This window comes from Podarcis tiliguerta (assembly GCF_965153285.1).
Source record: "Podarcis tiliguerta genome assembly, chromosome: Z".
In the NCBI taxonomy this organism is placed as follows: domain Eukaryota; kingdom Metazoa; phylum Chordata; class Lepidosauria; order Squamata; family Lacertidae; genus Podarcis; species Podarcis tiliguerta.
Window position 1 is genome coordinate 3,015,753 of NC_139553.1, and position 71,331 is coordinate 3,087,083.

The 71,331-nt window shown below is 47.6% G+C and overlaps 1 protein-coding gene across 2 annotated transcripts; it reads left to right on the forward strand.

Annotated features, from left to right (window-relative positions):
* The first annotated feature begins 2,954 nt into the window (after positions 1–2,954).
* On the forward strand, positions 2,955–59,473 carry NPDC1 (neural proliferation, differentiation and control 1). Of its 2 annotated transcripts, XM_083423200.1 has the most exons (11): positions 2,955–3,126; positions 34,953–35,093; positions 43,847–43,930; positions 45,221–45,388; positions 46,764–46,830; positions 47,355–47,439; positions 48,177–48,256; positions 50,511–50,607; positions 54,145–56,804; positions 57,171–57,372; positions 57,530–59,473. In XM_083423200.1, exons 1-9 carry the CDS (start codon positions 3,066–3,068, stop codon positions 54,220–54,222), a joined length of 861 nt encoding a protein of 286 aa, XP_083279326.1. In that variant the 5' UTR covers positions 2,955–3,065; the 3' UTR covers positions 54,223–56,804; positions 57,171–57,372; positions 57,530–59,473. The 2 variants fall into 2 exon arrangements, with proteins under 2 accessions (XP_083279326.1, XP_083279325.1); XM_083423199.1 differs by having other exon boundaries at positions 57,171–59,473.
* The last annotated feature ends 11,858 nt before the right edge of the window (positions 59,474–71,331 follow it).

Sequence of the window (71,331 nt, forward strand, 5' to 3'; positions counted from 1 at the left end):
GTGCAGTCTCCACACATTGCATTGTGGGTAACCATGATGATGAAGCAATGTCCCAACTTGCCTTTGATAGCAGAATGGTACCACTTTTATAAATAAAAAACAATGCATTCCTTTTCTTATTATTGAATTTGTTTTTGTCTTGCCCTTCCAATGAACACAGGACAGTGAGGCTGGCTCACCCTCACCCCTCCATTTCATCAAGACAACAACCCTGTGAGGTAGGTTCCTTAGGGTAACAGTGGCTGGTCCAAGGTCACCCAGTGAGTTCTGCAGCTGTGTGGGGTTTTGGATCTAGATGGCCACAGGCCTAGTCAATGAGACTAGCCAGAGTATGGTTACCAGACGTCCCTGTTTCCCGGGGACAGTTCTCGGATTTACAAATCTGTCCCTGGACAAAATCTGTCCCTGGAATGTCCCCAGATTTCATTTAATGTCCCCAGATTTAACGTATTTTTTGCTCTATAAGACTCACTTTTCCCCTCCTAAAAAGTAAGGGGAAATGTGTGTGCGTCCTATAGAGCAAATGCAGGATGCGCAGCTATCCCAGAAGCCGGAACAGCAAGAGGGATTCAGAATAATTTTTTTCTGTTTTCCTCCTCCAAAAAATACCGCATTTTTCACCCTATAGGACGCAATTTTTCCCCTCCAAAAATGAAGGGGAAATGTGTGTGCGTCCTATGGGGCGAATGCAGGCTTTCGCTGAAGCCTGGAGAGCGAGAGGGGTCGGTGCGCACTGACCCCTCTCGCTCTCCAGGCTTCGCGCAGCTCCCATGGCTTCCGGAGAGTTGCCTGAATGCTGACGCCTGGGCGCGCTAAGCTCAGCGCGCCCAGACTTCGCGCAGCTCTCCGCAAAGCGCAGGAGCCCGGTGCTGGGCTCCTGCGGCTTGCGGAGAGTTGCCTGTTCTGGGGGCTGGGGCCGGGGGAAGCTGGGGGGGGATAAATTTTTCCCCTTTATTTCCCCCCCAAAAAACTAGGTGCGCCTTATGGGACGGTGCGTCCTATAGAGCGAAAAATACGGTAGGTGCGTCTTGTGGTCTGGTGCGTCTTATAGAGCGAAAAATACAGTATATTTTAAGTGTTGTAGATTTAATAGTAGGGAATGGTTCAACGGCACAAGACACATCATATGGAGACTTCCAGCGAGGCAAAATGGCGGGCGCCATGGTAGCAAGCAGCTCCTGCGCTACCAGGCTGGCTCTGGGCTGCTGAGACTGCTGCTGCCATTGCCAAGGGGAAACCGGGGACGCCCAGTGCGTCAACTGGGGAAACCACTGAACACCCCCCATGACCCAAATCGAGCTGGGAGCGAGAGTGCCCAGCCACCCGGCTAACTGCCCAGCGGTGCTCCAGGGCCAGGAAAACCCTGGAGCTGATGCAGGGAGAAGGAGGAGAGGAGAAGGAGAAGGAAGAGAGAGAAAGAGGAAGGAGAAAAAAGAGGGGAGCCCCGACCTTGCTGCACCACTAACACTGAGGAGGAGAGGTAGGAGAGCACTGGGAGAGCAAGGACGCGTGGCCGAGCCCAGGCCCAGCCTGAGCCTACTCCACGGCAGCTAGCACTCCAAGAGAGCAGGCCAGGGCCCAGAGGAAGGCTGTGTGACAGAGGAGACCACAGAAGATATTACTTCTTAAAACAACAGCAACAACTTTTTTTTAATAACTTTTTTTTCACTTTTCAAAAAAAAAGTGTCCCTGGGTTATTTGTAAAATCTGGTAACCTTAAGCCAGAGCACAGGAGCCAACTTTTAGGGGCAGAGGGGTTTTCATGCCCACCCAAATAAAAGCCCCTCCCAAAGGTAATGGGCACTCCCATTCAAATGGTTTGTGTGCACTGCATCACGTGACTGATTATGCAGGGTGGGTCTTGCCTGCCTCCCAATATTTTATTCAAGTTGGCACACACCCAACCACAATTTTAAACAGTATTATTTTAAATTGTAGTACAGTTCCTAGCACTTTTAGGCCCCCATCCTATATAGACACACACCTAGAATGAATTAAGTCCACTGAACAAACTTATTTCTCAGTGGACATGAACAGAATTGCATTATTAGGTACTTGGTTATATACTAATTTTTTAACTTCTGAATCATTAATAACAATGATTAATAATAATAATGGGGCATGCTTCAATATTAATCAACCAATAATCATTAATAACAACAGAATAATAATTAGAGTATTTCATTTTTATTACTAATGACTAATAATAACAGCAGTGCATGCTGTAGTATTAAATAAACCAATAATCATTAATAACAAAATAGTAAGCAGAATATTGATTCTTATTATTCATGGCTAATAATAGCAGCAATAATTATTAATCACTGTAAGTTAGGGGAGTATTTCTTTCTTATTATCAATGACTAACAATAATAATAATAATAGAATATTAACTGTAATTAATAATTAACTGTAAGATGGAAAGGAGAGTATTTCATTTTTATTATTTATGGCTAATAATAAAATAGATGTTTTAGTATTAAATAAACCCATCTGCATTAATAGCAATAAAAAAGTCGTGCGGGTATTTAGTGTATAGTATTAATGACTACTACTACTAATAAAATAATAACAGATCATGCTTTAGTATTACGCAACTGATCATCATCAATAACTATGAAATAACGGCGAGAGTATTTCTTTTTTTCATCAGTACTACTAGAGTATGCTTTGATGTTATTGGCCAAACATTAAAAAACAACATGTCCCGGGGGTTAAGCGCCACCGGCGCGGCCAGGTGGAGGCGGCGGGGGCGGAGCTTTGCGCGCTGCGCTCGGCACCCGCCTCGCCCTTTCCCTCCTGCGTCCCGGGGCGATTGCGAAGCCCGGCTGCACCTGCGGCCACTCGCGGCTACGGCCAGGTGGGCGGCGCGGGGCGAAGCCTGCTGACCAAAGGAGGGCTGCCATTGGTCCCTCGCGCGCGCCCGCCCCCTCCCCGCCGGCTGGCCCCGCCCGGGCTCTGCTTTGCTCATGCCAGCGCAGCGCAGCTCCCTCGGCTCCCCTGTGCCGCATCGCCAAGCAGCCGCCGCCGTCGCCGCGATGCTCCGCTGGGCCAGCCGCTGAAGGATGAGCGCCGCTCCCTTGCTCCGCCTGCTGCTCCTGACGCCCCTCGCCTGGGGCCTCCTCAGTAAGCCCCCTCCCCCTCTGGGGGTCTCTCTCTCTCTCTCTCTCTGGGCCTCCCCCGCCGGCGGGCTTCTTGCTCTCCTCCCGGTCGCTGCCCCCCCCGCACCCATCCCCTCCTGGATTTTCTCTTCAGTCCTAATCTCCCCCAACATTACTTTTTCCCCTAGCCAGAATACCCCCCCTTCCTCTTCGCCCCGCTTCACTTTGTCCTTCGCCCCCCTCCGCACCCCTTATTCTCCTTTAGATACGCCCCCCCGTCCTTTCCTTAATTAACATTTCTCTAACTAGGGTTCATTCCCATTCCTCCCTGCATTTCCTTCATGCCCCCCCCCGCTTAATTTTCCTAATGATTCTATTCAGAAGCTTTAATTCTCTCCCCCTCCCTTCTATCCAACCCTGATTCTGTCTGGCTGACCCCACCCTGCCCGAATAATTTCCTCTTAGTTATGTGCTGCCATTTATGCACTTTGTTGTTAGAGGGGGTTTGGGGGGGGGGAAGGGGGATGTCCCACCGTTGGCAATTCTGTCTGAGGTGGACTGGCTTATATTGGGGGCTGGGAGTTTAACTGCAGGACTGGATAGCTCCTGCCAAAGTTATACAGTACAGTACAGTCGTACCTCTGGTTACGTACTTAATTTGTTCCGGAGGTCCATTCTTAACCTGAAACTGTTCTTAACCTGAGGTACCACTTTAGCTAATGGGGCCTCCCGCTGCTGCCATGCGATTTCTGCTCTCATCCTGAAGCAAAGTTCTTAACCCGAGGTCCCATTTCTAGGTTAGCAGAGTCTGTAACCTGAAGCGTATGTAACCAGAAGCGTCTGTAACGTGAGGTACCACTGTACTGATATGTGGCCTCAAGGCTGTTTCCTTGGTGTTGTTTTTAACGGGAGTTCTCTCATTGTGCCCTTACTTCTGGGTCGATGTGACTTGTATGTGTGGCCTTGGAGCATAAGCTCCTGCTTAGTGGTGGATTTCACACCCCGCCCCCACCCCACCCGTTGGTGTTCACTAAAGGAAGAAAGGCTTCATTCCTTCCCACTCTGATGGACGAAGCGCCTAAAACCATGTGTCATCCAGTAAAGAAATAGATTCTGGGAAAGGGGGCCCCTTTTCTTGTTGTGCATAATGGGCAGGTAGCTTTTTTGTTGTTGCTAATTTACCATTTAATCTCGGTAAGGAATCAGAGCCCTTTGTCTGTGCTGCAAATGCTGCAGCATAGCAGTCCTTGCTAATCTGGGGCACCTCCAGATGTTTTGCACCACAAACCAGCATAAGCCTGATGGGAGTTGTTGTCCAACAGACCCGTAGAGCACCAGATTGGCAAAGACACCACCTGCACATTCACCCTCCTGTCACCTGAGCTTGTTTTGCAACTTCTGACTCTCATGAATACAACCTTGGACACATCACATAAGTCACAAAGTTCCTTGATTGGCTGATTAATTGCCCGGATGCCCCGATAGCAGAGATGCTTCCTGCGTTCCCAGTAGTGTGTCAGGATTAGGGTTGCCCAACCTTTGGAAGATGCTGCATGCCGTTCATCTGCATGAGTTACTGATCCGCAGCAAAGGCTCCTTCAGAGAGACAGAGGGCAGCATCCTCTAAGGGAGGCCCACTGTCACCATCATTGCACTGGTGTGGCAGAATCAGCCATTTAGACCCCTTGAAGAGACTTGGCGTGATTGGAAGGAGGTGTAGTCAGAGCAGTAAATCAGCCAGGGTTGCAGTCTGCATCCTCTTTGGTGGGTGACTGATTGTTCTTGACTGTGAAAATTTAATGAATTCCTTTCTCACTGTGTGGAAGTTGTTGTGTAAGAGATGCAATAAACTTCCCCCCTTCAGCTGTTTGGGTTTGTGGACTTTGTGAACTGTCTGCTACCTTTACCCGAGGAAGCTGCCGCTCTCTTCAGATAGCAGCAAAGCTCTTGACTTTCCTCAGTCAGTGGATTGACACATCTTGACTTTTACCTGAAGTGGCTAGAAAACATTATCTCAAGAGGGGTGGCAGGATGCTAGAATCTTTTCTGTGGTAGCAATTGTGGATGTGCTGCTCAACTCTATGAGGCATTCAGGCCAGTCAGTCAGTTTTATTGCACAAAGCCAAAGGCTGCCGCAACGTACAAAGAATCATTCAACAATTAAAAGAAAATACTGTATACCAGATTGATACAAAAAACTTAAAACATTTATATTATGAAGACATTACCTACTCTGTTTAGAGTAGGTATAAAAGTACCTTAATATACAAGTTAAGACATTAAACAATAAAATTTATAAGCTAAAGGTATCACATGGCCACTAACATATTAAAAAAGAATGTTAATTAATACAATGTGTAATTATATTCAGAGTTTGGTGATAAAGATAGAATATAGCTTGATGTAGATAGGGTCAAATAAATTCATCTCCTTTACAGCTGGCTATATAATTTGCTCTAATTTTCCTAGCGGCAGTTGCAAAGAGTTCTACACGCCAGGTCACATATCTGTGCCTGCGAGGAGATATAAAATCATGTCAGAGGGGTTCTGGCCAGGAGACTTTGTCCTTATAGGTGCTAAAAATCTTTCTCTTGCTTCATTATATAAGGGGCAGCGGAAGATATAATGCATAAGGTCCTCTACTTCAGGACATCCCCTAAATTGTGGCTGTACTGCTCAACTCTGTGAGGCATTCAGGCAGTGGATGTGGAAGACAGTTTAGAGCAAATGTTTTAGGTGTCCTCTTGGGTGTTTGGCCTTCATAATAATGCTGAGGCCATCTTTGCATCATTGAAGCACGTAATTTCGAACAAAGCTGTTGTTGGCCTGGCATAGTGCAAAATTAAGAAGAGCTGCTGTGCTAAAATGTGGGGTTGCTCTCTTGCAACTCTGGTCCCAGTCACACCATAGGCATTTAAAGCAGTGCGGAGTAGTGGTTAGACCGCTGGACTGTGACTCAACCATGAAGCTTAGTGGATGACCTTGGGCCAGTCAGTTCCTCTCAGCTGCACCATGAGGAAGGGGAGAACCATGTACACCAACCTGAGCTCCTTGGAGTAAAGGTGGAATGAGTATGTGCATGCAATAAATAATAAATAAATACGATGCTACATTAAAGAGTCATGGCTTCCTGCAAAGAATTATTGGAAGTGTAGTTTAAAGGTGCTGAAGATTGTTAGGAACCCACTATATTCCACTCACTGAACTAAAATTCTTAAAGTGATTTAGCAATCAATCCCTCTTCCCATAGTCACTGCTGGCTGGCACCATAAGGGAAATAGTGGGGGGTGGCATTGTCCCCACTTTGCTATTTTAAACACGCTTTGCAAGCAGGAATTAAATTGCTTTAACTGACAGTTTGGCAAAAAGTGAGGGGGGGGGGCGGCAATCATTGACTTGTTGGCTTGCATCCAGGGCTGCCGATCCTCTATGCAAAGAATTATGTGCCAAGAGAAACTGAATTCTGTGATTGGCAAAAATTATGCAAATTTGTTTTGCCTAATTTATTGACTGTCATGGGGAAGAGAGAGATGGGATAAGTCTCTCTCTCTCTCTCTCTCTCACTCACACACACACACACACACACACACACACACAGGTAGCCCTGCTCAGCTCCCCTCTTGCTCTTGTGGTTTTGCCAGGTACTTCCACATATTTTTCATTGTTATATTTGCTGGTGATAAGGGACAGGACCTTGCCTCTTTATTTGTCTTTTAAAAGTGAAAGCTGAAAATGCAATTAAAAAACAAGCAAGCAAGCAATTGGTGGGATTTCAAACCATCAATTAAGAGCCAGATTGTGGCCAGGTGCTATATGGGAATTGACTAATTAAAGGGTCCTTAGAATCCTAATAGTTGGAAGGCACCCAGAGGGTCCAACTCTGCAATGCAGGAGCGGGGGAAAGTGGAGCCCCAGCTGAACAGGGCTGCGCAGCTGTCCACTGAGACCTCAGCTGTGGGGGTTTGTCATTGTGGAAACGCTCTGGAGAATTTAGCCCCAAGTTAAGCATTGTGCAGATTTGCTGTTCCAGATTCCAAGCAAAAATAGTCTCAGAAGTCACTCAGATTCAGTGGAGCAAAATGCATGCAGAGCTGGTCATATCTTGATGACACTTTGCCAGCCCTAAATCAGTTTTGAAAATGACGAGTTAGAGTTATTAACATAATTATTCTTGGGCAGCTAAATAGGTATCGCCTTCCTTAGCTTGAAGGCGTTTGGCAGAGCATACCTGGGACGCATCTATTCTCCACCCACTTCCATTCCATTGCACAGTAATTGATAAGACCGTAGCTTAATGGCTCGGTTTTACACCTGTGTCCATGTACTAAATCACACATTCAGAATAAGAGTCTTTAATGGCCTGAACCACTTCAGAAGAGCAATTGTGTTCTTTCTTTTTTTAAAAAAGTCCATGCTTATAGAAAGCTAGTTCATCAGGGAAGATAATATTTCTTTCCCACTCCTTTATGTGATATTTCTACATGCAGGAAGTGCATGTTGGTGCAGTGTAAAGTGATAATTTAGAAAGGACCCTCCTGTTTACATTTTATTGAGGGGAAACTTTGCAAATACTAATCAATAATGCATGCATTATTTTAGGTGTGCCCCTAAGGGGCCATTTGAATGGCGTCCATGTACAGGTCACTATTTGAAACCTGAGCTGGTTTGAAACCATTTTGCCTACTAGTATCCTACTTCCTGTGAAAGGACACTCTGGTAACCATGATTTGGGTAAAGGAGTTGAGATATTAGTTTTAACATCACAGCTGATGACATGCCTTACTGGTTTGTTTATTTTTACTACATTTGCTTTTCATATGTGTTTTGATACATTTATTCCCAGTCCCGTCCCCCCCCCCCAAAGATTCTCAGGGCAAAGTGCGTGGTTTTTCATCTTCTCTCAATCTCGGTTTCATATTCTCAGCAACCCTGCGAGGTAGTTTATGCTGGCAGAGAGTGATTGGCCCAGTTTCAGCCAGTGAGCTTCATGGCTGAGTGGGGGGTTTAACTTGCCTTTCTCCTGGGCCTCTTGTTGTTTAGCCGTTTAGTCGTGTCCGCCTCTTCGTGACCCCATGGACCAGAGCATGCCAGGCACTCCTGTCTTCCACTGCCTCCCGCAGTTTGGTCAAACTCATGTTGGTAGCTTCAAGAACACTGTCCAACCGTCTTGTCCTCTGTCGTCCCCTTCTCCTTGTGCCCTCAATCTTTCCCAACATCAGGGTCTTTTCCAGGGAGTCTTCTCTTCTCATCAGGTGGCCAAAGTCTTGGAGCCTCAGCTTCAGGATCTGTCCTTCCAGTGAGCACTCAGGGCTGATTTCCTTCAGAATGGAGAGGTTTGATCTTCTTGCAGTCCATGGGACTCTCAAGAGTCTCCTCCAGCACCAGAATTCAAAAGCATCTCCTGGGCCATGGATGGGAAGTTTCCAGATGTTGCTGGACCCATCAGCCCCAGAAGCCAAGATGGCCAATGGTCAGGGATGATGAGAGTTCCCCATTCCTGTCCTAGGTGGTCTGTCCATCCAGGCACTGCAGTTGTCTTCTGTCAGTTGCCCACCCGCCTCCCTGCCAGCACTGCTTCCCTTGCAGCTGCATTAGTGCCACACTGGACGGCGCAACAAAGGTTGTGTGCCTGGAGGTGTTGTTGTCAGTATTTTGGGGCTGCGCCGCAGGCGTCTGCTAAGAGGGGTGTGGTGGTGTTGTGGGGAAAGTCTGTTTGCTGTCCATTCCTGGGTGGCACAGCCCATTGAGTCAAGGTGCCATGGCTGCAGGCAAGGGTGGCACCAATGCAGCTGTAGCAAATAGAATGCTATAGTGAACAGCTGTAGTGATGCACTGCCCTGTCAGGATCAGCTCCCAGGATACTCCCCCTTGCAGGGAGGACCAGCGTAGTCCAAAACATCAGGAGGTCACCAGGGTGACATATGGTGATGCTGTGCAAATTGAGCACCTAGAGCAGTGGTTCTCAACCTGTGGGTCCTCCGATGTTTTTGGACAACAATGCCCATCACCCCTGAGCTCTGGCCTTGCTAGCTAGGGATGATGGGAGTTGTAGTTCAACAACATCAGGGGACCCACAGGTTGATAAAGGCTGACCTAGAACAAGGGTAGGCAACCTAAGGCCCAGGGGCTGGATCCGGCCCAATCATCTTCTAAATCTGGTCTGCAGACAGTCGGGAGTCAGCATGTCTTTACATGAGTAGAATGTGTCCTTTTATTTAAAATGCATCTCTGGGTTATTTGTGGGGCATAGGAATTTGTTCATTCTCTCTCCCCCCCCCCCCAGCAAAAATATATTCTGGCCCCCCACAAGGTCTGAGGGACAGTGGACCAGCCCCCTGCTGAAAAAGTTTGCTGACCCCAACCTAGAACTTCGGATAATATCAGAAGAAAGGGGGTTGGGGAGACCATTTGCCATAAACAGGCTACCCTGTAATAATTTATTTTCCAACTGTACGATATGTTGCTTGATTGCGGTCTCCACTGGATGGATAAGCTGCATGTTCAGTTTAGTTTTCAAAAGGTTGTTTTGATTTTTAGCACTCTTTGCTTGTTTCCTGATCTTCCAGTTAGCATCCTCTCGGGTCTGAGCAGGAAGCAAATGAGATTTATGAAGCTGAGTCTTGTGGGCGGACTGAATGGGCTCTCAAAACAGTTGAATTTTGGGTGGAAGGGAAATCTGTTTCAGGGCTGTAGCTCAGCAGCAGAGTGCCTGCTTGGCATGCAGAATGTCCCAGGTTCGCTCCCTGGTGTGATCCTTCTATGCTGAGGGAAGATTCTTGTCGGAGTCCCACAGAGAGCCAGTGCCAGTTCATATGGGCGGAACTGAACTAGGTGGACCAGTGGTTGGACACCATATAAGGTAAATTCATACATTTCCAGCGAGAAGAGGGTTAGGGCCCAGCGGTTCACAAATTCTGATCCTGGTGAATATCCACCAGCATTTTACTGCAGCTTTCTCCTAATAAACACATTTTTGTATGCAGTGCTGACAAATGCACACATCTTTGCAAGCAGTTTCCTATAAAATAATGCATTTCTGCATGTTCTTTTCACCAATGTATCCATTTTTAGGTACGCCATCTTAGCATGTTTGCACCCATTTTTTATTTGCACGACATCACTGCAACATTCAGAGAAATGTGATTTCCAAAGAATTATTATGACTCTGAGTGTTTAAAGCCCTTTGTGTAAAACCTAGATATACATATACATATATGTATATATACATATATGTTTAATCAGGCTGCTGCTTTGATGGTACTGGCCTAGATAACTTAGAGTCCTCCCTGTGAATAAGGAAACGGGCAGATGTTTCTTTACGCTTATCTGGATTTGAACATTGCGGGTTGCCAAACCTGCTTTTCCTGAAGCATTTCACAGGAGGCCAAAGGTTTGCAGCCAGAGAAATGCGTCCTGGGCTTGCATGTGAGTGACACGATTTGAGGACAAGGAACATGTGTTGTTATTATTTTTAATGGCTGTGGTTCAAGTGCTGCCTCTGTGCTTGGCCCTAGCCTGCAGTATCCTGATCACCTGGCTCAAGGTGATGGGGAGGAAGGGGCCCAGACCTTGCAGAAACAGAATCTCTTTGCTAAGTCCATTGAGGGGCCAATGGGAGAGGAGTGAGAAGTGGAGTGAAGGCTTCGCGCTCCCCAGCCGAGCTGCCGCATGCCACTCCTACTTGTGTGCAAGCAGGAGCAAAGCAGGGATCTCTCAGCTGGGAAGCACCAAGCCTCCACTTCTGAGAGATCTCCACCTCCACTCCTGCTTGCACGCAAGTAGGAACAGGATCAGGGAGCTCAGCTGGGGAGCGCCTGGCTGCCCTCAGGTGGTTCAGGGGCTCTCAGATGCGGCTTCCAAGCTGCCTCCACCTTCACCAACCCCAGAAACTATTCAGCCTGGCTGCCTTCATGGGGTTACAGGGGATCTGATGCGGTGGTGGGGGGCTCCTTTAAACTTCTCCCTTGAGGGGAGTGCAGCCACGAACCCCTCAATGGAAATTGTGACGGAGCCTGCACTTCCCCAGCTGAGCAGCCCCAATCCAACTCCTGTTCCCGTGCAAGCAGCAACGTTGCCTAACAGAACAGCCTAATCCCACTCCTACTTGCCTGCAAGTAAGAGCAGACCAGTATAAAGTAAGCAGCACATAAGCGGCACACAAAACGCTACCAAGCCATTCTACGTTATAAATCTTATATTAATAATCCAAAAACTGAGAGAGCTATGTACAAGATCTACTACAGAAACCACAAACAGAAAACTCATTCAAATTGTGTCCAAAAGGAAGATTCAGTCTTTAAAGTTCCTTTAGCCAGGCTCCTGTAGATATCAACAAAGGTAAGTTTGATCAAACGAAGTGTCAGCGATGTGTGGCACTCACAATGGAAGTTATACTCAGAGCAGAGCACGTTTGGCTCCCCTTCTAAAATAAAATCTCAGTATTCAGGTTAAATGGTCATGTTGGCACTTTGCGATATATAAGTGGGTGTTGAGTTGCAGCTTGGGAACTCGCTCTCTAAGGCTCACCAACACTGCCCTAGCTAAAAAGCCCCAAATGTTGTGACCTTTCCTCATTGGGAAGTTGTTGCAGCTTCTTAATCGTTCTGGTGTCTCTTTTCTTCCTGGACTTTGAGATGAGCCTTGCAGTCCTTGCTCTGACATCAGGTGAGCAGGGGGAATGTAACATGGCTTTTTCAGTGTTGGCTCTGCGGTTGTGGAACTTGTTATTGGAGATCTTCCAAGCTCTCTCCCTCTTTCCACCTTCAGCTGGATGATGAAGTCTTTCATTTTAAAGCCAAGCTAGCTTTAAATAAGTGACCTGCTGCATTTGTTGTTCCTTCAATGACGTTTTGCATTCTGCTGTATCATTGTGTTTTAATGGATGTTTGGTTTTATTGATTTTGTTATATTATATTTAAAAACTGGGTTCGTTTTGGATAGGACAATGGGTCTGCAATATTAAAGTGAAATGAAATGGATATTTTAAGCAGAGGATTAAGCTGGGCATCTGCAGGCAAACAGAATTATGGGCCCATCAGCCCAGGTCTCTGGCCTGTCACTGTCTCTGTGTTTCAGCCAGCCATTGGGAATTTGAACCCAATACTTTCTCGCAGGCTCTGCTGTTGAGCTGTGGGGCTTTACCTTTCAAGTGTGCCAGATCCTCATTTTCCTCCTCCAGACTTTTTTTCCTGTTAACCGAATGCAAAATTTTGGGGGCAAGGATACAGACCAGTGAAGCGCCTTTAATCTAAACCTCTGCACTGTGTTTGCTTCTGCTACCCCTGGCTGTAGGAAGGAAGGAGGGGGAAAATCCTGAACCTATTATGAACCAGCATGGCCAGGGTGGCCAGGATTAAGAACGGGGAGAAATTCAATTAAGTTCACATTGAAAGGCGAACCTACCTAAATCACGCATTCTGAAATGATATGAGAATGAAACAAAGTTCACCCTTCTCCAATTTTTGCACTGCTGTTCTGCAGCCAAGTAACATGAAAAGAATTGCACATAGTGAAATATCCATAAAATGCATATTTTATTGTAAATATCATGTGCAGGTGCATTATTTTAGAGGAAGTTTCTTTACAAATGTGTGCATTAGTGAGATGATGATAATAATAATAATAATAATAATAATAATAATAATAATAATAATAATTTATTATTTATACCCCGCTCATCTGGCTGAGTCTCCCCAGCCACTCTGGGCGGCTCCCAATCAAGTGTTAAAAACAGTACAGCATTAAATAATAAGAACTTCCCTAATAATAATAAAAATAAATTTGCACTAAAATGCTTATAGATTTTCATGAGCACTTTTCCCCCCAAAAAATCACAAACTATGTAACTTTTATGTTGTAAACCAGAGCTTTCCAAACTCTTCATGTTGGTTACAATGCTTTTGTAGACATGCACCATATTGCTACACAGTAATTCAGTTTTACTAGCAAACCAGAGGTTAAACTAACCCCTTTTCAGCCCCGGAAGGAGCGTGGGGAGCGTTCGCACGACACACCTACACACTGCAGCTGGCACACTAGTGTGTCGTGACATACAGTTTGGGAAGCTCTGCTGTAAATGAAGTTTATAAATTTAATAAATAAACTGGAGAATTGAACTTTAAATTGGAAAAATGAGAACCCGGGGAAAACTTGAAATTTGCAGCATCTCCCAACCCTGGTCAGGATAGCCTAGCCCAGGCGTCCCCAACCTGCGGCCCTCCAGATGTTTTGGCCTACAACACCCATGATCCCTAGCTAACAGGACCAGTGGTCTGGGATGATGGGAATTGTATTCCAAAACATCTGGAGGGCCGAAGGTTGGGGATTCCAGGCCTAATCCAGCCTCCATCAACCTGGTGCTTTCTGGATGTTTTTGACTACAACTCCCAAAGGCCTCAGCCAGAGGTTGTATGATGCTGTGGCTGATGGGAATTGTAGTCTAAAACAGCTGGAAGGCACCAGGTTGGTGAAAGCTGGATGGCCTAGTTCAGGGGTCTGCAACCCGCGGCTCTGGAGCCGTATGTGGCTCTTTTACACCTTTGCCGCGGCTCTGGGGCAGATACTAGCGAGGGGAGGAGGCGCATTGTGCGCCCTGACACTCCCCACTGTGGCGGGCGTTGTACTGGCTGTGACATCGCATGGTGCGTTAGTCACGCACCGTCCCGACGTCACCTTCCCACCCGCTGTCAGATCGCGGCTCCGGAGATATATTTGTTTTAAATGTCGCAATGGTTTTGCAGCTCCCAGTTGTTTTTTCTTCGGAAACGGGTCCAAGTGGCTCTTTTTGTCTTAAAGGTTGCAGACCCCTGGCCTAGTTAATGCCTCTTAAAATATCTGTTCCCCTTTCTGTTCCCCTTTCCCCCGTGCAGCTGCCTCATTTGATTAGGTGAGCTGATTTGACATGGTGGTTAAGATCATGAGCAGTGAGTGGGAAGTTGTGGGCTACAAACTCAGTATACTAGCACAGGAGGTGTCCTGACATATTACAATCTTCATTAGTAATACAATGATAACCATGCTGATCTACCAGACTGGGGGCTGGTTGAGGCTGATTTAAGTAAATATTTATATCCCACCTTCGAAGTGCTTACACCACACATGAGGCTTCAAACGATAAGATTCTGTATAGCAGCCTTTCTCAACCCTGGGTCCCCAGCTGTTGTTGGAATACAGTTCCCATCATCCCTGACCACTGGTCTTGCTAGCTAGGGATGACAGAAGTTGTAGTCCAACGATAGCTGGGGACCCAAGGTCAACAATATCTGGGAACCAGTCAGTGTAGATGGACTATTGGCGCAGGGCAGCCTCTGCTGTTCCTGTGTCATATATTTGACAAACCATGAGCATCTTGTGTGGGTCATGCTCCCCTAAATTCTCTTCCTTTTCCTTCCCACTTCCATTGAGGTACAGTATTGGGAAATCTATTTGGGATGGTGGAGCAACTGCTTACAGCTGCCTGGATATTGGAACTCCCCAGCCTTTTGAAAACTTTGTGTCAAGTACCTCCATGTGTGGTGGTGCTGTTGAAGATTTTGACATTTTTGTAGCCATCCAAGGTGAAACGCTGATAAGGCTGTTGAAAATTTAACACTCCGTGTTGCTAAAAACCTAGAGCAAGCAGAAACCCCTTATTTTGCAGAGAAGGTCTTCATACCCAGTAGCATTGCCCTGTTCTGACACATTTGTGCTTGGGGAGCCCAAGGGCCTTCTGCGTCCGAGATTCTCTTCTTCTTACCCCCAAATAAGCACCACCTTAATAGCGACTGGTGATGGCTGGCTCTGCTCGAATAATCCCTTAAGCTGCCCTAAGGAGTTGCCTTTCCTGGAAGTACTCCCAAGGCTGCTTCGAAAACACAGCTTCTAATCTGGAGCTAGAGCTGTAAGCACTCTGCATCCTGGACATCTGTGCTTCAAGGGCAGGCCTGTAATCCCGGAGGAGGGGGAAGGGGGGAGCTTTTGGGAATGGGTGGCTATATGACCCATTTGAGCAGAAGCATATTCAAATGCTTGGTATCTGGAGGAGAAGAGATTTTTTTTCTTGGGGGGCTAGGACGCAAATTCATTCCTCCTAGGAACTTTCCTTTTAAGGGGCAATCAATGTATTTTTATTTTTAAGGCATGTGCCGTTCTTCAACAGTGTTCCCCTAACAATGAAGTTTTAAAATAAAGGCATGGTGTCTCTGGTTCAGGGGGATCTCAAACCCCTTGGAGCTGAGAGAAATTGCCCTCACTTCTTTTCAGGAGCCCAGGCTGCCTGCTTTCTCCCCACTGTCTCCCCACCGTCCTCATCATGGGGGAAGGTAGATAGCCCCACCAGCTCCTTGATTCTCCCCCTAGGGTCAGCTTCTGCCTCTTTGGCCTGTCCCCCACTCTGCTGTAGTGGCTCCCTCAGGGGCTTATAGGCCAGGGGTCATCAACCAAAGGTCCATGGGCCACAAACGGCCCACAGGGGTCGTTTAACCGGCCCACAAGCTGCCCCCTAACCAAGCCGCTTGCTCAGCAAGTCCCTGCGTGCTGTGCTAAACCTGCGCAGCGCTGCGTGGAGACTCACTTCCGTGGTGCTGAAAATCATGTCTGCGCATGCTCAGACGCCGGAAATCGCATCTGCACAGACACTGGAAATTGCGGCCACGCATGTGATCCAGACCACAGAGGGATCTCCGCTGGAGTGAACCGGCCTAGGCGAGGTAAACATTGCCAACCCTTGTTATAGGCCATCAGGAGGAGGCTGGAAGTTTGCGTCCTCTAATAAATCGATCCCTTTTGCCTCCATCTGCACCCTACCTTGACTAACGGTGGGCTGAGCTACTCACGAGCCAGTAGTCAGTCTAGCATTCTAACAGACCATCTTGGCTGCCTCTTAGTGCAGACTCAGGACCGGCAGCAACAGCAGCAGATATGTTCTGTGCTTACGATGACAACTCACTTGTTAACAATGCTGTTTTAAATGTGCATTTTGACTTGCTTTAGAAATGCCTCCATTCGAAATGTTTCAGAAACTTTTTATTCTTAGCTTTGCTGCGTTAAATGTGCATTCTGTAGTTGACCTTCTTTGTAGTGTTTCATTTTGAAATATTTTAAATAATATTTCAGTTGCCCATTAATTATGCTGCGTTGAATGTATACTTTATGGCTGACTTTCTTCACTAATGTTTTTTCCTGGATTCTTTTTCTTGATGCTCCAATTCGTTGGAAACAGAATCCTGCTCTCACACTGGCCAACCAAATGCTTCCAATTGCCGGAAGCTATAGGAAGAGAGAAGGGACGCGGGTGGCTCTGTGGGTAAAACCTCAGCGCCTAGGACTTGCCAATCGCATGGTCGGCAGTTTGAATCCCCGTGGCGGGGTGAGCTCCCATCGTTCGGTCCCAGCGCCTGCCAACCTAGCAGCCCGAAAGTACCTCCGGGTGCAAGTAGATAAATAGGGACCGCTTACCAGCGGGAAGGTAAACGGCGTTTCCGTGTGCTGCGCTGGCTTGCCAGAGCAGCGATGTCACGCTGGCCACGTGACCCGGAAGTGTCTGCGGACCGCGCTGGCCCCCGGCCTCTAGAGTGAGATGAGCGCACAACCCTAGAGTCTGGCAAGACTGGCCCGTACGGGCAGGGGTACCTTTACCTTTACCTTTATAGGAAGAGAGAGTGTTGCTCTTGTGCTAAAATCCTGCTTGCAGGCTTCAGAGGTGTAGCTAGGGGGGAGCAGGGGGCATTGTGCGCCACACTGCGGGGCTTGACACTTACCACTCCTGAGCCACGTGTCTCTAGTGGGTGTGGCGTGGTTGCTCAGGAACCTGCAGGCTCCGTGCTGCCCAAAACAGCAGTGTGGGGCTTGCATCCAGTCTAGATGGGACATTGGCCTCATCCGGCAGGGTTCTCCTTATGTTTTCCTTCTTCACCCATTGTATTTTGTAACATACCCTCCCTTTCAAACAGCTCAGGGTTGTAAACATGAGGGTTATCCTACTTGATCCTTGTAACAACCATGTAAGGTAGGTGGGGAGTTTAATGGTACAGCCACAGCTCAGTGGGTAGAGGAGGTTGCAGGCTCAGTCCCCAATGGCTTCTCCGTGCAGGGCTGTCAGAAACACAAGATAGCTGCTGCCCATCAGGCGCGAAGGAAGTTTAACTGGCACCCAGTGTGGGGTGTGGCAAACCACCCGGTGGCACATGTGTTTGTGTTGTACATACGGTGTACGTGTGGCACCACTACGAGTGGGATCCTCTGCTCATGGCTGCAGCTCAGAGAGCTGGAGCTGAAAAGCCGCGCGCAACCAATAGCTAGTGGGTAATAATAATAATAAATTTTATTTATACCCCGCCCTCCCCAGCCAGACAGAGCCGGGCTCAGGGTGGCTAACACCAGTAAAATTACAGTAGAAACATAGTAGGGGAGGGGGGGAACCCAATTTAAAATACACGATAAAATGGAATTTAAAATGGAATTTAAAAATGCAGCCTCATTTTAAAAGTAGCCGATAAATCAAGACCATAAGGGGAGGGAAGACATAAGGGTCAGACTGAGTCCAAACCAAAGGCCAGACGGAACAGCTCTGTCTTGCAGGCTCTGCGGAAAGATGTCAAGTCCCGCAGCGCCCTAGTCTCTTGTGACAGAGCGTTCCACCAAGTTGGGGCCAGTACTGAAAAGGCCCTGGCCCTAGTTGAGACCAATCTAACCTCCTTGAGGCTCGGGACCTCCAAAGTGTTGTCATTTGTGGACATTAAGGCTTGCCTTGCACACCACTTTGCAGCTCCCGCCTTTCCCTGGCTCACTGTATGCTTGGAGTTGTGGGCGGGGGGGGGGGGCAGAATGTCACCCCCGTCAGGATGGCACCCAGAGTGCGCCGCACCCGCCGCACTCACCTTGCTCGGCCTCTGCTGCCCATCAGTGTAGACAACACTGAGCTAGCCTCACTTAGGATGAGGAAGCTTCTTACATCCGATGGTGGTGTTAGCTTTGATACAAAAAGCAAAAAAGATTATTTCAGTAATCAAGCTTTTGAAGCGACCTTTGGAAAACCTCAAGGTTTTGCCTTCCAGCCTTGCAAGTGAGCCCACAGCAGTACTAGCCTGCAAACTTCCTAATTCTGAGCTAGGTGAACCATTGGTCTGACTCGCTGCTGGCCTTGCACATTGGTTTTTCTTTCCCCGTTAGTAAGGAGTGCAGACTGTAACCCGGGCTCCTTGCTAGACCCAGTGGCATAGTGCTGGTTGCCGGTGCCCGAGGTGGGCATGCACATGCATACTGGGTGAAGTGCATGTGCAGGGCAGGTGCCAGCTGAGCCCTCATACCTGATGCCGCTGGAGCAACCCCACCCCTGCTGGCACCGCACTGAGCTGCCCGCACACACAGGGTGGAGCCCATATAGCCGATGCAGACTTTGGTGGGTGGAGAGGAGAGCACCAGGCTGGGCTGCACTGGGGGCACCTGCATAGGGGTGCCTGGTTTGTGCGCCCTCAAAAATTGTGCATCTGGGGCCACAGCCTCCTGGCACCACCACCCCATGTTACGCCCCTGGTTAGACCACCTGTCTCTCACTCATCCTTGTTCCTGTTGTGCTTCTGAGGCCTGTGCCACAATAAACCCTTCTGAGACAAGTCAAATGGAAGCTGACAGAGGTGTAGGCTCCAGGTCTCTCTCTCTTTCTTAAAACCTTCTCTTCTGCTGCTGCTTCCTCTCTGCCTGTCCTCTCCCCTGCTCTTTCTCCAGCCTCTGGGATTGCCTCACAGAGCATCTATCTGTCTCGCAAGCAGAAGAGGAGCCTGGCTTTTGCAAGAGCACCTGCCAGAGGGAGGCACAGGTGGGTGGAGTTGGGCGGCAGGAGCATCTGCTGTGGGGAGGGAGGCGGGCTGGATGGCCTGGCACGGGAGGAGAAGGCTGCGCTAGGTCTCTTGCTGGTACACCATGTGGCGGTGGGAACCAGGGTTTATGGCTGCATGAATCACGCAAGAACAGCTCATTGTGTGTGGAAGGCAAGCATCTGTAGCTTGGCTCCTGAGCTGCCTCTGAGCACCGTTTGCTTCCTGAAAGCATCTTCTGATTCTGCATGGCTCATGCATCTTAGCTCAGCCTTTTCCCAGGCTGGTGCCCCAGGCTAGATATTTTATGCTGCTACTCCTATCAGTCTCAGCCAGCAGAGGCTGGTGGGAATTGTAGCCTGAAAGAGTGTGGGGACTACGAAGACACCAGGTTGGGGAAAGATGTTTTTGAACCTTGGAGATTTGTGCTGTGCCAAAGATGAAGGCACCTTTGTGAAACCACAATGCGTATGACTTGGCTTTCAGTTTGAAGGCGCCTGGTTTTATCTGTGAAAGGAAAACTGTCTGTTCTTTTTGTGTGTGTGGTGCAAGGGGTGGCGGTCAGGACTAAAAAATGGGTATATGAGCACTGACCCATCCGCAGGGCTGGATATAATGATGACTAATTTTTATGTGCCTATTTAAATTTATATCCTGCGCTTCACCCTAAGGTCACAGGGGCAGGTTACAGCATTGGGTAAAGGTAAAGGGACCCCTGACCATTAGGTCCAGTCACGGATGACTCTGGGGTTGCGACGCTCATCTCGCTTTACTGACCGAGGGAGCTGGCATTTTTCTGCAGACAGCTTCTGGGTCATGTGGCCAGCATGACTAAGCCGCTTCTGGCGAACCAGAGCAGCGCATGGAAATGCCGTTTACCTTCCTGCCGGAGCGGTACCTATTTATCTAATTGTACTTTGAAGTGCTTTTGAACTGCTAGGTTGGCAGGGTGCAGGGACCGAGCAACGGGAGCTCACCTCATTGCGGGGATTCAAACCGCCAACCTTCTGATCGGCAAGTCCTAGGCTCTGTGGTTTAACCCACAGCGCCACCCGTGTCCCACACAGCATTGGTTTTCTCTTGTGCCTATTTATTACGTACACCATTGGGTACCATATGTAATAAATAGGCACAAGAGTAAACCAGTTTAAAAAAAACAAAACAACAAAAAACAACCCCTGGAATCAGGGGTTTTAAATCAGACAATCATAGAACTGGGCAGCAGTCTTTTTTTTAGCTGATTTCTCAGCACCAGGGAGTAACTTTGCCAAACATTGCCATCTTGGACTTAGCCTTGAAACATACACTTTTACCATATGTTTGCATGGTGGTAGTGCTCTTGTTATAACCCACCTGGGTCAGCCTGCAGACCACCAGGAGGTCCCAACCCACTACACGGACCAGCAGTGGCTCTCTGAGGTTTCAGACAGGCGACATTCCCATTAGGGATGGAACCTGGGAGCTTTTGCATGCAAAGCAGAGGCTCTGCAACTGGGCTGCGGCCCTATCCTGACTTCATGTAATCTGTAAGCTGACCTCATTACTATAAGACCCAACCTATTTTTTCCCTCTCCTTTAAAACATTGATTTTCCTTGTTCTGGCAGGCCCTACTTTATTTACAGGCTTCTCCTCACCCACTTAGGTGCAATCAACTTACGTGTGACTTGGTGTATGCACAGCGCTGGAAAATAAATAATTCAAACCCAGAAAGGGAGGGAGAGATTCAGAGAGGCATCCTGGCTCACAAGGAGACTCTCCCTGGAGCCCGGAGAGGATGTTGGTGAGGGCAGAGGAAGCCCCAAAGAGACTGGAGGCAGAGCAGAACCTTTTTTAACACTGTTCAGCCTGCCCATCTAACAGGCGCAGCTGCTGCAGCAGCAGTCTCAAGGTTCCTGCCTGTCCTCCAGGCCCCAGAGCTTCAATTCTAGTTATTTTGGACACAGTGGTTTTGGTATTGCTTGAAGAGAGAGTGGCAGAGAGGGTGTTTAGAGGGAGCTCCCCATTTTACACAACTTCAGTTATGCGCACAGGGGCCTGGAATGTAACCCCAACACAAGTAGGGATTCAATTTAGGGATTTATTTCGACGAGGCACTGTGGAGCGATTTTACAACACAGTAAAAGCATACAGAGATTTATTTGCAACCTGTGTCTTTCCTGCCCAGGAGTTCTCCTTCCTCCCCATCTTACCCTCACAACGGCCCTTCAAGGTAGGCTAGGCCAAGGTCACCCAGCAACCTGCATGACTGGTGTGAGAATGTGCAGTGCTGTACTGTCAGAAAGCTGCAATGGATCTCAAATCCCTGCTCCCCACAGCACTATATAGGAGGGGATTCGCTTTCTTTTAGGGAAACATCAGTGCCTGATTTTTTTGTGTGGGGGGGGGTGGGCTTGTTTTTCCTGGCAGGAAAGATGGGGGGGGGGTACAGTCTTGCTCATTAAGAGGGAATCTGTGGAAGGGCCTCCTCTTCCTGCCTGTTTTGGAGCATTAGAGTATAATCTGCTTCTAAATCTGCCTTGTGTGAATTTAGCTATAGGTGCCTTTTTCGGCTGAGGAAGAAAGAGATTTAGTGTTTATTCCCAGCTACTGTAAATCTCCAGCTTTAGGAGCACTACAGAGCTCATATTTTCCCCCTCCACACCCCACCCCCTTACATGCTGCTGAACTGGATATAATATTTGAAGAGGAGAGATTAAGTTATTTAATGCAGAGGCTTGGCGGTAGCGGCAGGGAGTGGGGCTAATGTTTTTTGAGCTAATGGTACCAGGATCAGGGCTTGGTGTGTTACCTAATTTGTTTTTAATTACATGAACGTTGCTGATTTGCTTGCTCAGAGTTTAAAATGTGTCAGAAAGGTGTGTGTTATTAAATGAAATTACAGATAACAGTAATCATTGTGTTTCGGCCTATATTGTGCATTTGGTGCACAATTCAGTTTCCTATCAATGTTTCCCCCCCTCCCCTTCTTCTTCTTCTTCTTCTTCTTCTTCTTCTTCCTTTCTTTCTTTAGCACAGTGATCGCAAGTTGTCTGCCCAGGCTATGGGTTTGCTGTGCAGAGTGGATAAAATTAATTGCCATAGTGATAACATTCATTTTTAAAGTGTGTGGAGGTGGTCAGGCCATGATCGCAGCTGTACTTTTCAGTACTTTTTGTTATGGGCAAATAACAAAGCCAAAGGTATTCAGCGTAGCTGAAATGAGTTTATCATCATAACCCTTTGAATTAAAATCTAGTCATTGACCAAAGTGATGCTTGAAGGACACTTAGCTGACTACAACAGCTGTCTTTTCATAAACTGCTCTTTGTAGCTTGTTTTTCCCCAGTGCTACCTCAGGTTATACCGCTTCAGGTTACAGACTGTGGGCAGATAGGGTCTCAGCCTGCGTACCAGATGAGTCTGGTTGACATCTGCTTCCTGAAGTGCTGTCGTCCTAGTGCTGCTGTTGTGTTGTGCTTGTGTGTCTGGAACAGCCATGCTGAAACTTCTGGGGAAACTGTGTGTCAGTGTTTTCAAATGAGTAATAAAATAAATGCACATGCAGTTGGTGGACGACAGGAGAGTGGGCGATTCAGCTGCTATGGGATCGCATAAGGAGGGGCTCCTGGATCAGGAAGGTCCATTGGCCTGCCCTGGGCGTGAGGGAGACTTCCTTCCTTCCTTCCTTCCGTGGCTGCAGGCAGATCTGACAGTCAGACAAAGATGCTTCCCAGGCTGTTATATGATGGGCTGCCAGCTCCATATTATTACAAGAGCAGGCGGCTAATGTGATAAAGGATCCTTAATGGGAGGCAGCAGGATTGCAATTAGTAACTTTCTCCCTGTCTCGCTTCCCGTAATTGGAAGGAGCAGGAGGAGTATATTTCATTCCTGGGTAAGAGCAGTTCCTGTTGCAGCGGAGGAAATGTTGTGCAAAGCTTCATGTGTATTCATGGAGCACAAGCCGATTTCATGAGCCTGAGCAAATATTGGAGCAGCTGAGTCAAAAGAGATATTGGGATCCAGAAGCATAACCTTCACCAGAGAAGCTGCAGCTGGGCTAGCTTGAAAACCAGCGGCTTATTTCGTTGAGCCTACAAGCAGGTTGACTCAAATGGGGCTTCCATGTTCAGGAGCAATATACCCTTGTGTATTGGAGGGAAGTAGGGAATAGCCATAGTGAACTGTTAAAGGAGAAAGGAATCCTTGCCTACTCATCAGTGCTTTACTAGTCATAAGGAGTGGGATTTGCAACAAAATGTTGCAGCATAGAGCACTCTTCTTCAGGGTTCTGGTTAGGCAGCCCCCCCCCCAAGGCACAACATCCTAGTCTAGCATTCTGTTCTCACGTTGGCCAACCACATGCCTGTAGGAAACCTGCAAACAGGACATAAGCAGAAGGGCCCCCTCTCCGCCTGTGCACTCCAGACACTGGCATTCAGAAGCACTACTGCCTTGGACTGTGGAGGCAGAGCAGAGCCATCCTAGCTAGCAGCCTTTGACAGCCATATCTCCTCCACGAATTTGCCCCATCTTCTTTTAAAGCCATCTAGATTGGCAGCCGCCACTAACTCTTGTGGGAGTGAGTTCAGAAGTATAACTATCCACTGCGTGAAAGAGTTTCTTTTGTGCATTTACTAACCATTGCACTTTTTGGGGTGGGGCGGGGATTCCTCTAGTTCCCACCCACACCTTTAAAGATTCTCACTTCTGTGAACCTCAGGGCTCCACCAAACCTTCTGATTCTTCCCTCTTGAGCATCAGAATGACATCTAAATGGAACCTCCACATTCAGAGGTAAAGGGCCCCCTGACCATAAAGGGACCCCTGACCATTAGGTCCAGTCATGAGCAACTCTGGGGTTGCGGCACTCATCTCGCTTTACTGGCCGAGGGAGCCGGCGTACAGCTTCCGGGTCATGTGGCCAGCATGACTAAGCCGCTTCTGGCAAACCAGGGCAGCGCATGGAAACGTCGTTTACCTTCCCGCCGGAGTGGTACCTATTTATCTACTTGCACTTTGAAGTGCTTTCAAACTGCTAGGTTGGCAGGAGCAGGGACCAAGCAACGGGAGCTCACCCCGTCACGGGGATTCGAACCACCGACCTTCTGATCGGCAAGCCCTCGGCTCTGTGGTTTAACCCACAGCGTCACCCGCGTCTCTACATTTAGAGGTAGCATAGCCCTGAATTCCAGCTGGCTGGGGAGCCCCACCCCAGGTGAGGACTGTTGCTGTCATTCCCTGACAGTGGATTTCTCTGGAGGCATCCCAAAGCCCTATGAATTCACAGGCTGCTTCCTATTTTGAAAATGCAAGTGAGATAGAACCTTAAAAAAAAACAAAAAGCCAACAACAAATGCAGCTACTCAGCTACTACAATGGGTGTCAAAGGCTAGGCTGCTTTCTCCCTTTCAGAGAGTGCTTTGACGCCAATGAAGGTTACCTTGATGAGGGTTATTTCTGTTTTGCTCTTTTGCCGCTCCTCAGAGTTGTGGAGAACACCATCAATAATTCAACACTGCTTACGTGGCAGAGAGAGAGAAAGGGGGGGGGGACCGTTGCCGTTGGCAGAGCAGGGCTTATAATGGGAGCTGCTCAGGGCCTTGCAAAAGAACAAAGAAAGGGGTTGCTGAGCCAAATGAAAAAGGTCACCCTTCCTGCTTTGTGTCATTGTTGGTGGTCAGGGGCAATGAGTACAGCAATGCCTTCTCAGTCACAGGTGTTCCCAGGCCCTATTTTAAGAGAGCTTAGCAGAAGAGGAACTTGGCTTCGGAATCAGACCGAAGTCCCACCTGGGCCACATTCACACCTGTGACTTGTTAGGAGGGCCCCTGTTCCCTTACCTGAATTCCCAGAGTTTCCTAGAAAGAGGAGTTGATTGTTAAACCCCTTTGGGAATGGCATCTCTTTGCAATTGCATCTCAGCAGAGCTGAGAAACAACCCACAGCACCTCCCACAGTGCTTTGGGAGAAGCCATGACGGTTTGAATTGGCACCACAGTGTTTTAAATGGAATGATTGATGGGTTCCTGGAGAGAGGACTTTATTGGTCATGCCCTCAGTGTGGACTGGCACCCACATTGTCATTCTTTGGGCATCTGGGGAAGATCTTTATATTTTCCCAGCTGTTTGGGGTTAATCTTCTAGTACTTTCTTTGTATGGCATGTTGGTTTTATTTCTTCTGCTTATTCTGTGGTGATTTGCTTGCTTTGTTCATTAGGGAGGGAGGGAGGTTGATTTTGTGAATTGTATTGATCAGCACCCAGAGAAAGCTAATTTATTGGTTGGTATTCAAATGTTGTAAGTAAATACAGTGGTACCTCAGGTTACAGACGCTTCAGGTTACAGACTCCGCTAACCCAGAAATAGTACCTCGGGTTAAGAACTTTGCTTCAGAATGAGAACAGAAATCGCGCGACGGTGGCACAACGGCAGCGGGAGGCCCCATTAGCTAAAGTGGTACCTCAGGTTAAGAACAGTTTCAGGTTAAGAACAGACCTCCGGAACAAATTAAGTTCTTAACCCGAGGTAACACTGTAAATGAAATAAATAAATGAAGGTAAATATGAGATTCCTTCCCTGATCCCAGGTCCAGAAGTGATGAAATTGTGGATCAGAGCGCCTGAGCGAAAGTTATTTGGATGTTACTTTAAGGGTATTCCTAAAACAGTCTGGTTTGATCCGTGGCTTCTGTATACCCTGAACTGTGCTGAAATGGGGACACTTGAGTACAAATTGTGTCCGGATCAATTATTCAAGAGGCTGGGGATTTCACTGCTTAAAGCAAGTGGCAGTGCTTACATGAGTGTGCAGAGACTGCTGGGGTTGTGAGTGCATATGGAACCTGGGAGCAGTAGGGATGAAGTGAGTTTTGCACACCCACACACTCACACCCTGAGTGATCTGTTTGTGTCCTTGTTTTTCTCAGTGGTGCAATCAGTGTTCCAAGTTTATTTTCCAGTTTAGGTTGTCCCTCACTTCAGAACAGAACACCCTTTCCTGCTGTTCCCCAAGACTGCTTTCATCACTTCTTCATACATAAGATAAAAATGTAACACTGTCGTCATGCCACAGTTTGCATGGCCACCTACGGGCAGCGCGTGAGCAAGCAGCGTGGGTGACAGGCAGCCCAGGCAATCTGTCTAACAGAGGGTAAGGCATTTCACTGCAGCCCCTCCATTAAATGTGGCTGCAGCAAGGTTTAATGGAGGGGGGAGGCATTTCAGAGAGTGGCTTGACAGGCAAGGAGCTTGGCCAGGTGCAGAGGGAGGAGGGGTTGGCCAGGTGTGAGGGAAGGGGGCTAGAGCGTGTAGGCAGGGTTATCAAATGGAGGAGGGAATACAAATACAACAACAACAACAACAATAATAATTTATTATTTGTACCCCGCCCATCTGGCTGGGTTTCCCCAGCCACTCTGGGCGGCTTCCATAGAAACAAAAAATACAGTAAAATATCACAGATTAAAAACTTCCCTGAACAGGGCTGCCTTCAGGTGTCTTCTAAATGTCAGGTAGTTATTTGTCGCTTTGACATCTGATGGGAGGGCGTTCCACAGGGCAGGCGCCACTACTGAGAAGGCCCTCTGCCTGGTTCCCTGTAGCTTTGCTTCTTGCAATGAAGGAACCGCTGGAAGGCCCTCAGCGTCCGGGCAGAACGATGGGGGTGGAGACGCTCCTTCAGGTATACTGGGCCGAGGCCGTTTAGGGCTTTAAAGGTCAACACCAGCACTTTGAATTGTGCTCGGAAACATACTGGGAGCCAATGTAGGTCTTTCAAGACCGGTGTTATATGGTCTCGGCGGCCACTTCCAGTCACCAGTCTAGCTGCCGCGTTCTGGATTAGTTGTAGTTTCCGAGTCACCTTCAAAGGTAGCCCCTCGTAGAGCGCATTGCAGTAGTCCAAGCGGGAGATAACTAGAGCATGCACCACTCTGGCGAGACAGTCCGCAGGCAGGTAGGGTCTCAGCATCCCACATCCCCTTCCCTGCATCCCCCACAGTTGTACAACTTTCATATCAATCTCAACATACAACTAAATACCTACATTGCCCAGATTCTGACTTTGAAGGCTGAAGAGACCTAGCCTTGTTTCACAATTACCAAAATTGTTATTTGCGTTCCAGTCTCAAATACCATCCCTTCTACTTGCCATCTGATGAAAGCTCTTTCTTCCTTTCCGTGGTTGGCGGGCCCTTGTTTACTCCCCTGTGTGTGTAAAACAGACTCAGCTGACGTGTCCAACTGCTGCCGCACAGCTGAGAACACCCTCTGTGAGAACCTGCAAACCTGTTGTTTAATTTCTCAGTTCCCTGGGTTTTAAGCTCACAGCCTCTTTGCAGCCGGCTGAGGCGTCGCAAGTGGTGTTTAAACATTGCACGCACATTTTTAATTCTTTGAAAAGTGGAGCGTCCATGTCTTTTTAAAACAAAGTTGGGGTGCAACAGTTGTTTTAGTGCGGAACTGGAGGCATGGCCCCTGCTATAGCACATATGTTTCAACTTACTGTGGAGAGTCCTAGTTTTTATTCTTGTTAATTTGTGTGTGCACTTGATAAATATCTATAAGATTAACATCCACTTGACCTTCTTTGGGATGGGGTGAGGGCGGATACTTGTCACAAAATTTGTAAGTGTGCATTTGTATGGTAGGAGTTTTTCAGGAACAAGACTCTCATGTTCCTCCACTTCAGTTCTGTGTTTGACATAGCAGTGCAAGAACAGCCTTGTTTGCTACAGCATTTACTTTTTGGAAAAAAGAAAATAGAGAAGGTTCTACGTGCCAGAGGCTTGCAGGTGGACTACTTTGGAAAACTGAGGTTCTATTCAGCTACTCAGACTAGTAGCCATACGTAGACCTCAAATCCACTTTTAGCTAAATCCCATAATCCAAGGTAGCAGCAATTTTACAGAATTGTAGAGTTGGAAGCGACCTCCTAGAGGGTCATGTAGTCCAACCTCCTGCAATGCAGGAATCTCAACTAAAACATCCATGACAGATGGCCACCCAATCTTAAAAACGCTCAATGAATGAGAGCCCACCACCTTCTGAGAGAGTCCGTTTGACTGGCTGACTCTTACGGTCTTCCTGATGTTTGGTCGGAATCTCCTTTCTTGTAACTTGAAGCCATGGGTTCGAGTCCTACGCTCCAGAGCGGGAGAAAATAAGCAGGCTCCATCCTCCATGTGACAACCCTAATAATAATAATAATAATAATAATAATAATAATAATAATATATTTATACCCCGCCCATCTGGCTGGGCTTCCCCAGCCACTCTGGGCGGCTTCCAACAAAATATTAAAATACAGTGGTACCTCGGGTTACATACGCTTCAGGTTACAGACTCCGCTAACCCAGAAATAGTACCTCGGGTTAAGAACTTTGCTTCAGGATGAGAACAGAAATCCTGCTCTGGCGGCGCAGCAGCAGCAGCAGGAGGCCCCATTAGCTAAAGTGGTTCTTCAGGTTAATTACAGTTTCAGGTTAAGAACAGACCTCCGGAACAAATTAAGTTCTTAACTCGAGGTACCACTGTACAGTAATGCATCAAACAATAAAAGCTTCCCTAAACAGGGCTGCCTTCAGATGTCTTCTAAAAGTCAGATGTCTTCTAAAAGTCTGGTGGTTGTTGTTCTCTTTGACATCCGGTGGGAGAGTGTTCCACAGGGCAGGTGCCACTACCGAGAAGGCCCTCTACCTGGTTCCCTGTAACTTGGCTTCTTGCAGCGAGGGAACCGCCAGAAGGCCTTCGGCGCTGGACCTCAGTGTCCGGGCAGAACGATGGGGGTGGAGATGCTCCTTCAGATATTGGAAGATGTCTGTCATCTTTCCTCTCAGTCTCGTCTTTTCCAGTCTTAACATACCCAGCTCCTCATAAGGCTTGGCTTCCAGAACCTCGGTCATCTTGGTCGCCCTCCTCTCCCCACCTTCCAGCTTGTCAATACCCTTCTTAAACTGGACACAGGACTCCAGGTGGGGTCTGACCAGGGCAGAATAGAGTGGTACTATTACAGTCGAATATTTTGTAACAAGTCCATGGCACATTTCCACCCCACCTGCCTCCCAAAGCTCAGTCAGTTTCCCCTGTTTTTTGATTGCTTCTTTCTTAGAAGGCTGACACTTTGTAAAGCTTGTTTGCTTCTTCGCTTGAAGACAGCAGTGCTAGCAAGGCTTCACCTTTGACGATAACCTGCTGCCTGTGAGCCGGGGGACATAGCTTGCCTGGGACAATGGCAGGATGCGAGGCTTGGCTCTGCCTCCTTCCCTCTTAGCTGTTGCAACCCTCAGAAGGACGTCACAGCCTCTCCCTGGCTTTCCGGACTGTGTTAAAGCTCTTAGTGTTTCTTCCTCGTGCCCTCCCTTGCTACCAGGAGTTCGGCTTGCTTGTAGCAGCCATTATATAAGGCCTTCTGGAAGGCAGGCAGGCAGACAATTTTTAGAACTGTTTTCTTTTATTCATTTGCAGCAGAAGGGGGAGTTCTGATTTTCCTTAGTGTTTGTGCGGCTTGACTCCTGAGCAAGTCATGAACTGCAACATAACCATTAGATGAGATTGCTAGGAGCCATCAATTTCCCTTTCCTCCTCTATGAATTCATCTAATCCTCTCTTAAAGCTTTCGCAGTTGGTCACTATCACTCTCTCCGATGGGTTCCATAGTTTAACTATGTGCCGCACATCGATCCCACTGCTCCTGAGCTTGCTGTCCAGTCTGCCTGGCCAAATTTTTGAAAGCCTCTTGACCATGTGTCCTTGTGGGATATTTTTTTCCCCCAATTTAATTTTTTTTTTCTTTTAGCAGTCTCTGCTGAAAGGTTGTGGGTTTCTTTCTTCCAGTTTGAAAATTGACAATAAAATGATTAAAATGTGAGGCTGATAAAATAGTGCTCAATGAATTATAAATGATTTGGAGGCTATTATAAATGAAGGCATGGAAGACCCAAGCTCAAATTTGTGCTGGTTTGTAAGATTTGTATTGGCCATTGGAGAGCCATTTATCTCTTGGCACCCCTTTCCCATCTGTGAAATGGGCATGTTTCATGCTTGCTTCATAGAGTTGTTGGGCTGTACTGAAGCCAAAGAGCAGTGCAAAGGATATCCTGTGCGACTGAAAAAGCTGCTGTGCAGCTTTGACTCATCAATACTGTTTTCAAAGAACTCAGCTGGATCAGGCCAAGGCTTCATTTAGTCCAGCAGGTAATGTTCCTGACCATGTTCAGAAGCAAATTGCTTCGAACAGGACAGCAGTTCTCCCTTCTGCACAGGTGCTGCTTGGTCCTTAGGTAAAGGTAAAGGGACCCCTGACCATTAGGTCCAGTCGTGGCCGACTCTGGGGTTGCGGCGCTCATCTCGCTTTATTGGCCGAGGGAGCCGACGTACAGCTTCCAGGTCATGTGGCCAGCATGACTAAGCCGCTTCTGGCGAACCAGAGCAGCGCATGGAAACGCCGTTTACCTTCCCGCCAGAGCGGTACCTATTTATCTATTTGCACTTCGACGTGCTTTTGAACTGCTAGGTTGGCAGGAGCAGGAACTGAGCAACGGGAGCTCACCCCATCATGGGGATTCGAACCGCCGACCTTCTGATCAGCAAGCCCTAGGCTCTGTGGTTTAACCCACAACTCCACCCACGTCCCTGATAGGTCCTTAGGGGTGCACAAATAGGGGTGCTAGGTCCTTAGGGGTGCACAAATCCGTATAGAGGAATTTGTATGTGTGTGGGTGCCACTGGGCAAATGAAGATGAAGGGTGACTAATGCTTTGCAAGATGCCTCCCATACCACCTCTGCTCTGAGAAGGAGGAGGAGGAGGAGGAGGCAGTGCTGGAGATTTGAAACTCAGAAGCCTGGATATACTCCTAATGTTCTGCTCCCCTGTACGCCCACGTCTCCAAAAGAAAACCAGGATTCACGGTTGTTCCTCTCTTCTATTATCTCTACAGCAACTTTATATGGTAGATGAGGCTGAGGGATAGTGACTGGCCTAGATTACCCAGTGAGCTTCATGGTTGGAACTGGGTTTTGAACCTGGGTCCCCTTGCCTCTGTTTGAGCTTTTGGGACTGGTGTAGGCCACACATCCCTCCTTACCAATTCCTGCTCTGCACCTTCCTTGAGGGCTTTTGGCCGACCAGAATGTGTCCTTAACCAGGTCAACCTAATCTTCTTGCTTGCTAGGATAGAGGAGTGGGTTGCGTGCATTTGTATGTGCACACATATGTACACTCACACATACATGCACAGAAACCTCTGCCTTAGCCGAAAGTAAGATTAGCAACACTCTTGCCTCTGGCAAGCCTCTCCCAGTAGACTCTCCATGAGGAAATGTGACCTTCAGGATGAAAAAGTTTCCCCTTTTCCTGTTCTTACCCCCATGCTGAGAGTCAGTGTGACATGTTTGCAGGTGGGCTGCCTCTGAGTGTGGAGGCTTTGCTTATTTCAATTTTGCCTTCTATGGAACTCGAGGCAGTTTTTGTGGGGTTCCAAGCTGGTCCTAGACTAGACCCTCCGATCTGCCTGGCATCTTGCGTCACCCCTCTGTGCCAGGCAGGCTCTGATTCCATTATAGCAAACATGACTAATGGCACCTGATGGAAACAATTCTTGGCAAATGTGTCTAATTCTTTTGCAAGGATGTGCAGAGCAGTTCATGTTTACGAAAACCTCAGGTGCTGGTAAATGAGGCCAGCCTTCCTTCCCACCCGCTGCCCTTCTAGAAATTTCCAGCACTGTTAACCACCAACAAATGGGAGTTTAATTGCATCATAAGTAGCAGTTGCAACCGGAGACTGTAAATGGCAGCTGATAACCTTATTGGAGCTTTAATTAGATTGAGAAGTATCTCACTTGCTGCTTAATCCTTGTTGGAAGGAGGGAGAGGGAGCCAAAGCAGAACTGCGCCAAAACCTTCCAGAGGGCAAAGCAGCGGCATGATAGGTTTGTTGTTAGCAGGAAGCTGGCGACAGCTGAAGGGTTCTGAGAGCTTTACTTGGAGAATCCCCTCTGTCTGGAGGAAGGGTGTGAGGATTCTCTCCTGTTAACCTGAGATGAGCTTGCTGGATCAGGCCAAGGGGGACCCACCTAGTCCAGCATCCTGTACTCAAAGTGGCCAACCAGGACCTCAAGCACAGCAGCAACTTTCTCCTCCTGCAGTTTCCAGCACAGAAACCAGCACTTCTTTGGTGCTCTGGCTGGCCAGCTTCCTGGCCCTGAAGGCTTCTCAACGAGGGGTTTGCTGCTGCTATTCTTTAATAGCAGCATTAAAGGAGAGAGGCCATCATTATAAAATCAAATTTTACACAGGGCAGGAAAGGCAGTCACTTATCGCATTATTCAGCTGTACACTTCAATTTTAAAAGAATGCTTTAAAACAGCTAGGAGATATGTGAAATGGGTGTCCAGGGTGTGGGTGCGTGTATACAGCTAGAGGAGCTACCTGCCCACCCCACTGGAAACTTCATCTCTCTGCCACCAGCATTATGCCGGCCCAGCACCTAAGCCAACAAGAGCAATTGTTGGGTTTCCCTTGCAAAACCTTTCTCTCTCTCTCTCCTCTGCCAACCTTCCAGCCCTGTGGACAGGCAGCCAATGGTCGTGAGATCTAGCTCAAAGTCACCACCACGTGCAGCCACCTGCTCCTGTGTCGTTGCCTCCCCTCGCATTACCACATTGTGACTTTTTTTAATTAAAAAATATAGTAACCTGAGGCAACACCATCACATTCTCCCTCTGCTGGCAGGCTGGGCATGGGTTGTTTGCTTTTCAGGTGGGGGGAGTTTCAGTCTACACACACACACACACACACACACACGCCCATTTAAGCAAACAGTTCCTGGAAGGGAGCAGGATGTCAGGGCAGGCTCCAGCGTCCTGTGAGTTGCACCTTCTGCTGGAAGACTCTGGAGCATTTTAAAGCTGTGTGGAAAGTGACTGTGTGTAAGGATGACAGATCCCGTCAGTCTTGGTTGCTGTCGCTTTTTCATTTTTCCAGTCTTAAGTCTCCCCCCATGCACCCCCCCAAAAAATCTGCATTGTTTGCTTTTTTTAAAGTTACACACACACACACACACACACACACACACAAATCACATGCTATTTCCCTCCAATATACACAGGGTAAGTTGATTTTGAATAGGCCAGTTGTACAAAGCTCTACATTCTAGTTGGGGAAAGAGGAATGGGAATCCACGCAGGGCAGGCGAGTGGTAAGTCCTCCACTTAGGCAAACCCAAATCCCCAGATTCCCAGTTTCCATTTTTTGAAAAATATGCATACAGTCATATCTCAGGATAAATACGCTTCAGGTTGAGTGCTTTCGGGCTGCGCTCTGCGGCGACCTGGAAGTAATGGACAGACAGTCAAAATGACATCACGCACATGCGCAGAAGCGGCAAACACGACCCGCGCATGCGCAGACACTCTGTTGCATCTTACGTTCTGTTCAGGATGCGAACGGGGCTCCGGAACAAATCCCATTTGCATCCCAAGGTACCACTGTATCTATAGATCTGTAGAATCTGAGATATGGGGTGAAATGTACTGGTGGTATTAATATTTTTCTTCTGAGAAATTATCCTGCTCCCCACAGCCTTTTCAGTGCTTTGTTTTGCTCTTGGGGAAAATTTGCAGACATCCATGGGGTGTGTGTGTGTGATAGAGACTTATAATACAATGCAGGGTGTCCAGGAAGTGGGTTTGGTCGTCCCGTCCCCCCACCCACCCCCCGCAATACTAGAACTTAGGAGGCCAGTGTCTGCCCAAAAGTGGGTGGTAGATTCAGGCCAAATAAAGGAATGCAACATTTATTTCACTGCCACGGTGTTGCATTAATTTATGCAACAACGGGATGGCCACTAACTAAGGCGGTTTTTTAAATGGAGTCTCCATGGAGTTCAGTCCAGAGCTGTTGGTGATGTTGTCCCTGTTTAGCAGTGATATGTAGCTGGGTTGCATCTGCTGGGGGCGTGGGAGGGCTGGAGCCCCTGTGGCCTCTGTTTGGCTTAGCTTAGGGTTACCAGATGTCCCCATTTCCCAGGGACAGTCCCCGGATTTGCAAATAAGTCCCTGGACAAATTCCATCCCCGGAATGTCCCCAGATTTCATCTAATGTCCCCGGGAAACGCAGCAGTGGCAGTCTCAGCAGCCCAGAGCAGTTGGGTCTTGCTGGCTTCAGGAGCTGCTGGGAAGTCCCCATATGATGGTAGTGCAGGGGGCAGCTTCCGGGCTGCCCCCACCTTCCCTGACCCCAGCAACTAAGCTATAAAGGGAGGCTTCATGCTGCCTATTGGAGCAGCCCTGACCCCAACTCCTACTTGCATGCAAGCGGGGGAAGGGAAAGGGATCTCTCAGTTAGGCAACGGGAAGCCTCCCTTCCCAGCTGAGGGATCCCCGCCCCCTCCTGCCTGCACGCAAGTAGGAATGGGATTGGGGCTGCTCTGATGGGAAGGGAGGCATTGCTCTGCCCGAGCCTTGCCACCCCCGCCACTCTCGGCCCTCCTTCTCTGCCTTCCATGCCTGACCCATCATGCACCACTTCACCACCACCGAAGAACCAACAACTCAGGATTCATTGAAAAAAATCTGGTAACCTTAGCTCCACTACAGGTGAAACTCGAAAAAATAGAATATTGTGGAAAAGTTCATTTATTTCAGTAATTCAACTTGAAAGGTGCAACTAATATATGAGATTGACTCATGACATGCAAAGCGAGATCTGCTTCTACTTCTCAGAGGTCCAATCTTGCTTGATTTGCAATCCTTGTTTTGCTGATTTCCTTGAATATTCTAATTTTCTGAGATTGTTAATTTGGGGTTTTCATAAGCTGTACGTCATGATCATCGCAATGATAACAAATCAAGGCTTGACATATCTCACTTTGCATGTCCTGAGTCTATCTCGTATATTAGTTTCACCTTTCAAGTTGAATTAGTGAAATAAAGGAACTTTTCCACAATATTCTAATTTTTTGAGTTTCACCTGTAGGTCATGGTGGTGCTTTTGTCTCGTCTAGCAATGGCATTGTGAGTGACAACTTTGTGCAAAATGCATACAGATTACTAATGGGTTCTCTCTCTCACACACAGAGTCTTGTCCTCGAAGTCTGGAATGTGCTTTGCTGCGGCGTGAGTTCTGCCTCCCCGGATCGTATTCCTGTGGCCCGTGTCTCTCTCAGTTCATCGAGGATGAAGACGGCCAATGCATCCCAAAGGCACGGGCGGCCAGCGGTAGGTAGGGCTGGGTGCAGAAAGCCTCAGCCAGAACAATATTCCCAGTTCTCTTTCCGCAGCTCCAACCCAGTAAAGCTGTTTCTGGTCGCTCCATGCCAGAATCAGAAGTCTAGTATTCATGTTGCCCTCTTGTTGTTGTTGTTTAGTCATGTCCGACGCTTTGTGACCCCATGGACCAGAGCACGCCAGGCACTCCTGTCTTCCACTGCCTCCCGCAGCTTGGTCAAACTCATGCTGGTAGCTTCGAGAACACTGTCCAACCACCTCATCCTCTGTCGTCCCCTTCTCCTTGAGCCCTCCTTCTTTCCCAACATCAGGGTCTTTTCCAGGGAGTCTTCTCTTCTCATGAGGTGGCCAAAGGATTGGAGCCTCAGCTTCAGGATCTCTCCTTCCAGTGAGCACTCAGGGCTGATTTCCTTCAGAATCGGTTTGATCTTCTTGCATTCCATGGGACTCTCAAGAGTCTCCTCCAGCTCCGTAATTCAGAAGCATCCATTCTTTGGCGATCAGCCTTCTTGATGGTCCAGCTCTCACTTCCATACATCACTACTGGGAAAACCATAGCTTTAACTATACGGACTTTTGTTGGCAAGGTGATGTCTCTGCTTTTTAAGATGCTGTCTAGGTTTGTCATTGCTTTTCTCCCAAGAAGCAGGCATCTTTTAATTTCGGGACTGCTGTCACCATCTGCAGTGATCATGGAGCCCAAGAATGTAAAATCTCTCACTGCCTCCATTTCTTCCCCTTCTATTTGCCAGGAGGTGATGGGCCCAGTGGCCATGATCTTGCCCTCTACTGTTTCATTTTCTGTTTGGAGGAGAGGCCCCCATCCTCTGCTGCCACACTGTCCTGCATAGCATTTCCTCAGAGCTGCATTCCCTTGGGAGACTTGCAGGCAGCTTCCATGCTTTGGTGTGAAAGGTGAAAGCTGTTAAACCCAGATTAAACATTTGAGTGTTAAAAAGGAGTTGCTGTTTTGTGAACACAAATAAAACAATTGCAACTCATGACAACATAAAACCAGGATTCCTGCAGCATGAAGAAACTCGCTGAAACTTTCCTACTAGAAAATTTATGGGGAGGAGGTCCAACCCCCCCCCCCCCAGTTTTGTAACTCAGTGGTTCATGTTAAGCAATAGCGCCATCTCTAGGCAGCTGATGATGATAACTAAAAAAAGGTCTTCAGTGCACTTTGGTGCTATTCATTCTAGCCTAATGCAAAAGCTGGTTTTGGAAGTGTAAGGCGTACTGAGTTTGAAGATCTTGCCACCTGTTGTACAAGGAACCTATTTGTCCCAGGTGAATGTACTGGACCTATGTGGGTACAGTTGTCTTCCATCTACCCACCTTTTGAAAAGTGAGGAGCGGTGTTGGAAAGGAATGCAGTTTGTACACTGTGGTCTTCAATCTCCTGCCTGAAACATGACTTCATGCAAACTGATGATTCTTAGCGACAGATGGGAGCTTACATAAGAGCTTGGTTGTTAACGGATTGCTGTTCGGACTGCATTTCAGTTACCCAGGGAGATTATGTACTGCAAGTGGCACATCCTTTTCCCTTTAAAATGCTGGAGGTTGGGGGCTTCTCTGTTCCTGCGCTGTTTGTAATTTCCTTTAACACTCATGCAGTGGGTTAACTTCTAATGGAGTCTCAAGAGAAACAGCTTGCCCTAGACAACTCATTCCCCCTTATTCATCGCGCAGATGAATAACAAGCTGCATTTTCTTAAGGTGGACCCACATTTCAGTCCCAAATGCTTTCGGAGAATGCCTGAGGCGCACCTCTTTACCCTGACTTTTAATACATGAGGGGCGTGGTTTTAGGCCTCACCAGATAATAAATGAACTAACAATAATAGCAAGAACACCACCACAACTGCACAAGGAGGAGGTTGCAGTGTGCAGAAGTCTAAAAAACATTTAAGGGGTGGAATATAACACGTATTCACAAAACAGCCTAGTGGTTGACTGGGGAACAGGGAAGAGAGATGAAACAGAGCAGGCTCTTCAAAAGTGGTGGTCCATGGATCAGTGCTTAATAATAATAATAATAATAATAATAATAATAATAATAATAAATTTATATCCCGCCTTCCCTAGCCGAAACTGGGCTCAGAGCGGCCAGCAACAATAAAAGCAACACAGTTCACGTAAAATCACAATCAATCAATTGAAATGCATTCAAAAATCAATTCAATCTAAAATCAATTCGAAATCAAATTAATGGCAACCATTGGGCTACAGTTCTGTGAGGATTACTGAAGGACGGGGTCAGACTGTGTCTTGGCCAAAGGCCTGGTGGAACAGCTCTGTCTTGCAGGCCCTGTAGAAAGATGTCAAGTCTGCAGGGCCCTAGTCTCTTGTGACAGAGCGTTCCACCAGATCGGAGCCACAGCCGAAAAAGCCCTAGCTCTGGTTGAGGCCAGCCTAACCTCCCTGTGGCGCGGGATCTCCAATATGTTTTATTTGAGGACCGTAAGGTCCTCTGTGGGACATACCAGGAAAGGCAGTCCCGTAGGTACGAGATCAGCTGCTGGTCTGCAGGGATTCCACTACAGCCGAGGTTGAGTGGGACACTTCAGATTTGGCCCTTGCATGATTTCACATGCTTGGAAGTTTTGTCTCAGCAAACCTTACCAGGGTGCACCATCTAGCTGGCCACACTTATTTTTTAAATGTAGCTGATCTTATTTGTGTACTACCAGTGATTGTTTTATACTGTGCTTATGTACACTGCTAAAAGATTTTTTTATATATTTTTTTGGTGAAACTGTTTATGTACGCTTCCAAGCAAATAAATCTTAACATGAGATCCTGGTGATGTTTTGATGGAAGCTGCCTCGAGGGTTGAGAATGTGAACTGAGCAAGGGCTGGGTTGGCTGGCGAGTCTGTTTCTACTGGTTGTTCAGAGCAGAGAGGCCTGTTAACTCTGCCAACCCTAGAGCTGGAGGCAGAGAGAGAGAAAGAGTGCAGGTCTCCTCGGTTGGGTGTGTTCTGTGCTATGTGCTTGCATTATTAAAGACACTTTTTCATGTCCCAAGCAATAAAAAGCTGGGAAAGCTTGCCAGTCATTAAATATTCACAGAGTTCTAAAAATAGTAACACAGGGACTACATGGGACACAAGGTGTACCCTGGTTAGTGGAGACACCCCCCCCCCCCCCGCAAAGGGATGCTGGTATCCCAGATTTTGGGTTCTTGAGTGTGGGAAAGTACATAAGAAAAGTCTGCTGCAGGCCAGTAGCCCATCTAGACCAATATACTGTTCTCACTGTATCTATCTATATCGATATCGATATAAAGATTTTTATTAGTTTTTTAACATATCATTTTCAACAATAATTAAACATACTTTTGCATCTTATTTAATTTTTTCTGCCCTTTCTGAAAATTTTCCAATCTAATCTCTTAGTATGCATTTCTTATTTTCCCTATTACATTTCAAAATCATAACCAATATATCTTTTTCTTCTTTGTAACACTTTGTATATTTCTGCTTACAAAACCTCTTGTAGTCCTACTAGCGCAATTTGTTGATTACAGTTGCTCTTCAAATAATTCATTGACTTCTTCCAATCTTCTGTAAATCTCTGGTCCCGCAGGTTTCGAATCCTTACTGTCATTTTGTCCAATTCTGCATAGTCCATTCATTTCGTCTGCCATTCTTCTTTCGTCTGAATTTCTTCTTGCTTCCATTTCTGGGCTAACAATACTCTTGCCGCTGTTGTTGCATATAAGAACTTATTCTCATTGTATCCAATCAGATGCCTGTTATGGGAAACTTGTAAACAGGATTTGAGCAGAAGAACCCTTTCCTCTCCTGTGGCTTCCAACAACTGGTCTTCAGAAGCATCACTGCCTCATACTGTGGCAGCTGAGCAGAGCTGTTATGGCTACAAACCATCAATGACCCTCTCCTGCATGAATCTGTCCTTTACTTTTTTAAAGCTATCTATTTGGCAGTTCGAATCCCCGTGACGGAGTGAGCTCCCGTTGCTCGGTCCCTGCTCCTGCCAACCTAGCAGTTCGAAAGCACGTCAAAGTGCAAGTAGATAAATAGGTACTGCTCCGGTGGGAAGGTAAATGGCGTTTCCATGCGCTGCTCTGGTTTCCCAGAAGCGGCTTAGTCATGCTGGCCACAGGACCCGGAAGCTGTACGCCGGCTCCCTCAGCCAGTAAAGCGAGATGAGCGCCGCAACCCCAGAGTCATCCGTGACTGGACCAAACGGTCAGGGGCCCCTTTACCTTTACCTTTAAGTTGGCAGCCATTACTGCCTCCTGTGGCACTGAGTTCCACAAAGGACTTTCTTTTATCTGTTCTGAATCTTCCAATATTCAGCTTCCACAAATTCTAGTGTTACAAGAGAGGGAGAGACACTTATCTCTATCCACTTCACTGCTATCCAACCCAATTCATTTTAACCAACTCCCAGAAAATAGCTGGTCAGCTGCTGGCAGACAATAGAGCATAAACTGCCCATTGGCCTGCTATTTACCTGAGCCTGTAAAACTCAGTCTCAAACTTTTCCGTTCCAGCTGGCAGTGGGAGGGAAGGGATCTCCAGAAATCAAGACTTAAGTGTTGAGGACAGTATTGCCTATAGCTGTCAACTTACAGATTTGAAAATAAGGGACCAGCAGCCTCAAAAATAAGGGATCAGCAGCCAAAATAAGGGATTTTCCCGGCACAGGTATATTCAACTTCTGAGCCCCTCCGAGCCAAAGGCAGAAAGCCCAGCCAGCAGTCAAACCTCAAAGCAGTGGTTTCCACAGTTCAGCAACCCGGCAAAGGGGATGCAGCAAGGAAAACCACCGTCACCTCTCCGCTGGGAAGCGCTGAGCAAAGGCAACGTGGCTGATTTGATCAGCACAAGGCATGCAAGCTCCACCCTCCAGTTGTTCTTAGACTCCTTATTGGTTGAGCAACGCAGCCAAGCAACACAGTTGGAGCCTCCCTCCTCCCTAGCCGGCAGGCAGGGAGGGAGAAGAGCTGCTTCCTTTGAAACCGGGGAAATTTAAGGGACATCATCAATAAGGGACAGCAGCGGGACACGGTGCTGGGATAAGGGAGTTTCCCGCCAAATAAGGGACGGTTGACAGCTATGGTATTGCCTGCTTCATGAGTGAAACTGATAAAACGGTTAAACTAGAGCCTTGCGGGTAAACACTTGATATCTAGGGAAAAGTGATGCAGGGGCCAACATCTAAGATGATGGGTTGGTGGTGAAGGAAATGCAAGCTACAACTTCTCAGTCATGTTTTGAATCAGGACTTCATGTCAGTCTGGGCTGGGAGATACAGTGGTGCCTCGCAAGTCGAAATTAATTCGTTCTACGAGTTTTTCATCTTGTGAATTTTTCGTCTTGCGAAGCACGGTTTCCCATAGGAAATGCATTGACGGTTTCCCATAGGAATGCATTGACGGTTTTAAGAAAAAGGCGCAAGACGTTTTCGTCTTGCGAAGCAAGCCCATAGGGAAATTCGTCTTGCGAAGCAACTAAAAAAAACAAAAAACTCTTTCATCTTGCCAGTTTTTCGTCTCTTGCGAGGCATTCGTCTTGCAAGGTACCACTGTATTGGTGGCCCTACAGGTGTTATTGACCAGTAGTCTGGGATGATGGGAGTTCAGCAGCATTTGGAGACCTGCAGGTTCCCCATCCCTGATGAAAGGATTAAGAACTAATGCCATGTAGTAGATTTTTCTTTTATTTCCTTTTTTTTTTTTTTGTAATCTGCTTTGTAATAAAACCTAAACTGGGAAGTATTTAAATTTTGTTAAATAAAATAAAGATTGAACAATAAGGGACAGGATAAACTGAACCTATTTATGTCACTTGGAACTTTGTGGTTACTGATTTATTACGTTTTATTCTGGTATGTAAATTTGTTCCTTTATGTTTGGTTCTAGATATTCTCTTCAACTTTTGCTTTATTTTACTTGTCGTCCGTTTTTGTATTTTATGTTTTATTATGATAAAAATATATGAGAAAAGCAATCGCAAAATAAAATAGATTGAGTATGAAGTTACAAGTTCAAATCTTACCAAGTTGCTTTTGGCAAGTCTTCATTCTCCCTCTCTATCTCTCATCCTCTCCACCAGGAATAATATTAATGGCCTACCTGCAAGGTGGCTGTAATACATGTCAAATTCTTGGCAGAAGTCTACAGACAGCGTGGCAGCTTTCCCCCCAATCTGATGCCACCGCTGTGCTGGTTGGGCTGATGGGAATGATAGTCCAAAATATCTGGAGGGCAGATTGAAGGAATCATAGAATTGTAGAGGTAAAAGGAATGCCAGGGGTGATCTAGTCTAACCCCCTGCAATGCAGGAATCTCAACACATGGTCCATTTAATCTGAAACTACCAGACCCTGTTTGGCTTTGAAAATGTGGTAGCAGTTTTCTTGCTCTACTACTAGGAGTAGGCTGGCATATATAGGCTTTTCTCATCTACACTATTAAAGGTAAAGGGACCCCTAACCATTAGGTCCAGTCGTGAGGGACTCTAGGGTTGAGGCTCTCATCTCGCTTTACTGGCCGAGGGAGCTTCCGTACAGCTTCCGGGTCCTGTGGCCAGCATGACTAAGCCGCTTCTGGTGAACCAGAGAGCGCACGGAAACGCCGTTTACCTTCCCGCCGGAGCGGTACCTATTTATCTACTTGCACTTTGACGTGCTTACGAACTGCTAGGTTGGCAGGAGCAGAGACTGAGCAACGGGAGCTCACCCCGTCACAGGGATTTGAACTGCTGACCTTCTGATCGGCAAGTCCTAGGCTCTGTGGTTTAACCCACAGCGCCACCCGCATCCCATCTACACTATTAGGGTGGTGTTTTTTGTTAAAAAGAAGAAGAAAACTGCTGGGAATGTGATGCAAAAGCCAGCTGGCCGCGCATGGTGCTCCTTGACCCTCCTTCCACTATGCCAGCCCCCTCCCACACCCTGCGCACAAGAAACCCTGGCAATCATTCACTCTGATCTGAGGACGCTTAGCTCCTCCGGCGAACATCATAATTGCCACTCAGGGAACTGCATCTAACTGAATTTGAAGAAGTGACCTGGAGGGGAGCGAGCAAGAGAGAGAGATCTACAATTCCATCCTTTCAAAGAAGCCTGGCTTTATATAATTCCTAGCAACATAGGAGACAACTCCCATGGGGCTGAGGGATCTTTGCCCCCCATAAAACATTTGAGGGGGCCATGGGCCCCCAAAGTTGACGGGCATTGCCATTGAAATGGTGTGTGCGCGCTGCTTCATGTAATCAATTATGCGGGGCAGAGCTTACCTGCCCTCCCCTCCCCCATATTTTACTCAAGTTGTCCCTCCCTGCCTGGCAGAGTGTGTCCAGTGTTGCCCGGGATTTTTTAGAAACTGAAAAATATTGCATTTTTAAAAATGGATAGTGTAATTTGTGAGTTTGGACCCATCATGGGGAAAAATGGGTGAAGTCATGCCAGTCCGCCATCTTGGTTTGGAATTATGTCCTAACATCAATGAAGACTCCCACCTTAATGATCTTATTGAGTGGTGATCAAACCTATGCCAAAAAAATACCAGGTGAAGTAACACACACAACTTTGCCTGTGACTCTGCAATGGATATTTAATCATATTCACATTTAGATGTGCCACTGTCTTCACCAGCAGCAAGATGACTAGACTTCAGTATGGGAGAAAGTCCAGTTCACGTTCCCCCAAACCTCTGCCCCCAGCCTACCTCACAGGGTTGTTGCGAGGGTGAAATGCCACTAGCTGGGGGAGGGGGGGGGGAGAACAGGATGCAAACATGTCAGCCACAAGTCCAACAGCTGTTTGATTGGGGAAGAAACACAGCCAATCTTACTTTTAGCCTATTGTTGATTTTATAAATAATTTTTTATTAATTTTTACACATACTTTCTAGCATAACATCCTTTTAAACATCGTTTCGAAATTTTTGGCTATCACAGCTTGAGACTTCCTTTAACCTTGACTGATGGTTTTCTAAAGTCTTTCTAATTATGCATTAGTGAGAGCTAGACCATAAAGAAGGCTGATCGCCGAAGAATTGACGCTTTTGAATTCTGGTGCTGGAGGAGACTCTTGAGAGTCCCATGGCCTGCAACAAGATCAAACCTCTCCATTCTTAAGGAAATCAGCCCTGAGTGCTCACTGGAAGGACAGATCCTGAAGCTGAGGCTCCAGTACTTTGGCCACCTCATGAGAAGAGAAGACTCCCTGGAAAAGACCCTGATGCTGGGAAAGATGGAGGGCACAAGGAGAAGGGGACGACAGAGGATGAGATGGTTAGAAAGTGTTCTCGAAGCTACAAACATGAATCTGACCAAACTGCGGGTGGCAGTGGAAGACAGGAGTGCCTGGCGTGCTCTGGTCCATGGGGTCACGAAGAGTCGGACACGACTGAACGACTAAACAACAACAATTATGCATTTTGTTACTGCTGTAGTTATTGCTATAAACTCAAATTCCCAGTACATCTATTCTTAATTCTCTTCGCAATAATTTATAAATTGCTCCTTACGAAACTTCTTTGAACCCTACAAGGGATGTCAAGCTTATTGTTGGTTTTAATTATTATTTTTGAAGGTTTTGCATCTTTTAAAACTATTTTTACTGGTAATTATCGGTAAACCACTGTGAGGGTTTATTTTAAGCAGTTGTTTGGTCTATAAATTTATGAAATAATCTGTTGATAACTTTTCTTTGGATTTGTTGTCCCCCCCCCCCAATACCTTCTGTCTTCCTTCTTAGGGCGAGCCAGTGTTCCCAACCTAGAGGAAGAAGTTGATTTAGTGGCGGATGCGCTGTCCAAACAGAATAATGCTCTCCAGGAAGGTAAGTCTCTCCTGTGGACCAGTTTCCACTCAGCACATATTGGATGAAAGATTAGGGTTGATGCTTTCTTTCTTCTCACATAGGGTGAGACCGTCCAGGGGTGCGTGTGGGTTGTCCTTCTGCATGAATTAATTTGTAAAGAAATATACAATAATAAGAGTACAGGTGAAACTGGAAAATTAAAAAATCGTGGAAAAGTTCATTTATTTCAGGAATTCAACTTAAAAGGTGAAACTAATATATGAGCTCGACTCGTGACATGCCAAGCGAGATCTGCTTCTACTTCTCAGAGGTCCAATCTTGCTCTATTTGCAATCCTTGTTTTGCTGATTTTATTGAATATTCTCATTTTCTGAGATTGTTAATTTGGTGTTTTCATCAGCTGTACGCCATAATCATCACAATTATAACAAATAAAGCCTTGACATATCTCACTTTGCATGCCACGAGTCTATCTCATATATGAGTTTCACCTTTCAAGTTGAATGACTGAAATAAACGAACTTTTCCACGATATTCTAATTTTTTGAGTTTCACCTGTAGAACAAATCACGGCTTGACATATCTCGCTTTGCATGTCATGAGTCGATCTCATATATTAGTTTCACCTTTTAAGTTGAATTAGTGAAATAAAGGAACTTTTCCACAATATTCAAATTTTTCGAGTTTCACCTGTACATTCATTGGTAAAAAAGGAATATAGAACGGGATAGACAGGAAGTCCAAAGTGTTTGTAGATATATGATTTTGGAATAGTTTTTTGTCCCTGTTTCTTTTATTTAGGTATATAAACTTTGTATATAAACTTTCATAGAATCATAGAATCATAGAGTTGGAAGAGACCACAAGGGCCATCGAGTCCAACCCCCTGCCAAGCAGGAAACACCATCAGAGCACTCCTGACATATGGTTGTCAAGCCTCTGCTTAAAGACCTCCAAAGAAGGAGACTCCACCACACTCCTTGGCAGCAAATTCCACTGTCGAACAGCTCTTACTGCCAGGAAGTTCTTCCTAATGTTTAGGTGGAATCTTCTTTCTTGTAGTTTGGATCCATTGCTCCGTGTCCGCTTCTCTGGAGCAGCAGAAAACAACCTTTCTCCCTCCTCTCGGTGACATCCTTTGTATACATGCTGAAAATTATATTATAATAAGCCTTGTGATGTAATATGAAAATGTTTGCCGATGTAACATAAGAACGTTAATAAATAAATAAAACTCAAAAGAAAAGAAGAAAAGATAATATTTCGCCCTCACCCCAACCTTTGTGGACATGTTTTTGCCTTACACAGAAACCCCAGCCCCCACAGGCAAGCACCCCAGGATCGGTGCGTCGAAGTCAGTGTCCTCACCAAAGGGACAGGCAAGACGCCCTCCTGCAACACCTTCCCTTCGCACAGAAGCAGTCAAAAGTACTCCAGTGAAAACCTCACTCTCGTCAAATGACGCTCTCATACTGGGTAAGCGGTTCAGCAAGGCAACTGGGTGTTCCATATATGGCAGAATATAATATAACAATGAAAGACTATATCAATCCAAATTTCAAACGCACAGCAGTGAGGCAAATAGTTGTTTCCACTTGGGGGGGAGGGCTCCCCCTCCCACCACAGAGTTTTGGACCCAATCCGTGTGGAATTTAGGGAGCACTTCCAGAGCGCTTGGCTCACCGCCAGAGGTGGATAAGAGGAATAACAAAGAAAGATGGGTTTGACTTGGTAGGGTCTCAGTTTATATCCTTTACTAACAATAGGAGAGCCTCTTCCACCTCAGCCGCAGGAGCCGCTATGGAGACATTATCTTAACGCTTCAGATTGAAGCATAATCCTGTGGATGTGAGCTTAACCTGAAATGTAGAAGATTTTCCAAGTTTGTTTTGATGCCATGTGGGTGACTACATATAAAACTTAACAGCTGGATATGCATTTGTCTTGGAAGACAGCACTTTGTTTGTTTGGTTGTTTGTTTTACTTGTAATGAAGTTTGTAAAGGAAAATGTTTAATAATAATAATAATAATAATAATAATGATGATGATGATGATGATGCTTTTAATCGGTGTACAGTAAAGTTGAAAAGACACAATGAAGATAAATCAATTTAAACTCAACCACAGAGTTACAAAACTTGCTTAAATTGTCTGCTGAGGTGGAAAGGGCATCTCCAGCTGCCAGAAGTCTAATAGGGAGGGGACTCCTCTGATAATAATAATAATATATTTTTATTTCTATCCCGCCCTCCCCAGCCAAAGCCGGGCTCAGCGTGGCTAAGAACAATAAAAGTAACACAGCATTCTAAAATCAATTCATTCTAAATCAATTCAGAATCAAATTAATGGCAACCATTGGGCTAGAGTTCTGTGAGGATTGCCAAGGGGAGGGGGTCAGCCTGTGCCTTGGCCAAAGGCCTGGTGGAACAGCTCTGTCTTGCAGGCCCTGTGGACAGATGTCAAGTCCCGCAGGGCCCTAGTCTCTTGTGAGAGAGTGTTCCACCAAATCGGGGCCACAGCCGAAAAAGCCCTGGCTCTGGTTGATCTCAACCATGAGAGAGTTCCACAGAACTGTCCCACAATGCTGAATGCACCACTGGTTGCTGATTTGCAGGTAGGGATTTTATGCTTCCACCTGCAATGAGGGGCAGTGTATGAACACTTAGAACAAGGACAGTGTTTAAGCAAACAAATAAAATGCTAATGAAGAAAATAAAATCATAAAGGCTGGAAGTTCTTCGACAATGCTTCACCTGCCATCATCCCAGGAGGTTACTGCTGGTTCCTTCCCTGCTTGCTTCCTTCCCTGGTGTGTCTCTATACAAACTTTCTACCTGTGTGTCTCTGCAGGGATGATAGTCGTGTGTACAGCTGCAGGAATCGCAGCTCTGGTGGTGGCAGCTGTGTGCTGGTGCAGGTAGGCCCATGCAAAACCTTTACTTGGCAAGAGGCCAGCAGTTTTATTTAGTGCTTCCCCCCACCCCCACCCCAAAACACCATTCTCGGGAACCGCTAGGAGGGGTGGGGATGCAGGTATAATAATGCTAGAATGAGGAGCTGCTTAAGAGCAGCAACAACTGCAATTGTTTATTGCATCCCACCATTTTCTCCACGGAGCTCAAGGCGTCACCCATGGTTCTCCCCTACTTCATTTATTCACTACAGCAACCCTGTGAGGTAGGTTGGGCTGAGAGTGAACGAGTGGCCAAGTAGGGATTTGGACCCTGGTCTCTAAGCACTAAACAAGGCAGTCCTGTGTACCATTCTCTGCTGTAGTATCAAGTGCTGAAGGAGGCTGAATGTTGCCCTCAAGCCCTTCTTATTGGCTTTTCAGAAGCGGGCCACTGTTGGTAACAGGCTAGATGGATTTCTCGCCTGCTCCAGCAAGCTGCTGGTGTGTCTAATTATTTACTTGCTTTCCTCTTCTCCTCCTCTTCCTAGGCTGCAAAAGGAAATACGCCTTGCACAGAAAGCAGACTACCCAGTTCAGAAACTCCCGGGCCCTCCGTCGTATGACAAGATCTCAGTATGTCCTTTCCTCTTTGATGCCTGTTTGCTGGCTATGCACTAAACTTGATGCTCTTCCCTGTTTGAAGGGAATGTGGGGGAAAACATTTGTATGCCTAATTCCAGGCAATGATGAGCCCCAGTTACCTAGCCATAGCAGGGGATTGCCTTTGCATCTCTGTATCCTATACTGTTCTGGCCTCACAACCTTCCAAATACAGTGGTGCCTCGCAAGACGAAATTAATTCGTTCTGCGAGTTTTTTCGTCTTGTGAATTTTTTCGTCTTGCAAAGCACCACTGTGTATTTACGGTTTCCCATAGGAATGCATTGGCAGTTTTTTTAAAAAGGCGCAATACGTTATCGTCTTGCGAAGCAAGCCCTTAGGAAAATCCGTCTTGCGAAGCAACTCAGAAAACGAAAAACTCTTTCGTCTTGCGAGTTTTTCGTCTTCTGAGGCATTCGTCTTGCGAGGTACCACTGTACATCTCTGCTAGCAGGGGCAAGTCATTCTGCACGTTTCTGCACTGGATGCAGTTAATACAATTGCTCCTGGGGCATAAGAATTACCTTCCCTAGGGAGGAGTCTGCACATTGCTTCCCTTTGTGAGCAGCTGCTGTGGACTTGGCTCCTTCTCAACAGGAAATGCTTGCCTGGACTGTGATGATTTCTGCATGCTCATTTCTTCCAAACTCACTGCAACTTGGGCTAACTTGCAATGCTGTGTACACTGTGCCTGTTTTTCTCTCCCCAAAGCCTGGTGATAAGAAGTTGGCACAGAGTGCCCAGATGTACCACTACCAGCACCAGAAACAGCAGATGCTCTCCATGGAGAAGTGAGTAGCACCATCATTCACCCATATTTTTAGCATTTTCTTCAGGCTGCGGCTTCCACACACCTCGTGGCAACAAGGCTGCTTTATTAAAATACTTCTATCCCACTCTCCACCCTAAAAAAAGAGGGAAGTCCTCTTAGAGCAGCTCCCCAGTGTCATTGATGAGACAGTTCCCTGCCCCTCGGGCTTACAATCTTAAAAAAAGGCATGATATAAGACAGAGAGGAATGGATTTGGATGGAGTAGGAAAAAAGCAAACTCAGTTAGGCCTCTTCCTTTCCATGCATGGTTCTGGGACTGGGTTCCTGTGGAGGGTGCATTTCAAAAACTTCTGCCCGAGAGAACTGGAACAGCCAGTCCACAACATTGCATCCACATCTTTAGTGTCTTTTTAATGTGGACTCACTTGGGAGAAGAGGAGGAGGAGGAGGAGTTTGGATTTGATACCCCTCTGTATCACTACCCTAAGGAGTCTCAAAGCGGCTCACATTCTCCTTTCCCTTCCTCCCCCCCAACAAACACTCTGTGAGGTGAGTGAGGCTGAGAGACTTCAGAGAAGTGTGACTGGCCCAAGGTCACCCAGCAGCTGCATGTAGAGGAGCGGGGAAGTGAACCCGGTTCCCCAGATTACGAGTCCACCGCTCTTAACCACTACACCACACTGGCTCTCTACATTCCTTTGGCCTATGTGATGTGGCCTCTGGCTCAGATAGCCTTTTTAAAAGCTTAGGTCAGCCTCTCCCCAACCCAGCAAGCCTCCAAACTGCAGCTTGCACCAACTCCTGCTAGCTAGCACAGCCATGCTGGGTAGGTGGTGCAGTTAAAACACCTGAAAGGTACTGGGTTGGGGAAGGCTGGTTGGATTTTGGGAAGATTCAGGACAAAAGAATGTGCTTATTTACACATCACATAGTTAAATTATGGAACTCCCACAGGAGGAAGGGATGGCCACCAGCTTTGGAAACCAGGCAAAAACATTTATCTTCTTGCAGACCTTTGACCAATTAAACAATATGTTTGTTTTTTTTAATGGGGGAGGGTATTGTTTTTGTTATTATGCTCTGTGTGTTTTTGCATTGTAAACCACCCTGTAATCTTTGGATAAAGGACAGCATGGAAAATAATAATAATAATAATAATAATAATAATAATAATAATAATAATAATAATAATATTTCCATGCTGTCCTTCATCCAAAGATTACAGGGTGGTTTACAAATAATAATAATAATAATAATAATAATAATAATAATAATAATAATAGCAATGCTCCTGAATAACAGTTGCTGGAAGCCACAGAAGGAGCAGAGGGCTCTTGTGCTCAGGTCTGGCTTGTGGGTTTCCCACAGGCATTTGGGTAACCAATGGGAGGGCAGGATGCTGGCCTAGGTGGGCCCCCTTTGGCCTGATCCAGCAGGGCTCATCTTGGGTTCTTATATGACATCTTTTGGAAAGGTATAATTAAATTGATGGAAGGTCTGTGTATACACCTGAAAATTGCCAAGTGCCATCTTCTGTGTTCAGAGACTTTTGAGTACCAGGTGCCAAGGTCAAGGAGGGGGGGACAGGGGGAGCGGGGAGCAGTCTCGCTTTATTACCTGCTTGCCAAACTTTATCCTTGGTGGCTCCCGTTAGAAGTGAAACACTGGACCAGGTGCCCTGTGGGCTGACCCAGCAAGGCCAGTTGAGTTTCCCCAACACACCTAGCCAAGTTTCGGAAACGTGTCACGTCAGAGTGCCAGAGTTCTGCAGATGGCTAAGCTTGGAAATGCAGCTTTTGATACTCCAGGGTTTCAGCCAGTGGCGTAGCGTAGGGGGTGCAGGGGGGGCCGGCCGCACCGGGCGCAACATCTGGGGGGGGTGCGCTCGCACTCGCAGCTCTCTGCCCCTACTAAAATCCACGGGTTAGGGGGCGCAAATTACTTGCCTTGCCCCGGGTGCTGACAACCCACGCTACGCCACTGGTTTCAACACAGGACTTTTTTTAAACCTGGGAGTGGCTCCAGCTAACTCCTGGAGCTTCTGAACCACCACCACAACCCCCCCACCCCAACATTTTGGCTCTCTGTGTGTGGAGTCATAGAATCATAGGACTGGGTCAGAAGGGACCCAAAGAGTCCTGTAGTCGAACTCTGTGGGGAGAGTGGGTTGGGTGTTCTGAACGGGTGAAAGGCAGCGGTGTGCCTGTATGTGTGTGCTGCACTCTCTCCCTTCCTGCCCTGCCACCATCTCACCTCCTCCACCCCATCAATAGGAATAAAGAGGAGGCCAAAGTCCCAGAATCTGCATCATCGGATGAAGAAAACGAAGATGGAGACTTCACCGTCTATGAGTGCCCAGGCCTTGCTCCTGTGAGTATTTCCTCTTCCACGCACCAGAGTGCCCTTGGCCCTCTGACAGCTTTTCTTACTCTTTCTGTGTGCTTCTTGATAACTAAGTTCTGCTTGTTTTATTGAGTAATGGTTCACACACTCAGATTAGGATAGATTATTGTTGTTGCACTTAACCCACACCTCCAATCAGAGTTGGAAGTGGCCGGAGGTCCCTGCACTTACCCAGAGTTCAGTTTCCTTGAAAGGAGAATCAACAGAAACATTGGTGTCTTTAGGAAACATGGTTTTATTTACGGGTATATACAACCTGGGATGCGGGTGGCGCTGTGGGTTAAACCACAGAGCCTAGGACTTGCCGATCAGATGGTCGGTGGTTCGAATCCCCGCAATGACGGGGTGAGCTCCCGTTGCTCGGTCCCTGCTCCTGCCAACCTAGCAGTTCGAAAGCACCTCAAAGTGCAAGTAGATCAATAAGTACCGCTCTGACGGGAAGGTAAACGCCGTTTCCGTGCGCTGCTCTGGTTCGCCAGAATCGGCTTAGTCATGCTGGCCACATGACCCAGAAGCTGTACGCTGGCTCCCTCGGCCAATAAAGTGAGATGAGCGCCGCAACCCCAGAGCCGGCCACGACTGGACCTAATGGTTAGGGGTCCCTTTACCTTTACAACCTGAGCATAGGATGGAGGGGCTCACAGTATCGGTGCCCCAGCAGATCTTGCTACTTCATTAGGTTTCCAAGTCACAGCGCAGAGCAAGGTGTGCCTCAGTCTCCCCAGCTTCCAGCATCAACCCAAACTCACTCACACAACTCTCAACCCCTTCCACTTAGCCTGTTGTCCTCAGGAAAGGCACACCCATTTGTCTCTATGGCAACAGAGCTCACTCTTTCAAGATGTGAATGATGAGTAGTACTTACCGTATTTTTCGCTCTATTGGACGCACCGGACCACAGGACGCACCTAGTTTTTAGAGGGGGAAATCAAGGAAAAAAATATTATCCCCCCCCCCAGCCCCAAACAGCAACGGACAGGCTGCGTGCAGCCTGTCTGCTTCTCCCAGAGCTTCTCGGGGCTGCGGGGGAAGCCCTGGTTCCCCCACCAGCCCCAAAGAGCAAAGAAGCCAAGACAGTGCACGGGATCCATAGCCGCGCAACCTCTCCAGCCAGGAGATAAACTCTCCAGTGTGGCTAAAGAAGAAAAGGCAGTGAGCACGATCCATCCCACTCACTGCCCTGGCTTCCTCTTTAGCCTTGTGCAGCATCTTTAGTCTTGCGCAACGGGATGGATTGCGCCCGCTGTCCACCGGGGCTGGACTAGATGATTCCTAGGGTTCCCTTCCAACCCTGCAATTCTATGACCTCGGAAGGTGTTTGGGGTCTCCACCACTGGAGGCTTTTAAGCAGTGGTTGGGGGACCATCTGCCTGGCGTTCTTTAGCTGTGATTCCTACATTGTGAGGGGGCTGGGCTAGATGACCCTCGGGTGGCCCTCCCAACTCTATACTACAGTTCTGCAGCAGGAGATCCATAGCCACTTCACACAATGCCCACTCCCAATTTTAATCTGAGAGACATGTAGCTTTAGTGTCTCGGTAGGTACCCCCCTACCTGCCACACTTCCCCCACCCCACTTAAGCTAAGGGAATTCCTGCCCAGAGAAGCTCCCAGGTGAGGCAAGGGTTAAGATCTACCTCTGGTAGATCTCTTGCGGCTGGAGAGGCGCGCAAGTCTAAAGAGGGAGCCAGGGCAGTGAACGGGATGAATCGCGCTCCCTGCCCTGGCTTCCTCTTTAGCCTTGTGAAGCCTCCCCCACCCCCCCACCCCACCCCCGCTGGAGAGGCACGCAAATCTAAAGAGGGAGCCAGGGCAGGGAACGGGATGGATCACGCTCCCTGCCCTGGCTTCCTCTTTAGCCTTGCGAAGCTCCCCCCCCCCTCCCCTGCTGGAGAGGCGCGCAAGTCTAAAGAGGGAGCCAGGGCAGCGAACGGGATGGATCGCGCTCACTGCCCTGGTTTCCTCTTTAGACTTGTGAAGCCTCCCCCACCCCCCCACCCCACCCCCGCTGGAGAGGCGCGCAAGTCTAAAGAGGGAGCCAGGGCAGGGAACGGGATGCATCGCGCTCCCAGCCCTGGCTTCCTCTTTAGCCTTGCGAAGCTCCCCCCCCCCCCCCCGGAGAGGCGTGCAAGTCTAAAGAGGGAGCCAGGGCAGTGAACGGGATGGATCGCGCTCCCTGCCCTGGCTTCCTCTTTAGCCTTGCGAAGCCTTCCCCCCCCCCCCACCCCTGGAGAGGCGCGCAAGTCTAAAGAGGGAGCCAGGGCAGTGAACGGGATGGATCGCGCTCCCTGCCCTGGCTTCCTCTTTACACTTGCGAAGCCTCCCCCACCCCCCCACCCCTGGAGAGGCGCGCAAGTCTAAAGAGGGAGCCAGGGCAGCGAACGGGATGGATCGCGCTCCCTGCCCTGGCTTCCTCTTTAGACTTGCGAAGCTCCCCCCCCCTCCCCCGCTGGAGAGGCGCGCAAGTCTAAAGAGGGAGCCAGGGCAGTGAACGGGATGGATCGCGCTCCCTGCCCTGGCTCCCTCTTTAGACTTGCGAAGCCTCCCCCACCCCCCACCCCGCTGGAGAGGCGCGCAAGTCTAAAGAGGGAGCCAGGGCAGCGAACGGGATGGATCGCGCTCCCTGCCCTGGCTTCCTCTGGAGACTTGCGAAGCCTCCCGCGGCTGGAGAGGTTATGCAAGGCTTTTCTAGAGGAGGGAGAAGGGACTGACTGGCGGTGTCAGTCCCTTCTCCCTCTTGGGGAAAAGCCCGCAAGAGCCGCACGAAGCTTGTGTGGGGCTCTTGGGGGCTTTTCCTGCCTGCCTCCCCCCTGCATTCGCTCCATAGGACGCACAGACTTTTCCCCTTAGTTTTTAAGACGGGAAAACTGCGTCCTATGGTGCGAAAAGTACGGTAGCTGACCTGCTAAGGCCATCACTATGAAAAAGAAACTAGTTTGGCAGTTTCTCTTTTGTAGAACATAGCTGCACAGATAAAGGATTGCAGGTTTGGGAATGAACCCATGCTATCTTCCAGACTGAATTCACAGACTAATAATTATTAATACAGGTGATTCCTCAATTATATGAGGGTTGTGTTCCAGGGTTCCGTCATAAACCCTCAGTCCTCCATCCAGGCAAGCCAGAGCCAGGATTGCAGTTTAAGGACACCTTCCACCCAGGCAGAAGTCCTTGTGGGGAGTGGAGAGCAGGACTGGTGAGGGGGAACGGCCTCAGAAAATGGGATTTGAACCCTTGGCTCCCTGGTCTGGTCTTCTAACCACACGCTGGCTCTTGAAGGAGAACGCCAAGTCTTGCTCTATTGTGTGTAAGAAAGATGTCTCTTGAGATCTTCCAGTTGAACAGTGTAGGGCAGTAGATCTTTAAAAGGAAATGCTGAAAAAACTGGGTGTTGGGGGAGAAGATGACTAAAAATTCTTGAGGCAATTAATTTTTGCTGCTTTTCACATCTTCTCTCTTATCTCTCTCCCCCCCCTCACCTGCGCCACCCTGGATTCAACGCAGACTGGCGAAATGGAAGTGAAGAACCCTCTTTTTGACGACTCCTCGCTGCACTCCCCACCCACCAAGTTGCACCCATGACCTCTGGCCGAGCATGTTGTGGACTGTGTCTGCCGAGCCTTATGTGTAGGGATGTCCCAACCTGCCGACATCCTCACTACCTAAAGAGAGAGTCTCCTTTGCAACACCTCCAGATGCCCGAATGTGCATCTCCCCTCCCCCCTCCCCACGCCAACAAATGAATCTCTGAAATGAATGCACATTATTGGCTTCTGGGGAGGGCGGGTGGGGGGGCTTCACTCTTCAGCTCTTCATTGCTACCACTGCAACCCCCAACTCCTCTTAGATACAACAACCTAGCACTATTTAGATGATTGGGCACATGAATTGTTTGGGGGGGGGAGGAAATGCCTATTTGCTGTTTTGTTGACAGGGGTGGGGGCGGAGTGTAAGAGAAGGAAGGGGAGTTCCCTGACTTTTTCACCCACCCTCCAAGCTCCTGCAAAGGGTCCTTGTCCTGGAGGCCAAGTCGTCTTGTCAGCCCTCAGAGCAAAAGCCCAAAATGAGAATCTACCCAGCATAAAATGCTATAAATCTTTTTTGAATCCAGTGGTGTCATCCCTCCAATTTGTAAATTATAAAAATACATGCGGATATACCTTGCAGTTCTTTATTTGAGCAGTATGGTTGGGGGATCGTGGCCCTTCCACCCCAACTTTCTGTATTTTGTGAAGATTGAAAGGGAAGGTTGACCCAATAGTACTCCTAGGACATTAAAATGCCCATTTTAAAGGTGGGAAGGGGGACAAACTAAGGCAGAAGGATAACGGCATTCATGATAGTGAAACAATTTCAAATTACTTCTGGGCTTTTATCTGCCAGGCAGTTGGGTCCTCAGCTGTTGGGTTTTGATCTACAGCAAGGTCCAAACCCATCCTAGGATGAGCTATGGTCCCTTTGAGAAGCCTATCTACATGCCAAAAATAAAATGTTTTTAATGCCCCTTTAACACTCAGGATGTCTCCCTTCCAAATAAAACTGGGAATTGTAGTTTTAAGACTGCTGAGAACTCCAGAGGCTCCAGCTCTTCTGTGCAGAACTGTGGTTCACAAGATTTCGTTCATTATCACGGCCATGTTGTGGGATAAAGAAAATTGTGGAGGAAAGGGAGAGTTGACACAAGTGGAACAGCTTTAAAACATAACAGTGCAATCCTGGGCGCATTTACCCAAAAGTAAGCTTTGCTGCACTGGTGGGACTTTCTCCCAAGCTTGGGACTGTGCTCTTAAAGTCATCAAATCACTGTGCTTTAATTGTAGCACTGGGGGCAGGGAAAGCACTGCATCTGGTCTTCACAGATTGCCCCTCCTGGTGCTGCAAGGGGGCAAGGGGTGGCAGTGGCAAAGATACGTTCCCTTTAGAGTCTAGAGAACCCACCCTGAGAGGAAAAAGTTAAAGGCCCAGTTCAAAGGTGGCTGACTGGGCATTTCAGACTGCCAGGGGTAGGAGTGATCCAGCCAATGGGCTTTAGCAGGAACCAAATAAAACATACTGGTGTTCACAGGGGGTTCCTTGGGTTTAGGCGCAGTGGTTCTCAACCTGTGGGTCCCCAGATGATGTTGGACTACAACTCCCATCATCCCTGAGCTCTGGCCTTGCTAGAGGTGAGGGGAGTTGTAGTTCAACAACATCTGGGGACCCACAGGTGGAGAAAGGCTGGAGGGGGTTGCCAAGCTGGCCAGTGCTGGGTGTCTGTGCGCTGGGTGTGCAGCGGTCACGCCTGGACCAGGATGTTCTGAGGCAAAACAGAAAATCTGCCCCAGAGAGGAGCAGGTGGGAACGTGGATGTGGGATGGTTGGGCAACAAGCAGAGGGGGAGGTGAGATGGGCGCTCCTTAGGAGCCCTGATCTGCGACCCATCCAAGCTGTCCCCACCCTGCTGCCTGAGGCGCCTGCCCCACTGAACCTCATGAGCAGGCTGGCCCTGACAGCAGTGCAAATTTGCTGCCCCAAACATTAGCTTCTTTCCCCCTCTTTCACCACGCAGCAGTGCTGACCTCCCTGTTTCTACCCTAGTTGACAACAGGGGTGACAATTTCTGTTCTATTGCTTTTCTTCTACCCCACTAACCCCCAGTACCGCCAGGGCATCTAACTGACAAGGGATACCCCTGTCATTCTTTGTGATAAGTGAGAGATTATTGGCAGGGGGCTGGGTGTGTGTGTGTGTGTCCTTGGTAAGATCACTTTTGCAGCTAGTTCTGCCAAGAGCAGGTCCACTGTGGCTTCTGAAGCAGCTGGAGACCCCTTTGTTTTGTACGCAGGGGCTCCAGGTTAAAATCGCATAGCATGGTGGGTCCAGTAAGGCTGGGAATGACCCACGTGCGAAGCCCTGGACAGCCCCTGCTGCCAGTCAGTGTAAGCCGTGCTGAGCTAGGTGGAATCAGGGTCTGAGTCAACTGTTTCTGACAATCATGCCCCTGGGCTGCACAAGAACCAAAATGGAACTATTCCTCGTGGGTTTGGGGTGGAGCCAAGTGCTTCTAATAGTTCAAACCTCAATTTTCTAATGCTGATTCTGAGACACTTAAAATAAACCAAAACAATTGAAAACATGATTTTTGAAAGTTTTCCCTCTCCTAATTTGCTGAACAAGGGACGCGGGTGGCGCTGTGGGTTAAAGCCTCAGCGCCTAGGGCTTGCCGATCGTAAGGTCGGCGGTTCGAATCCCCGCGGCGGGGTGCGCTCCCGCTGTTTGGTCCCAGCGCCTGCCAACCTAGCAGTTCGAAAGCACTCTCGGGTGCAAGTAGATAAATAGGGACCGCTTACTAGCGGGAAGGTAAACGGCGTTTCCGTGTGCGGCTCTGGCTCACCAGAGCAGCGATGTCATGCTGGCCACGTGACCCGGAAGTGTCTTCGGACAGCGCTGGCCCTTGGCCTCTTTGAGTGAGATGGGCGCACAACCCTAGAGTCTGTCAAGACTGGCCCGTACGGGCAGGGGTACCTTTACCTTTTTAATTTGCTGAACAGAGGAAGGATGAGGTTCCTAACTTTGGGGTAACTCCGTTGTTTTGCATTAAGAGAAGATTGGGGTGAGAGAGACCTCACTTCATAGAGCAGCCTTTGTAAACCAGATGCTGGGATGGCTCAGTTGGCAGAACATGAGACACTTAATCTCATGGTTGTAAGTTCGAGCCCCAGCATGGGGTAAAATATTCCTGCATTGCAGGAGGTTGGACTAGATGACCCTCATTGTCCCGTACAACTCTATGATTCTGTGACCTCCCATCAGCCCCACACAGCATGGCTATGTGAGCTGGGGAACATGGGAGTTGTAGTCCAATGCATCAGGAAGTTAGCTGGTTAACAAAAGCTATCTTTATAAAGAGTTGAGCCTGGATAGATTCTTAAAATCAGACCCGGGATAAAGAGAGCCTCATATCTCCAAACCTGTTTTATTTCCCCTGGTCCGAAGGCATTCCTGAACAACAACATCAGGAACCTATAGCCCTTTAAAATTTGCCCCAGTCATGAGGTCTAGAAACTTGGATTTCTTAATTTTATTTTAATGCTTAGCTGGTTGGCATGGGGAAACAAGCAATGCTTGAAACAGGAGTGTACCTCTACAATTCTGACCCAAGGAATCTTGAATATCGTCTTACTCAAAGCCTTCTAAGACTCATGCTGCATTTGCAGGGCAGAGGCATTTAGGGAGCTTTGCCAAATGTGTATCTGAGGTTCAACACCTGTGTGTGTGTGTGTGTGTGTGTGTACACATATATAGCCATGTCTGTGGTTTCCTCCCACCTGCTATGGCTGCAGAGTCTGAGCCCATGGAATGACAGACAAGATCTACCGGGAAAAGAGATGGCAAATTTATACAATTTTAAATGCACAAAATTGGAAGAGATCTGATGTTCCGCAACCTCTTTCCTTGGAACCACCTGTCGCGAGAGAATTCACAGCTCCTTCTGTAGCTGCTGGACTGATGTTTAGTTCAGGTGTTTAAAATATACCGTTGCTGGTTATCCCTTGTATCCCTTGTACAGTGTAAGAGAGCCACACTATTAATCTGCAGAAGGGATTGGAAATTGTCATGGAAATGTATTGATTGGGGGGGGGGGGGTTAGTATAAAGTTATCTGAAGGTAATACACCAAGAAAACCCGTGGGGTCTTATATGCAGCCTTCATTGATTTGAAGGCTGCCTTTGATTCAATTTCACGAGTAAGACTCTGGGCCAATTTGAATACATCCAGTATGATAAAAGATTATTATTTTTGATTAATGGCCTATATAAATATACTGTGTTGTATGTAAGATCCTCCACAAATGGCCAACTCATAGGTCCTGTACCAGCCACCAAGGGGGTTAAACAAGGCTGCATTTTAGCCCCAGCTTTATTTAACCTATATATCAATGACATGGTTAACAGCTTGACATCTCCGGAGTTCCATGCTCCTAAATCGGCCACAAAACCAATCTCAGTGCTCTTATACGCTGATGATGCGGTCCTCCTATCCCGAACAAAAATAGGCCTTAAAAGGTTGATAGGAGAATTCTCAGCATATTGCAGAAGAGAACAGCTGGTGGTAAACTATCAGAAAACCAAAGTCACGGTTTTCGCAAGGAAACATATATCACATAGCTGGAGCACGGACAATCACCCAACTGAGCAGGTTAAAGCCTTTAAATACCTGGGCATAGTCTGAGGGTCAGCCATCTTGTGAATCTTAAAAAATCCCCCCCATGCCCCCATGGCATCTTTGGGACAGTCCCTTCTGCTTTCTATTGCTTGGCTTTGAATTTAGCAAAGTACTCTTTAACTTATTTCCCATCATGACAGCCCTGCAAAGTAGGGCGCTGTCTCCAAGTTATAAGTTGCCTGAGGCTATACGGCTCGCTGGCGTTTGAACCCAGACTGTGCAGCTCAGAGTCTTAACTGTTGCTGTGGGGCACTCAGGTTCCTAAATCATAAAGTGAGAGAAGGAAGGAATCCTTGATTGTATGCTAACCTTTTTTATAGCTCTACAGTATTAAATATCCTGAGCACACACACACTGCTATTGAGTGCATTCTACCTGCTCCTTGTTTTGGCATTTGCAAAGAGCTTCAAAAGGCGCGCACGCACGCACGCACACACACACACACACACACTGAGTCTTACTGGCTATGCCCAGGGTGGGGGGTGGAGATATCCAATTTCTCTGATTTATTTCTCTCTTCTTATTCTGTTACATGTGACTCCTCCAAACTAATTTCATTGTATGGACTGTGCTTAGTGTTACTTTAAAGAAGGGGAAGTTTTATTAAAGGACTAAATTTCAAACCAAATCTTGATTTCCTATTCTTTCTTAACCCACTCGCACTTATAAGATAAGCTGGTTTCTAGGTATTTGGTTTAAAGGGCATATTTAAGGAAGTATGTTGGATTTCCATATTGGGGGGGACTGGACTCTCTTCTGCCTTGATTTTGATTGCCAAGTGATCGTTGTGCCCAGAGGAGTCTGGGAAATGATTACAGAGTGCACCTTTGGGCCATGTGAAGGCCTAGTGCCGACTATAATATACAGGATGCTTTTATCTAACCATTTTGAGCTCTTGGGGTATCGATGGAAACTGCTTGTGTCTTCTGCCATAGAGACATAGGTTGAGTTTCAGTATCAGATGAGGCAGGTTAGACACCTGGCCCAGGTAGCATCCGATGGGAACGTGGGCAGCAATGATGATGATGATTTCATATATCTTTAGCCTGCAGTTTGGGGCATTAATGCTTCAAAATGCAAATATTGCTGTAAAAATGTTGCATTCAAATAACAGCAGCAGTCATTGAAATTCTTTAAATATAACACCAGTACAGTTACCACTCAGATAAGGAATTTGGAGTTTAGGCAAAGCTGCATTTTACCACTTGTCTTTGGCCTTTATGCAGTCACCAGGTCACCATTGTGGGGGGATGAAGGCAACCACAGGAAGGAAACAAAGTTCACCTGAAGCTATCTGTGGTACTGCAACTCCTAACTTGCCTTGCGCAGTGATATCTGGCTAATGTTATGGCCAGCCATAATGTAGATTTCCCTTCTCTGTCCAATGCCGCTAGCTGCTAATAATAATAAAAATTGTTTGTTTGTTTATTTCCTATCCCACCTTTTTCTCTGAGGAGCTCAAGCTGATACATATGGTTCCTCCCCACTCCTCATGTAATCCCCACAACCACCCCGTCTTTTAAAACAAGACTTTTCCCCTATACCATTGCCACAGTTCCCACTCCCTCCCCCCACTCACCCCTCTTTCACTCCTCTCTTTTCTTCTTCCTTTTCCCATCCTTCCTCTTCCTCCTCTATTTTTTTCTCCCCCCTCCCTCTCTCCATCCCCCCTCCCCTCTCCCTCTCTTTAAATAATAGGATGTCACATAGAGGAGGGAGAAAGGTTGTTTTCTGCTGCTCCAGAGAAGCGGACATGGAGCAATGGATCCAAACTACAAGAAAGAAGATTCCACCTAAACATTAGGAAGAACTTCCTGACAGTAAGAGCTGTTTGACAGTGGAATTTGCTACCAAGGAGTGTGGTGGAGTCTCCTTCTTTGGAGGTCTTTAAGCAGAGGCTTGACAACCATATGTCAGGAGTGCTCTGATGGTGTTTCCTGCTTGGCAGGGGATTGGATTCGATGGCCCTTGTGGTCTCTTCCAACTCTATGATTCTATGATTCTATAAAGGAAACATATACACACACTCATATCACCATTGAGTGTGTATTACCGCTGATATTACTCTACTATCTCTCCTTCTCTCTCTTTCAACTCTCTTTTTGTCTCACTTTCTCCCTTCTATTTTACTCCAATTTCCCTTCTCTCCCCCCTCCCCGCCTCTCCCCCTTTTCTCCTTCTTCCTTTTTCTCCCTTCACCCTTTAAAGTAAAGGTACCCCTGCCCGTACGGGCCAGTCTTGACAGACTCTAGGGTTGTGCGCCCATCTCACTCAAAGAGGCCAGGGGCCAGCGCTGTCCGAAGACACTTCCGGGTCACGTGGCCAGCGTGACATCGCTGCTCTGGCGAGCCAGAGCCGCACACGGAAACGCCGTTTACCTTCCCACTAGTAAGCGGTCCCTATTTATCTACTCGCACCCAGGGATGCTTTCGAACTGCTAGGTTGGCAGGTGCTGGGACCGAACTTCACCCTTTACGTATAGCCTATTTGTCTGGTTCTGTTTCTGAACGAATTCCTAACCCCACCTTCCACCTTAACTGGACTCCAGTACCCCTTTTGTGTATATTCAACCCCCTCCTAAACGCACATTTCCCCTCCCCATCCCCCACCCCCGATCTCTCACATCTCTACCTGCTAACCACCCCTCCCTTTATGTGAGCTGTCTGCTGGTCTATCCATCTCTGCTTGTATCCTGCCCTCCCGCTCTGGCAGCACCACTGAGGCAACTACGGAAACCCCAGAGAAGTTCTTAAAACACAGCCTAGAAGTGACACAAATGACCACCTAGTCCAAACGCTCTGTAAAAGCCACCAGCCAACAACACCTGATCAGCTCAGCAACCCAACAACACCCAGGAACCACCACAGCCACAACTCCTAACCACCACACGCCCTACTCCAAGAGGACGCCAAGCAGACCTCAAACCAAAACCATTTACAGTGGTGCCTCGCAAGACGAAATTAATTCGTTCCGCGTGTTTTTTCGTTGAGCGAGTTTTTTCGTCTTGCGAAGCACCACTGCAGTTAAACACTAACAATGGCGGGGAGGGGTGGGGAGAAGCAGGGCAGCTGCCGCAGCCGGTACCTCGGACTCACCCGCACGTTGTGGCCACCGCGCGATGCGGCTGCTGGAGGGCTGCGGGGCTCAGGAGCGCGACTCCAGGTGCAACGCTGGCTGAGGGAAGCGCGTGAGGGGGGTGGGCAGCGGCGCGAGGCAGCCGGAAGGTCGGCCATCAGCCGGAAGGTGGGAGGGAGCTGGAGAAGCGGGGAAGCGAGCGTGCGTGCGTGCAGTGACCGTCGCCATGACAGGAGAGGCAGGGCTGTTTCGTCTAGCGAAGCAAGCCCTTAGGAAAATCCGTCTTGCGAAGCACCTCAGAAAACGAAAAACCCTTTCCTCTAGCGAGTTTTTCGTCTTCCGAGGCATTCGTCTTGCGGGGTACCACTGTAATCACCACAACAACCCTGGGAGGCAGGTTAGGCTGAGAAGCAGTGACCTGGCCCGCCAAGGTCACCCAGGGAGTTCCACGGCTGAGTAGGCATTTGACCCCTGGTCTCTCCCTGGCCCTAGTCTGATGCTCTAACCACTCTTTCAGGGATCACCAAGCCACGTGTTTGAGAGTACAGCACCAGTCATCACTAATAATTGACTTTGCTTGCTGGGGCTGATGGAAGTTTGAATGCAGCACATCTGGAGAGCTGCCCCTGAACTATATGCATCAATGGCCCTCCTGGGAGACATTCACCTGGAAAGCCCAATCTGCATTTTCAAAGCACTCTCCCTTCAAAGCTCTCTTGAATATTTATTTGCAGATAATCTTTATTGTCATTGTCCCATACAGAACAACGAAATTGAAAAGATCTACATCAGACATTCACAAACCAACAAGCCTGCTATCCCAGCCTGGTTAACCCCCTAAAAACTCTGATACCCCATAAGTGAATACAATATACTCCCAAAGAGACTACCTTACACTGCGTCTAAAACCAAAATCGCATTTGGATAGAAACTGTTTCTCAGGCGGCTGGTCCTAGTCTTTATAACCCTGTACTTTCTTCCAGAAGGCAGAAGCTGGAAGAGATCATTTCCGGGGTGCGCACTGTCCTGCGCTATCTCTGCAGCTTTCTAATGACACCTGGAAGCGTAGATTTGATCCAAGGTGGGAAGAGTGCACCCAATTATTCTCTCCACAGTCTTGACAACCTTGGACAGCACTGTTTTTTCCCTGACCGTGCAGCTCCCAAACCACACACAACTTCACAACCCTTAAGAACTGTAGAACTTCTAGAAAACAATGTTAAGACTGTCAAAAATGTATAACTTGCTCCTAGAATGGCGTACAAAGGATGAACAGGTTAAATTGGTTATGATAAACTGGGCAAAGGACTTAGGACATAACATACAAAAGGCAGATTGGGAGAGGCTATGGAGAACAGAACTGAAATTCACAGCATGTTGTATGCTGAAAGAAAAATACAGCGGTACCTCAGGTTACATACGCTTCAGGTTACAGACTCCGCTAACCCAGAAATAGTACCTCGGGTTAAGAACTTTGCTTCAGGATGAGAACAGAAATTGTGCTCTGGCGGCACGGCGGCAGTGGGAGGCCCCATTGGCTAAAGTGGTGCTTCAGGTTAAGAACAGTTTCAGGTTAAAAATGGACCTCCGGGTCAAATTAAGTACTTAACCCAAGGTGCCACTATATGAAAATGACTCCTACTAAGTAATCTAAAATGTATAGAACAAGCTCCAATATTTGTTGGAAGTGTAAAGAAAAGGAGGGCACCTTTTATCATATGTGGTGGTCATGTAAGATAACAAAGTCTTTGGGGGAATTGATATACAATAAATTGAAAAAAATGTTTAAAATAACATTTGTCAAAAAGCCTTTAAAAACCCTAAAGCTTTTTTACTAGGAATTACAGGTTCCGACATCCCAAAAGACCAGAAAAGACTGTTTATGTATGCGACAACAGCTGCAAGGATGCTACTAGCCCAAAGATGGAAAGAAGCAACAGTTCAGACTAGGAAAGAATGGCAAGCCAAACTGCTGGACTATGCAAAACTGACTTGGGAGACTCAAGAATCAAGAAGATAATGACTTTAAAAAAGAATGGGGAAAATTCGTAACTTACTGAGGAGGCCTTTGTAAACAAATAAAAACATTAGCTGGACTTGTAACCTGTAAAGAAACGAAAGACCTAGATAATTCAGAGAGATGAAAAACTGTGGAGAACGTAATGATAGGTAGTCTTAGGAAAATTATTTTAAGGACCCATGCAGGGGGTGAGGGGAAGTCACGAGATTCAGAGAATCTCATATATGGATATGCTAAAAGTTTTTTCCTCATTATTTTAAATTTGTTCTTGTAAAAACTAAAAAAAAAATTAAAAAAATTTAAAGAACTATAGGAGAAGTTTGTGCCCTGTGGGTTAGGATAGTCTAAGAGATAGTGACTGGTCCAAGGTCACCCAGTAAGCTTTATAGCTGAACAAGGATGAGAACATGGCTAGCCTAGCCAAACACCCTGAATCTCCACCAGCATCCCCACAACCCAGCCTGATGGGTTCCGATGTTTTGATCAAATAGATGTAAAGGTCTAGAGAGCAGAATAAAGCCCCAGCCAGCACAGGTATGCTCCCACCAGCCCCAGTCTCATCGGAATGATGGGCATTGTAGCCCCAAACAGCTGTAGGGTGCCATGTTGAGGAACACAGATCAATTATGTAGGGTTGGGAGATCTCTTTAGGAAGGGGTGGAACAGGTACTAGGGTCTTACATTTGGCTGCAGGCTCCTTTGAAGCTGCCAGTAATCTGTTAATGTCCCATTTGTTTTGATGGATGCTTGAACTAAGAAGATATTTCCAGCCATTGGGTGGAGCAAGTGAACCATGCATTCTGCAATTGAATGTTACGGTTGGCGCTTCATACCACACCTAAGTCATACTGTAGGACTCCCTTCCATAAGGTACAGCTTTAAAAAGAGTGTCCTCCCCCTTCCCCCTCCCCATTCTTAAAGGTAAAGGTAAAGGGACCCCTGACCATTAGGTCCACTCGTGGCCAACTCTGGGGTTGCGGCGCTCATCTTGCTTCATTGGCCGAGGGAGCTTGGCCAGCATGACTAAGCCGCTTCTGGCAAACCAGAGCAGCGCACGGAAACGCCCTTTACCTTCCCGCCGGAGCGGTGCCTATTTATCTACTTGCACTTTGACGTGCTTTCGAACTGCTAGGTTGGCAGGAGCAGGGACCGAGCAACAGGAGCTCACCCCGTGGCGGGGATTCGAACTGCCGACCTTCTGATCGGCAAGTCCTATGCTCTGTGGTTTAACCCACAGCACCACCCGCGTCCCATCCCCATTCGATACGATACGATATGATATCTTTATTGTCATTGTCCCTTGTGGAACAATGAAATTGAAAAACTACATAAAACTACATAAAAACTACATAAAACTACATAAAAACTACATAAAACATTCAAAACCCCCTAAAAACTCTAAAACCCCATTTTAAAATACACTATACTACAGAGACCCCTTATGCTGTGTTTAGAACCAGAATTGCATTAGTGTAGAAACTGTTTCTCAGGCGGCTAGTCCTGGCCTTTATAACCCTATACCTTCTTCCAGAAGGCAGAAGCTGGAAGAGATCATTTCCAGGGTGCGTATATCATGTATTCTTATATATATCATGTATATCACTTATATATATCATGTACTATCATGTATTCTTATATATATATTCTTACTCCTTCATTAAATTATCTACCCATGGCTACAAGTCAACAAGGCATGGAGAAGCTATACAGAAGATCTTCTCCCTCATAGCACTAGAACTTGTGGACATCCAAGGAAGCTGATTGTTGGAAGATTTGGGACAGAGAAAAGAAAGTCCTTTTACATGCACCACACAGTTAAACTATGGCGATCACTCCCACAGGAAGCAACTGTGTCCATGGAGATGGATGGCTTTAAAAGAGAACTGAGCAAATGTGATGAGGGATATTGATCAAAGGCTCCTGGCCACAATGGCTACGTTCTGCCTCCATTGTCTGAGACAACAATACTTCTGAATACCAGTTGCTGGAATGAGCCTCAGGACGGGAGAGAGTGCTTGTTCACAGATCCAGCTTGTGGGGTTTCCTAGAGGCAGGTGGCTGGCCAACAGGCGCCTCTAAGATGCTGGACTAGAGGGGCCACAGGCCTGATCCAGCCTCAGGACTCTCTTTATGTTCGTATTGCTGCATGCCCCTTAGATTATTGGAGGCAGTACGTCAACTGCTGGAGTTCACAGTCAGGAGGCCAGTGTTGCGCTCATGCCTGACTTCATTAATTAATTCATTAAAATATCTACATCTTTCCTTCTGAGGAGCCCTACGTAGTTTACAGAATGAAATTCCAACTAGAAAACATTTACGTGTGAGTTTGAAATATATGTACAGCAAACAATAATCTATGGTACATCGGGGATGTATACAATACCTGAAACAGGCCCATAACCTTTCTGGGTAAAGTCTGAGCAAAGAAATGTGTTTTCAACCGTCTTCGGAAGTAGCCCAGCATGGGTGCCTCCAGTAAATTACCCAGAGGCATATGAAGGAAGACAGGAAGCGACTTCACTGACTGAGTCAGCCAATTCATCCTTCTAGCTGGGCACTGTCTACACCAGGGGTCAGCAAACTTTTTCAGCAGGGGGCCAGTCCACTGTCCCTCAGACCTTGTGGGGGGCCGGACTATATTTTTTGGGGGGGAAATGAACAAATTCCTATGCCACACAAATAACCCAGAGATGCATTTTAAATAACAGCACACATTCTACTCATGTAAAAACACCAGGCAAGCTCCACAAATAACCCAGAGAGGCATTTTAAATAAAAGGACACATTCTACTCATGTAAAAACACGCCTATTCCCGGACTGTCCACGGGCCAGATTTAGAAGGCACTTGGGCTGAATCCGGCCCCCGGGCCGTTGTTTGGCCACCCATGGTCTATACCAGGCATAGCCAAACTTGGCCCTCCAGCTGATATGGGACTACAATTCCTATCATCCCTGACCACTGGTCCTGTTAGCTAGGGATGGTGGGAGTTGTAGTCCCAAACCAGTGGGAGGGCCAAGTTTGGCCATGCCTGGTCTACACTGACTTGTAGCAGCTAATCAGAGTCTTGGGGGGGGGGATTCCTAGCCCTACCTGGAGATACTGAGGATCAAACCTGGGACCTTCTGCATGCAAGGAAGTGCTCTATCCCTGGGCTACGGCATAAGCTTGGCAACTGTGAGAAATGGGAAGCTAGACTACATATGCATTTGGTCTTGTCAGGGAACTGCCATCAGTGCCGGAGGGAGAGAGCAAAATCCAGAGGGATTCCGGAGAGCGTCCCGGGATTGGGAGAGGCAGCCCATCTTCTGGGGAAGAGAATCAGCGTAGCACCAGTGGAGAAGGGGGGCAGATGGGGGAAGCGGCGAGGCGGTCCCATGACTCCTTGCCGGGGACCAGCGGGGAGAGTAGAGGTCCTCCGCTGCCTACGCCCTCTTTGCGCAGAAGGCTTTCGCGCGGAGAGAGTAGAAGAAGACTAGGCGTCAAAGAGCTTCTTTGCTGGAAGATGTTTAAGAAACGCCCACTGACGGATACTGCCAGCGATTGAGACAGCCACGGGTGAGTGGCTGTCCGGACAGGAAAGGTTCACTCAGGCAACCCAGCCAGGTGTTTGCACCGGCTTACGCACGAGCAACCCCTAGAACCATTACAGGTCTGGTCCAGCTGCAAGGGCTCTTCTTATATTAAACTGGAAATTCTTGCTTGCAGTTGCCTAGATTTGCAGCCTTCTGTGTGAAATCTGCTAACTGTGTGGGTCACCAGCCCCCTCTAGTGCCTGCACTGTTCCCAGCAACACTTCCCATGCTAATAGAGGAGGTGCTCCTCACCCTGAATTAATTTAAGGGCAAGAATGAGGAGCCTTCCCCATTTGGCATGAGTCTGCAGGAGATACTCATCTATGCGCAGCTGTGGTTGAAAGGAAACAAATCCAGAATATTGACTCAATAGAGGTTAACAGCCAACCTTTCCTGAAGCTGCAACATTTTTGCATGGAGAGTGATTGACTAATGTTAGTTGTAGGAAAGGGAGCGGAACAACCTGTACTGCACAGAGGCTGAGCTGGACAGAGGCAAATCCAGGGCGGTGGCAACTCATGCAGAGATGCGACAGAGAACCTCCTCTGAGAGAAAGTGACTCTCCAGCACTCCAGTCTGGTGTGACTTTGGTTACATTAATAAGGAAGACTTAAGCTTGTCCCTTCCTCCAAGTTCTCAGGACATTTGGGACAAATAAAGCGCAGCTTAACTCTGATCTTTTTTTTACTCCATTTTCTGCATTTACTATGAGGACTGCTTCTGGCACCTGTTTCATTCTATACAATATAAAGTTTTTATATCACTTTACCTTCTGATATCTTAAGTTATAGTTAACATGATAACACAGTTCCTTTGCATTAGACCCATAGCTGTCAACGTTTCCCTTTTTTAAGGGAAATTCCCTTATTCTGAATAGGATTCTCGAAAGAAAAGGGAAATGTTGACAGCTATGGATTAGACATTAGTGTGCAGGCTCATAGGACTTAAGAGACACTCCTGTTGGCATATGACATTTTGATGTGCCATCTTATGCCAGCCTTTCGCCTTTCCTCTCTCCTTCCTTCCTTCCTTCCTTCCTTCCTTTTTGCCCTTTCTTCCCCTCTTCTGTTTCTTATTCTCTAAATAAACATGGTCACAAAACCTGGTGCCGTTGCAACTACATTTTGGTGTGTGATCTCTGCCACCAAGTCCGGCAAAGGCTGGTCCATTGGGGCAAATGGGCTGCTGCCCCACCGGCCTCAACCTGCCCTCAGCCTTCTTGCTTGCAGCTGGGTCTGTGTCTTGCCCTTGACTCTGACTTGACTGGCTGTTGTTCTTCCTGTCTCCCTCACTGCACAAAATGAGTTCCAATGAACAACAAATTAAGGGCAAAGTAAGAATACTTTGATTTTCTGAGATTGCTTTGTCCATTTGAGTGGCAATGTTTGTCACTATCTGGTTTCTGAGAATTCATTGCAGCTTAAATGGGGGGAGGTGCGGCTTCGCAGACCTTACCACCTGCTCCCTATTTCACACACTTTGGGGAATAGCAGCTGCAATAAACCCCAAAGATTGAAGCTTATTTCTGCAGTGGCTTAAAAAAAAAAAATACTGAGCTGAAACCCTGCAAAAGCAGGAGCAATGCTGTCATTTGCCAGAATACCAGGGACTTTCCTTGGCCAGTGAATGAGGTGATATTGAGACTTTCAAGTTGTTTTAGAACAGACTGGCATAGAAGAAGTCGTAGAATGAAGAAAACAATCAATTAGAGGCTAGATACCTCTTTGCTTTTCTTCGATAGGGTTCCCACTTCATTCTAGCAGCTTAAATTGTACCCTTTGTCAGCAAGACTTTTTGTATTTTCAACGTCTGGCTCAAGATCCTTGTTTAAACCTCAGAAGAATCAATGCATTCAGAAGCCAGCACCGCTGATTTCAAAGGAATAAAAACCTAGGAAACAATGCACAAGAGTGCAGTCATGTGCCTTGGGGCGCTTAACTTTTTACTCCTCTCCCGCTAATCAGCCACCTTCCAAACTCGTGGGCTGCATGACGTAGCATGGAAGGTGAGTGGCGGGGGGTGCTGAATTTCAGCATTGCACAGGGCACCACAGAAAATTGAGACCCCCCCCATGTCCACCACTGCTCACTCCCCCAAGAGGCAGTGATGGCCAAAAACATGGATTGTTTTAAAAGAGGATCAGACAAATTCACAGAAAAGAGGGCTATCCAGCGGCGGAGCAAGCCAATCAGGTGCCTGGGGCGGCACCCATGTCCTGCGCTCAGGGGCGGGACCAGTGGGGGCAGGATGCTCCACAGGGCCTCCAAGGAATCTGTCTGCCTCCTCCCACTCAGCCGCCCTACAGCTGGGGGGAGGCAGCAGGTGGACCATTTGGGCAGCACAGAGCCTGCACACGCCCAAGCCACTGCGTCGCTCCCAGGAGAGACGCATGACTTGGGTGCGCTGCAGGCCCCACGGTAAGTGCTGCCCAGCATTTTGTCACCCCCCTCAATGGTGACATCCGGGGCAGCCCGCCCCACCACACACCCCTTCCTCCGCCCCTGGAGCTATCCATGGCTACCAGCCTGAAATATACTCAGAGTCCTGTAGTGATTTCATGCTCTTTATTGCAGCTTGTAAAACAGTGATTGAATTGCCCTCCAAACCTCAGGCTTGTATATACAGTGGTACTTCTGGTTGCAAATGGGATCCGTTCCGGAGGCCCATGAAAAGAGCGCAACCCACAGCGGCGTGTCTGCACACATGCGGGTTGCGATCCGCCGCTTCTGCGTATGCTCGAGCGGCGAAACCCAGAAGTAACCCTTTCCAGTACTTCCGGGTCGCCGCGGGACGTAACCTGAAAGAATGTAACATGAAGCAAACATAACATGAGATAGGACTGTACATTATTTACAGAATGAGTCCCATCTGATTGGCTGATTCTGCTTCCTTCCTGGAGCCTGACTGGTCTTCTCCTGTAGGCCAATCAGCTGTTGCATTCTATGATCCTACCAGCCTGATAGGTTGATTAACTTCCTCCTGAAGCCTGATTGGTCTTTTCCTGCTAGCCAATCAGTTGTTGCATTCTAATACATTTCCGAGATCATTTCAAAGTCTTGGTGCTGACCTTTTAAGCCCTAAACGGCCTCAGCCCAGTATACCTGAAGGAGCGTCTCCACCCCCATCATTCTGTTAAGGTCCAGCACCGAGGGCCTTCTGGCGGTTCCCTCGCTGTGAGAAGCCAAGTTACAGGGAACCAGGCAGAGGGTCTTCTCAGTAGTGGCGCCCGCCCTGTGGAACGCCCTCCCACCAGATGTCAAAGAGAAAAACAACTACCAGACTTTTAGAAGACATCTGAAGGCAGCCCTGTTTAGGGAAGCTTTAAATGTTTAACAGGTTATTGTATTTTAGTGTTCTGTTGGAAGCCGCACAGAGTGGCTGGGGAAACCCAGCCAGATGGGCGGGGTATAAATAATAAATTATTATTATTATTATTATTATTATTATTATTATTATTATTATTGGATCCTACTTGCCTATTGCTCTGGGATCCAAGCTTAGTACATAACACAGCCACAATGGCTATGCTCTGCCTCCACAGTTTGAGGCAGGAATGCTTTCAAATACCAGTTGCTGGTGCCACAGAAGGGTAGAGGGTCCTGTGTTCAGGTTCTGTTTCCTGGTCTCCCTTTAGGTCACCCGGCTGGCCACTGTGAGAAGAGGATGCTGGACTGGATGGGGCCCCTGTGGCCTGATGCAGCAGCACCTTCTTATGCCCTTGTGTTCTCCTGCCCTGGAGAAGAGTTGTGGGGATTTTATTTTAAAGTGGGGCAGGCACAGCTGCCCTCCTTTTCCTGCCCAGCTCCTGTCAGCTTAC

Excerpts from the sequence above, each read along its gene's own strand:
- NPDC1 (XM_083423199.1), top strand. The coding sequence starts at position 3,066 with ATGAGCGCCGCTCCCTTGCTCCGCCTGCTGCTCCTGACGCCCCTCGCC. Across the intron at positions 3,127-34,952 it reads CCTCGCCTGGGGCCTCCTCA|AGTCTTGTCCTCGAAGTCTG; the intron begins GTAAGCCCCCTC and ends TCTCACACACAG. Across the intron at positions 46,831-47,354 it reads GCAGCTGTGTGCTGGTGCAG|GCTGCAAAAGGAAATACGCC; the intron begins GTAGGCCCATGC and ends TCCTCTTCCTAG.